We start from the raw sequence: 71,477 nt of genomic DNA, 5'->3' as shown, positions 1-71,477 counted from the left end.
TGCTTTCCCAGTGAGGGGAGTCTCAGTGAAATCGCAGCATCACAAAAACACAGAGGTCTGGAGGTGGGGTTTCGAGGACTTCGGTGTTCTTGTGATGCTGCGATTTCACTGATGCTCCCTTCACTGGGAAGCCCCACCTCCGGACTTCCATTGCCAGCGAAGTGCTCGTTTTTGCGATGCTGGGATTCCCCTACTGGGATTCCCCTGCAGCATTGCAAAAACACAGAAGTCCGGAGGTGGGGTTTCCCATGGATGGGAGCCTCAGGGGAATCCCAGCAGTGCAAAAACAGGCGCTTCGGCTGACAAAAGGGGTGAATTTTGGGCTTGCATGCATTAATCACTTTTCCATTGATTCCTATGGGAAACATTATTTCGTCTTACAAACTTTTCACCTTGTCCCGGAACCAATTAAGTTTGTAAGACAAGGTATCACTGTATTAAGGCTTAAATAAAAAGGCAGTGACCAGACAAAGCTGAGGGGAACGGAGTGGGGGGAGGGAGTCCCAACAAAGCAAGGTGAAAAGAGCCTCTCTTGAGCTCCATGAGTCCCTGCCTCCCGTTTTTGTCCCCCCCCCCACTCTCCTCATCTCCCCCACACCTTTCTCCTTCCTTGAGCTCCAATGCACAATACTGGAAACAGGAGAAAAACCCAACCGTTCTATCCCTTTTGATTAAAATAATGGAATGTGCAGAAATGTCCAAGCTAACAATGGAATTGCAAAACAAGGATGAGTCAGATTTCTATAAAGCATGGGACAAATGGTACCATTGGTTAAAAAAAAAAATTACTTAAAAATTATACATCAAGAAAAATGTCCAACTAAAATAGCATGTAAAACCAGTAAATAACGACATGAATCATAATACTAAATTGAAACGATAAAATGTAAACGTCGATCGACACAACTTTTGAACTACAAAGAAACTGAATGAATAAATTTATAAATTGCTGATAAATGATGACACTAGCAACTGCGTCAAATACATATGGATAAAACTTCAGGAAAATCTATACCACCTGTTCTGTCTGGGTCCCCCCAGACGCTGACACCAACCAAAAAGAGTATCCAGACACACTGGTAAAAAGCAAAGGCAGTTTATATACTGGAAAGCAAACACAGGTAACAAAAACTGTTCTTACAGACAGGAACACGATGAAGTTTCACAGAGGTTTCACGAAGGCCAGGCAATAAAACAGGATTCTTGCTGGCAAAAACAACACTGGAGATAATAAAACCCACGCCTCCCCCAAGTCTTTCAGCCTTCTAGGCCACAAGCCAAGATCAGAGACGCCAAGAATCGAAGCAAGGTCACAGGACTCCCAGTTGTTAACTCTCCACAAGACTGTAAGGGCGGGCCTGCCTTTTCAACCCTGCTGAGGAGAACCACACCCAAACCCAGCTGTTGCCAATTCAGGGATGGAAATACCTTTCTAATTGGCCCCGTCTTTGAGCTGCTCGTCGCTGCCTCATGTCTATTATAGCCTGTGCGTCTTCATCCAATGAATCCAGGCTACTAGCTGGGGAGAGCCCCCCCCCCGGGGGGTCTCAGGCTGCTCTCCCTCCTCCTCTTCCTGACGTTCCTCTCCCCCGTCTGCCTGGACCTCCCCCTCTTGTTCACTGTCCTCCTCCTCTGGGCATGGATCCAGCAGAGCTCCAGCCGGTCCCTGAGGAGCCTCAGGCTGAATCACAACACCACCTATATACTTAAACTACAGGCCACAAACCATAGAAGCCCCAGCTCTAATGCTGGTCCCCCCCACTCTTCTTACTACTCTTTGCTTGCTTTATTTTTCTATTCTTCCTCCACTTGTATTTCTTTCCTTTCTCTCTAAATCCCTATTCCTTTCTTTCCCTATCCTTCCCCAATTACGCATGCTATATAAGTAATGTACATTATATATATTCCCTTTGCTTTTCTGTACCCTGTTTTTAATGTAATAAAAATAATTATTATTATTTTTTAAAAAAGAAACTTTTCTTCCTGTTTTTCCCCACCCCTCTTTGCTCATCTCCCCCACACCTTTCTCCTCCCTTGAGCTCCATGAGTCTTTTCTTCCTGTTTTTGTCCCCCCCCTACTCTGCCCGTTTTTGCGATCCTGGGATTCCCCTCCTGGGATTTCCCTACAGTATCATGTTTTTGAGGAAGTCTGGAGGTGGGGTTTCCCATGGAGGGGAGCCTCAGGGGATCCCAGGATTGCAAAAACTGGCGCTTGGCTTGCAACGAATGTCTGGAGGCGGGGCATCCCAGTGGCGGCGGCAGGTTCATAAGGTGAAAAAAGTTCGTAAGAAGAGGCAAAAAAATTCCGAACCCTCGGTTCGTATCTCGAAAAGTTTGTATGCCGAGGGGTTCGTATCACGAGGTACCACTGTATTTTTAGGGAAAGGGATTCACTGACAGATGTTTCCTATGCTCAATAGAGCCCTGAATAGTCCTGTAAGGTTTAACCTAACAGAGAGAGGGCACCTCAAAGGGTAGACCTAATGCATTCAGTGGTAAGGTGGCACGACATTGTGTCTTGTATTGGCTACAAAAGGGAAAGACAATTCCCTTTCCGGGAATTGGTTTGATGAAATCTCGTAAGAGACGGCTAGTTCAGAATGATAAAGGTCAGCCGTGTTTTTCAAGAAGGGGGAAAAAATCCCAGATTAAAATGAACAGCTCAAAACTAAAAGGCAGAATTAAAGAGCCCAAGTTAAAAAAAAATGCATTTAACTTAAAACATTATGATTAATATGAGATATGATGCTATGTTCTGCAATACTATGCTGTCCTGTGCTGCACAGTGCTATTCTATTCTATTCTATTCTATGCTATGCTATGCTATGCTATGCTATCCTCTATGTTATAGTATCCTCTATTCTATGTTATTCTATTCTATTCTATTCTATGCTATGCTATGCTATGCCCTGCTATCCTCTATGCTATGCTATCCTCTATTCTATGTTATTCTATTCTATTCTATGTTATTCTATTCTATTCTATTCTATGCTATGCTATGCTATACTATCCTCTATGCTATGCTATACTCTATTCTATGTTATTCTATTCTATTCTATTCTATGCTATCTATTCTATGTTATTTTATTCTATGCTATGCTATGCTATCCTCTATGCTATGCTATCCTCTATTCTATGTTATTCTATTCTATTCTATTCTATTCTGTGCTATGCTATGCTATGCTATGCTATGCTATCCTCTATGCTATGCTATCCTCTATTCTATGTTATTCTATTCTATTCTATTCTATGCTATGCTATGCTATGCTATGCTATGCTATCTATTCTATGTTATTTTATTCTATGCTATGCTATCCTCTATGCTATGCTATCCTCTATTCTATGTTATTCTATTCTATTCTATGCTATGCTATGCTATCTATTCTATGTTATTTTATTCTATGCTATGCTATCCTCTATGCTAGGCTATCCTCTATTCTATGTTATTCTATTCTATTCTGTGCTATTCTATGCTATGCTATGCTATGCTATGCTATCTATTCTATGTTATTTTATTCTATGCTATGCTATGCTATCCTCTATGCTATGCTATCCTCTATTCTATGTTATTCTATTCTATTCTATGCTATGCTATGCTATCTATTCTATGTTATTTTATTCTATGCTATGCTATCCTCTATGCTAGGCTATCCTCTATTCTATGTTATTCTATTCTATTCTGTGCTATGCTATGCTGTTGTTTCTTATTCCCATCAGAAGCATCACAATTAAAATAAGACATACTATATTAATACAGGAAAATATTTGTAATTCAGGGTTGACATAGGTGTGTGTGTGTTCTTCTTGCCTTCTGAGCTTGCTTGGGGGTTTTTTGGGTGTGTGTGTGGAGTTGCAGATATTTCATTACCCAAACTAGGTAGCAACATCAATAGCATCAAATACCGATGATGTTACCTTTCGGGTAATGAAAACCTCTGCAAGAAAGCAAGCACGCTCAGAGCACAACAATGACCCCTTAAGGCATGCTATACAGTACAACATAAAATTTAAAAATATAAAATACAGGGTTAAAACATACAGAAATTAAACAGATCTTGCCCAGAAACCAGCAACATTAATTGCATTCTTTCACACTGTCATGAGAGTCCCCAAGTCCAGACTGACCGGGACACAAAGGGCAGGTATACATATGTGTTGTGGTCTGCAAGCACAAAGGGCAAAAGCCACTGGGTAGCCTTATTTGTCCAGAGTGTCTGTCTGGACCTTATTGTACTTGTGCACATCTATTCAACAATTTCCATACCTCCCAGCTTTCATCAGACCTTGTTTCCATCCGGTGTTGGTTTCCTGTAGCTTTCCATTGGTCCTCTCTGCTTTCAAATTCTTCCAAACCTTTCCTGGATTTTAGTCTCTCAACTCTTTAGAGTTGTTGTAGGCTACACAGAGGGTGTTGTCGAGATATAGATGATCTGAGCCTCTCTCTGTATGCTGTGGTTTTTGGCAGGGCAAAGGGGCAGGTTTAAGGCTTCCTGTAATAATTCTGCTAACTTTATAGACTAACACTTAAAATTAAGGAGAAAGAAGAAACTGAATATATATATATATATATATATATATATATATATATATATATATATATATATATATATATGTCGGATCACCCTGGTATATTTTAAGGAACGTCACAGCTCCTTTTTTGCCTCTAGGCCCAACCCAGGACCACTACAAGGCAGTTAATATATTTTATAGCCGACAACTAAAACATTTCATAGCCGACAAGCTAAAAACATTTAACATATATATATATGTGTGTGTGTGTGTGTGTGTCACATGTTTAAGCTGAATTTGAAAATTAAGGGAGACTAGGATAGATCTATTTCGGCCTTATTTTGGCCTCATCAGCTAGCCATACCCACTGGGACTTGAACCTGCAACCTTTGCCTTGTAAGGCAGAGAATTATCCTCTAGGCTACAGTATCCAATCCCTTCAGCTCTGTACCAGGGAAGGGTTACATTTTGTGTCGAATCACCCTGGTATATTGAAGGAACATCACAGCTCCTTTTTTGCCTCTCGGCCCAACCCAGGGCCATTTCCAAGGCAGTTAATTTTATTGATAGCCGACAATTCTATCTGTATGTGTCACATGTTTAAGCTGAATTTGAAAATTAAGGGAGACTAGGATAGATCTATATATATATATATTTTAAAGCATGGGATTTGTTTTATCAATGACTAACTAGCAGAAACTGAAGTTAGAAGTCTGGAAGGTAAGAGAATGATTAATTTCACAAGGGGTGCTCGTTAAAACGGATAAGCAAACACCATTATTATCACATGATCAATGTTTCACTGTTCTGAATATTAGTTATTATGATTACTGCTTCTCAAAATCAGCTCTAGTCAGATCACACACTGTTTATGTAGACATTGATTTTTAAAAAAATATTTGATGAAAACTTTTAAAAACTAAAAACAATAAATAGTTCTGCTAGCTTCAATCAGGGCGACATCTCCATTCCTAGTATGTGTGGTTCTATACCAGATTGGACAACTCTGTGATATGATATGATATGATATGATATGAGATGAGATGAGATGAGATATAATACAATATATGAGATGAGATATATAATTTCATTGCTTGTCTGGGGCTTAGATTAAGCTACATGTTTCCCCGAAAATAAGACAGCGTCTTATATTAATTTTTGCTCCCAAAGATGTGCTACGTCTTATTTTCAGGGGATGTCTTATTTTCCCCCCAATGAATTGTATCCTGTATCCTGCTGCAGCAAAAACACATCCAGACACGCAGCTGCATGTTGGATGCATATTGTATGTGTTTTAAATTTGATTGATGCAGCATTTTGGGATGCAACTGATGAACAGCTGTGTTACATATGTTCTGTTTGGGAATGCTGTGAAACAAAACGTCTCCTACGTCTTACTTTCGGGGGTGACTTATTTTCGGGAAAACAGGGTACCTTGCCCCCAAATCCCAAAGTTGGCTTTTGAAACATTTGGGGGTTTACCTGAGCCCTCGGGGTCACCTGAGTGGAGCTCGGGTAGCCTGCCATTATTTTCCTCTGAAAATCCATTCCTATATCCACATCATTCCAAGGGTGTCCATCCCAAATTGTATAGCTAAAAGTCTGTAGAGATTCTCGGTCCTCCAGGTCATGCTTGTCCCAAAGGTTTCCGGAAAGCCGTTAAAACCTGCCTTTCCTGGCAGACCTGGAATTAGGATTGACTGCAAATGTGTATGGTTTTTTTTTTAAATGATATTATAGTTTTTACTGCATTGTAGATTTTCTTGTTGTATTTTTATTACTTTTTTACTACTGTTGTATTTATGATTGTTGTTAGCCGCTCTGCGTCTGTTTTGGAGTGAGCGGTACATAAATAAAATAAATAAATACAATAAGTAAGCAAGCAAGCAAGCAAGCAAGCAAGCAAGCAAGCAAGCAAGCAAGCAAGCAAGCAAGCAAGCAAGCAAGCAAGTAAGTAAGTAAGTAAGTAAGTAAGTAATTGTTGTTAGCCACTCTGAGTCCATTTTGGAGTAAATGGCATATAAATACAATAAATAAATACAATAAATACAATAAATAAATACAATAAATAAGTAAGTAAGTAAGTGAATGAATGAATGAATGAATCAATAAATAAACAAACAAATAAATAAATGTGCTTTTTCAGGAGGCAACTGGACTTTCTTAGGGTTTTTTTTTCTTTTGAAGGCGTTTGTCTTCTCATCCCAAAAGCTTCTTCAGCTGAAGATAAACTTTCAAGTGTTTCAAGGACTCACTAAAAGGACACAAATGACCAGCTGTCTGCAAGGATTATAAATCTTTCCATTTCCCCACCATCCAGTCAGAGCTGAAGAAGCTTCTTGGATGAAAAGCAAAACGTCTTCAAAGAGAAAAACCCCCAAAGTCCAGTGGCCTCCTGAGAAAGCACCTTTGGGACCAGCGCCACTGGAGGACTGAGAATCTTTAACAGCCTGCACTCAAATAATCTCACACTTATTTCTTTCTTTTTTTCCTTTTATAGTTTGCATTGGAATTTATAGGCTGTTTTAATCTAGGGAGCCTCTAGGGGCAATTTATGTTGCCTTCTGAATAGTGATGGGCGAACCCAACGGTGTTTGGGTTTGGCAAGTTCGGATGAACTTCACGCAAAGTTCGGCCAAACCCGAACCCGAACCTGAACCCGAACCCAAACTCCGAACGCTCCATGGCGTCAAAGCTCCACCCCGAAATCCCATCATTTTTTATTTTTATGGATTTTTTATTTTTACGGATTTTTTATTTTTACGGATTATTTTTTTTACAGATTTTTTTTTTACAGATTTATTTATTTATTTATTTTTATTTTTACGAAAAAGGACACTGCAGTGGCGCCATAAGCAAAGGGAGGTCTTTTCATGTAAAAAAAAATTTACGTGAAAGGACCTCCCTTTTCTTTACATGAAAAGACCTCCCTTTGAAGGAGCTGGGGAATCCCACGAAGAGATTCCAGGGGCGGAGCTTTGACATCACGTATACCGAATGGAATCCAGGAAGTGATCACCTTGGCGTCCTTAGCAACCTGCCGGTATACGTGACGTCAAAGCTCCACCCCCAGAATCTCTTCTTGGGATTCCCCAGCTCCTTTGGTGCCCCCCTCCCAGCCTCCCGACTGGCCGACAGCTCTCCGGTGTTCACCTTCCTCCGCCACCACCGGCACCCGGCTCCTCCTCCTCTTCTCAGCAGATAACAGCCAGGCGGTCACTTTTCGCGGTGTTCGGCACGAACGCCGAACCAGAGAACAATTTTTTTAAAAAAATTGGGTTCGGGTCTGGCATGCCGAACACCACAAAATTCGGTACGGACCCGAATTGTGCAAGTTCGGTTCGCCCAACACTACTTCTGACAGCAAATACAACAAGGAAACCAACAGCTAAAAAATGAACAACAGCAGAAAGAGCAATAAATAAAAATGACAATGACAAGGATGGCCCACTAGGAGGCGCTGTTACTCAGTATCTGTGTTCTAACTCACCTAAAATTTCCGATATCTCATCAGATTAAGCACCGTTTTTTTAATCTATATCGTGTCGTGGTTATTTGCTTGTTTCCCATCCACCTGGGAAGCTCAAGAGAGAGTATGAAAGCAGCTAAGGGGCCCTGGGAACAAACTCTATGTAGGTTTAGAAGTCCTGCAACAGGTGTGGGGAAAAACACCCGATGCATTGACACGATCTTTGCAGATGAGGGGAAGAGATAGAAGTGACGGATTACAATCGCCCAAATGCTACATCTTAATCTAGAATCTCAACCAAGTGCAGGCGGATGAGTAAGAAAGGAGAACGAGAACTGGCGATGTCTTTATCAGATGTGGTAGGAACTGAACTCTACCTGACAGTCTGGGGTTGTGCTAACGAGTTAAATCTTCAGGTCCTTTGAAAAAAGCAAGAAAACTTAATTTATAATAAGGGTTTTTAGTTGTTTTATTAAATTGGATTGTTACATGTTGTTTTTTATCGTTGTTGTTAGCCGCCCCGAGTCTGCGGAGAGGGGCGGCATACAAATCCAAATAATAATAATAATAAAAATAATAATAATAATAATAATAATTTCTGCACTAATGTACCTGCTCTTTGAACACTTCTCAAGGTGTCAGAATTTTTGCAAGTCTCCATTCCTAATACATTTTTTTAACTTTATTTATTTATTTGTTTGTTTTGTTAAGTACATATTGGTGGTATGCAAAGATATACTAATATTTCCATACATGATACTAGTAAAAAAGAAAAATTAGGACAGGGGACGGAAGGCAGGCTGGTGCACTTATGCACGCCCCTTAATTTCTGGCATTGTTTTTTTTTTTAAATTCCCCCAGGAAATTTGCAAATCAGAAACAGAGGGATCAATGCCTGGAATTCACTACCCGATTCTGTGGTTTCTTCCCCAAATCCAAAAACTTTAACCTTAGAATGTCTACTGTTGATCTCACCCAATTCCTAAGAGGTCCGTAATAAGTACACCATCGTATCTACCATCTCTGTCTTACTGTCCTATTACCCTCATTTATCTGTACTTACTGTGCTTATGTTTAAGTTTATACCTATACCTGATATTTTGTACATGTTTGACAAACAAACAAATGAATAAATAAATCTATCTTGGTGTACCATCTCTCTTTAAAACTTATTGATCCTGTGTCATGTCTGCATCAACTCTTTGCCCAATGCATCGATTTTTTTTCAAGTCAGTTCCTCCCCAATTTGGTTCTCAGATCTTCAGGAAGTCCTCAATTTACGACCCCAATTGAGCCCCAAATTGTTGCCGCTAAGCAAGACCCTGGTTTAAGTGCATTTCGCCACATTTTATGATCTTTCTCGCCATAGCTGTTAAGTGAACCCCGGCAATTGTTAAGTTAGTCATCGTGGTTAAGTAAATCTGGCCTTCCCCATTTGACTTTGCTTGTCAGAAGTTCGCAAAAGGCTACCACATGACCTCGGGACATTGCAAATATGAGTCAAGGGTCTAATTTTTTTTCTTGAAAAAAGTTTTTTTTCTCCTCCACATCCATAACATTAAAAAAAAAGAATATATCATACAGAACATCAATAAGAATCAATATGCAAACATAGTAAAATGGCCTAAGTTGCACACCAATTTTAACTTTATTATTTTATCCATCTCAATCTTCCTTCTCTCCACTCCTATCTCAGGTAGCTATTCCACCTCCAGTACCTACCTTCTTACACCTTCTCTTCCCATTCCTCCTACCATCTCCCCCTCCTTCTTTTTTCCTTTCTCCACCTCTCCTAACTCTTCCCTTCTCTCTCTTCCCATCCGCCTTCTCTACCTCCCCGTCTACTATCACTCTTCTCTCTTTTTCTTATCTACTTCCACTTGCATCCTCTAAATCAGTGTTTCCCAACCTTGGCAACTTGAAGATATTTGGACTTCAACTCCCAGAGTTCCCCAGCCAGCGAATGCTGGCTGGGGAACTCTGGGAGTTGAAGTCCAAATATCTTCAAGTTGCCAAGGTTGGGAAACACTGATCCTTCCCTGAGTGAATGATTTAATTACAAAGAATTTTATCTTTTCTTAATTATTTTTCTCCCCACCAAAAAAGAAACAAAAGGGTCTGAATTTCGATCAAGCTCCATTCTGATAGAAGTGCTCAAATTTTGATCACACGATCCTGGAGATGCCTCAATGGTGATGAGTAGGAAGACCAGTTGTAAATCCCTTTTTTAAAAATGTGATTGTAACTTTGAATGTTGGCTAAAGAAACAATTGACTACCTGTGCACAGTTCCCCAAGCTTTCAATCCTGTTCCTTTCCTAGCCAGATATCTGGAAAGCTGAATTGGGTCATGGAGCATCCAATAAGGAAGAAATTGGCATGGAACAGGTTCAGACCTGTGAATGGAACCCCGGATCGATTGAAACCTGTTCTAAATTATTCTCTGGCGCCTCAATGCCTGGGCTCCAACCAAATCCTGGCACACACCTTACTGAAAGCTAAGACTAAACCATATTTAATTGGTATCGATGTGCAGTGTATTTCTGCATGGCAGTTCCTCGTTGGAAGGCTTATCAAACATTCTGATTGGATCATACGTTTCTTTTAACCTTTCTTCCAGTCTGTAAGTGTCCATTGGTTTAGCAAGAAAACCTTGAGAAATACAGGGTGTGTTCCAAAAGTAATGCAATTATTTTTTTTAAAGTAATTTATTGAACAGATTTGCACAAACACTTAAAATTCTTCAAAGTGCTGTCCTTGGGCCTCTACACATTTTTTCCAGTGACTCTGCCGTGACCAGTACGCGCCCTGGAAGGCGTCTTCGGGGATCTCTTGCAAAGTCTTCATCATGGCTGATTGGATCTCTTCTATGGATGAAAAACAGGTTCTTTTCAGGGCTGGGAACAAAAAGAAGTTTGCTAGGGTGACATCAGGACTATAGGGTGTTCGGTCAGGCTCTTTGGTAGAATCCTCCCAAAAATTCACAGGTACAAATTTCAGACACACACACGTTTGAAAATTCAAAACAATATTCTTTATAATGAAAATTCACTTAAACCAAGCCCTCTTTTGGTATAGCAAAGAGCACTCGTCTCCAAATAAACTTGTAATTTGTATAAGTCCCTTATCAGTTCTGTGATACTTAGCTTGCAGCTGTGAGGCAATTCACAGTCCTTCTTCTTTCACAAAGTGACACACACTTTGGTCTGGTTTAGTTTCAAAGCGGGGAAAAATCAGCACACAAAAAGTCAAAGTCAGTAAAGCAGTCACGAAACACAATGATCAGATAATCCTCCACAATGGCCAAACCCACAGGCTGCTCTTTATAGCAACCTCACTAATGACCACAGCCCTACCCAACCACAGGTGGCCTCATTTTCTTTGATAATAATCTCTCAGTTGTTGTTGCCTATGCATTGCTCTCCGCATGCGTGGCTGCATCATTAACTTGTTCTGAATCCAAGGAGGAGCTAGAGAATTGATCTCCTTCTGAGCAGTCTGCCACACTCTCCTCCTCCCTGTCACTCATGTCTTCTTGGTCAGAGGAGCCTTCGTCAACAGATTCCACTGGGGGCAAAATAGGCCTGCAGCATGTGGATGTCTCCCCCACATCCACAGTCCTTGGGGCAGGAGCAGGGCCAGAGCTAACCACAACATAGGGTGAGGTGGGTGGGGCAGTGTTGGGCCCTGGTGTTTGGCCAAGAACTCGTGGATTCATAGCACGTTGTGGCAAGGCGCATTTTTCATCCATAGAAGAGATCCAATCAGCCATGACAAAGACCTTGCGAGAGGTCCCTGAAGATGCCTTTCAGGGCGCATACAGGTCATAGCAGAATCACCGGAAAAAAATGTAGAGAAGCCCAAGGACAGTACTTTGTTCAATAAATTACTTTAAAAATAATAATTGCATTACTTTTGTATATCTGTGACTTCTGTTTTTTCCTTTTGGGTCTTGACTAATTCTCAGAGGCAGAGGCGGAATAAACATAATTTATTTTATTATTATTATTTGTTTTGTAAATAAAATTACATTTGGATTCTGCGCATGCCTAGCAAGCGAAATCTTGCACGGAGATGCTCACCTGCGTGAGATTTTGCTGATTTTCAGCAGTTTTTTGCTTCTGCACATGCACGGAAAATTGGCATAGTCTTGTCCTATCATGAGCTGTTTGGGGAAAATTTTGAGTCTCCTTCCTTGTTATTGTGGCGACGTCAGGATTGTTGCAATAAAATACAAAAAGTGTTTTTAATAGGAAAGTGAACATAAGAACAAGGGGACACAATCTGAAGTTAGTTGGGGGAACGATCAGAAGCAACGTGAGAAAATATTATTTGACTGGAAGAGTAGTAGATGCTTGGAACAAACTTCCAGCAGACGTGGATGGTAAATCCACAGTAACTCCATCTGTCCATCCATTACCCTGGAGGGAGAACTATTGACCCCATCAGAGAGGGTCTGCAACTTGGGCATCCTCCTCGATCCACAGCTGACATTGGAACATCATCTTTCGGCTGTGGGGAGGAGGGCCTTTGCCCAGGTTCGCCTGGTGCACCAGTTGCGGCCCTATTTGGACAGGGAGTCATTGCTCACAGTCACTCATGCCCTCATCACCTCGAGGTTCGATTATTGCAACGCTATCTACATGGGGCTACCTTTGAAAAGTGTTCGGAAACTTCAGATCGTGCAGAATGCGGCCGCGAGAGCCATCCTGGGGCTTCCTAGATTCGCCCACGTTTCTGCAACACTCCGCGGCCTGTACTGGCTGCCGATCGGTTTCCGGTCACAATTCAAAGTGTTGGTAATGACCTTTAAAGCCCTGCATGGCATTGGGCCAGAATACATCCGGAACCGCCTTCTACCGCACGAATCCCATTGGTCGATAAGGTCCCACAGAGTTGGCCTTCTCCAGGTCCCATCGACCAAACAATGTCGTTTGGCGGGCCCCAGGAGAAGAGCCTTCTCTGTGGCGGCCCCGGCCCTCTGGAATCAACTCCCCCCAGAGATTAGAATGGTCCCCACCCTCCTTGTCTTTAGCAAATTACTCAAGACCCACCTTTGTCGCCAGGCATGGGGGAGTTAGGATATTCCTTCCCCTAGGCCATTACAAGTTATGTATGGTATGTTTGTGTGTATGTTTGGTTTTTATAATAAGGGTTTTTAGTTGTTTTATTAAATTGGATTGTTACATGCTGTTTTTTATCATTGTTGTTAGCCGCCCCGAGTCTGCGGAGAGAGGCGGAATACAAATCCAATTAATAATAATAATAATAATAATAATAATAATAATAATAATAATAATAACTGAATTTAAACATGCCTGTGATAAACATATATCCATCCTAAAATAAAATACAGAAAATAGTATAAGGGCAGACTAGATGGATCATGAGGTCTTTTTCTGCCGTCAGTCTTCTATGTTTCTATACGTGGTTCCGTGCAGCTGGCCAGAGATTGGTGGGACCGCAAAGTTATTTGAGGTTTATTGCCCTAGGAAAGAATTGAGCCCTACCCTTTGCACTGCAGAGATTGTAAAGGAGAATATATACTTTTATGGGCTATAAAAATATGAGGCAGCTACTGAATTAAACACCACCCTGGTGTTTAATTCATCAGCTGCCTCATATTTTTACAGAGGAAAAGAGTTGAATGGAAAGAGTAGACTACGTACGGTCTTGAGGGACGCACCTTTGTTTAAATTGCAAAACTAATGTGAGGCACAAAAACTGAACCACGTCTAACTTCCCAGCATTTGTGTGTGAGAAATCACACTGAGATTTAGGGTAACAATTGAAGCCACCTGCCCGCAGGGTTTCTCTCATAGGACCCATGAATGGACCCAGGGGTGGGCAGCAGGCAGGACGGGGTGGAAGGCAGTTCCACCATTGGGAATTTATTTCCAATGCTCTCCACATGGGGCTACCTTTGAAAAGTGTTTGGAAACTTCAGATCGTGGAGAATGCAGCTGCGAGAGCAATCATGGGCTTTCCCAAATATGCCCATATAACACCAACACTCCGCAGTCTTCATTGGTTGCCGATCAGTTTCCGGTCACGATTCAAAGTGTTGGTTATGACCTATAAAGCCCTCCATGGCACCGGACCAGATTATCTCAGGGACCACCTTCTGCTGCACGAATCCCAGCGACCAGTTAGGTCTCACAGAATTGGCCTTCTCCGGGTCCCGTCAACTAAACAATGTCGTTTGGCGGGGCCCAAGGGAAGAGCCTTCTCTGTGGCGGCCCCGGCCCTCTGGAATCAACTCCCCCCGGAGATTAGAATTGCCCCCACCCTCCTTGCCTTTCGTAAGCTCCTTAAAACCCACTTCTGCCATCAGGCATGGGGGGTTTAGGTTTAGGTTTAGGTTTATTGGATTTATATGCCGCCCCTCTCCGCAAACTCGGGGCGGCTCACAACAATAATAAAAAACAGTACAGTACACAATACCAAATCCAATGCCCACCCATCCAGATTCCAATTGAAATTAATAATCTCATAAAAAAAACAAAAACAAAACAGTATATATAAAAAACAGGCACACAGTCAATCAATCAACAAAACGACATGGGCCTTTACAATTTATGCATGGTATGTTTGTTTGTAGGTATGATTGGTTTTAAAATAAGGGTTTTTTAGTTGTTGTAGTATTGGATTTACATGCTGTTTTAATTATTGTTGTTAGCCGGGGCAGCTCACAACATAAATGAAGCTGTGTGGCCAGCTCCAGCTGCCCATCCCACCCTCCAACCTCCTCTTCCTCCTTGGAAAGCGGCAGGGAGACCAGCACCGGCAGGAGTTGCAGGGGGGCCATTTCCTCCCCCCTCTTTTCTCAACAGCTGATTGGCACCTTTTCGCCTAGCTACTCAGCTTGAGGCAGGGAGTTACCCAGGAAGGAGAACGCAGGAAACGCGAAGCAAATTGTCACCCCAGTGAGCGACACGGATGAGGTTGTAAGTCGAGGACTTAACAGTTCATTTATTATTATTATTATTATTATTATTATTATTATTATTATTATTATTTATTAGATTTGTATGCTGCCCCTCTCCGAAGACTCGGGGCGGCTAACAACAATATAAAAAGATAATGTAAACAAATCTAATATTAAAAACAATCTAAAGAACCCCAATTTAAAGAACCACTCATACATACAAGCATACCATGTATAAATTCTATAAGCCTAGGGGGAAGGGAAATTTCAATTCCCCCATGCCTGACGACAGAGGAAGGTTTTAAGGAGCTTGCGAAAGGCAAGGACGGTGGGGGCAACTCTGATATTTGGGGGGAGCTGGTTCCAGAGGGTCGGGGCCGCCACAGAGAAGGCTCTTCTCCTGGGTCCCGCCAAACGACATTGCTTAGTCGACAGGACCCGGAGAAGGCCGACTCTGTGGGACCTAACCGGTCACTGGGATTTGTGCAGCAGAAGGCAGTCCTGGAGATATTCTGGTCCGAAGCCATGAAGGGCTTTATAGGTCATAACCAACACTTTGAATTGTGACCGGAAACTGATCGGCAACCAATGCAGACTGCGGAGTGTTGGTGTAACATGGGCATATCTTGGAAAGCCCATGATTGCTCTCGCAGCTGCATTCTGCACGATCTGAAGTTTCTGAACACTTTTCAAAGGTAGCCCCATGTAGAGAGCATTACAGTAGCTTGAACGATAATGATCGTTCAAGCCACTCCCACCTGGTCAAATGGCCAGCAAGCCACTCCTACCTAGTCACATGACCATTAAGCCATGCCCACAAAATAAGCCACACCCACAATGTGGCAGTAAAAATTTTGGCTGCCCATTATTGAATGGACCACTCATTTCCATCAGTGTCCACTCATGTTGCTATGGAGAAGCATTGCTATATGCTCTCCACACTGAGAAAGACACACTGAATTATTTCCAAGCAGTTTATTTATTCTTCACCCGTGGACAGAAATCTTCTCAAATTAGACCAAAACGCTTGCATTTTATCAGAATAAAGCTGGAAGGAACCTTGGCAATGGTGGGCCACCCCCGGTCACATGATCATCAAGCCACTCCCACCTGGTCACATGGCCAACAAGCCACACCCACAAAATAAGCCACACCCACAGTGTGGTGATAAAAAATGTTGCAGCCCTTCACTGTTCATGCCAGTCATTCAATCAATGGCAGGGGCAGGAATAAGGTGAGCAGTTCAACAGTCCCAGGCCTGTCGGCACAAATATATTTTCAAGTCCTTCTGAAAGGCCGGGAAAGTAGGAACCATGCGGATCTTCATGGGGAGTTGATTCCAGAGGACGGGGGCAACCACAGAGAAGGCCCTTCCCCTAGGGCCCAACAGCCGGCTTAGCCTAGCGGTTCCTTCACAATCTGAGTAGTTGTCATACACCTGCTACTTAGCAGTTCGACTCCCATGGGCGCTGTCTGGCTTTCTAGCCGCCCCAAGTTTATTTATTTATTTATTTATTATTTGGATTTGTATGCCACCCCTCTCCGAAGTCCTCCGAGAGGGGCGGCATACAAATCTAATTAATAATAATAATAATAATAATAATTATTATTATTATTATTATTATTATTATTATTATTATTATTATTATTATTATTATTATTATTATTATTATTATTATTATTAACTCTGTGGGCCCTGAGCGGTCGCTGGGATACATGAGGCAAGAGAAGGCCCCGAAGGTAATTTGGTCCTAAACCATGTAGGGCTTTAAAGCTTAAAACCAACACTTTGAATTGTGTTCGGACACCTGGTGGCAACCAATGCAGCACACGGAGTGTTGGTGAAACATGGGAATGTCCAGGAAGACCCAGAATGCTCACACAGCTGCATTTTGAACCAACTGTAGTCTCCGGAAATTCTTCAAGGGTAGCCCCATGTAAAGAGTGTTGTTGTAGTCCATCCTCGACTACTTTTGTTTTGATTATCGTGGAAATTGTTTCCCGCTTTTTCCCTTCTGCCTTGAAATTTAAAATTTGAAATTATTATTATTGTTATTATTGTTGTTGTTGTTATTATTATTATTATTATTATTACTACTACTACTACTATTAGTAGTAGTAGTAGTGTTATTATTATTATTATTATTATTATTATTATTATTATTATTATTATTATTATTATTATTATTATTATTTCTTTCCACTGACATGGAAGAAGGAGAAAATCATGTCTTGTTTATTATTTATTTATTCAATTTTTTTTAATGCCGCCCTTTTCCTTAGATGCAGGGCAGCTTACAACATGTTATCAATAGCACTTTTTTTTAACAGAGCCAGCATATATTGCCCCCACAATCCGGGTCCTCATTTTACCCACCTCCGAAGGATGGAAGGCTGAGTCAACCTTGAGCCGGGGATGAGATTTGAACCGCTGACCTGCAGATCTAGCAGTCAGCTTTCATGGCCTGCATATCGCACTCTACCCACTGCGCCACCTCGGCTCAGTTATGACCAATGACTTATTACTCACTGCTTATATGTACACTCTGTGTTGCTTATATACCGGAGACCAATTCCACGAATGTCCAAGAAAGAATCCTTATGATTGGAGTGATGATTATCTTTAGAAAAGTTTTTGGGCTAAAATGAAAAGTTTGCTTCCAAGCAGGCTCGGATCGCGCAAGGGTCATCTCCTTTAGAGTAAGATATTCATTAGCAGAAGGGAAGACAGAGCCAGGAGGAAGGAGGCGGTGGTTTGATGGGCGCCCCCTGGGGAGGGTGTTGTAGTGAGAGGCTTGGGGCTGTCCGGGTTAGGCTTGGGGGTTTCCGGGTTAGGCTCGGGGGTTTCCGGTTCAGGCTTGGGGGTTTCCGGGTTAGGCTCGGGGGTTTCCGGGTTAGGCTTGGGGGTTTCTGGGTTAGGCTTGGGGGTTTCCGGGTTAGGCTTGGGGGTTTCTGGGTTAGGCTTGGGGGTTTCTGGGTTAGGCTCGGGGGTTTCCGGTTCAGGCTTGGGGGTTTCCGGTTCAGGCTTGGGGGTTTCCGGGTTAGGCTTGGGGGTTTCCGGGTTAGGCTTGGGGGTTTCTGGGTTAGGCTTGGGGGTTTCCGGGTTAGGCTTGGGGGTTTCTGGGTTAGGCTTGGGGGTTTCCGGGTTAGGCTTGGGGGTTTCCAGATTAGGCTTGGGGGTTTCTGGGTTAGGCTTGGGGGTTTCTGGTTCAGGCTTGGGGGTTTCCGGGTTAGGCTTGGGGGTTTCCAAGGGAGGCTTGGAGGATTCTGGGGGAAGTTTGGGGGTGTGGGTGTTAGGTTTGGGGCTCTCGGTGGCTTCAATTGCTATTCTAGACTTGGGTTTGACGTCGTCAACATTAAGTCTAAGAACTTCAGCAGCCCTGGATTTGGCTCGTTGGAAGACTTCAGCTAGGTGTTGATGGTCGGGCAATTCATTTCCCCCATGGACCGGTGCTTTGCCTCCTTCGCTTTCCACCTTTCCAGCTGGTGGAGAACTACATTCAATGTTCACATTAACTTTTATGAAGGAGTTTCCTTTGCTGCTCCCGAGACACTTGGAGGCCTGGTAGCAGGACTTTACAATGGTGAAGCTGCTGACTTTTCCTAGACAAGAACATTCAAGAGAAACAGTCATGGAAATGCAGGCAGAGATTAATGGTTATCCCATCTTATAATAATAATTAATACTAATTAATACTAATTAATACTAATTAATACTAATTAATACTAATTAATACTAATTAATACTAATTAATACCAATTAATACCAATTAATACCAATTAATACCAATTAATACCAATTAATACTAATTAATACTAATTAATACTAATTAATACTAATTAATACTAATTAATACTAATTAATAATTAATACCAATTAATACTAATTAATACCAATTAATACCAATTAATACCAATTAATACCAATTAATACCAATTAATACTAATTAATACTAATTAATACTAATTAATAATAATAATAATTTATTTATTATTATTATTATTATTATTATTATTATTATTATTATTAATTAGATTTGTATGCCGCCCTTCTCCGAAGACTCGGGACAGCTCACAACATAACAACAATACAATATATATACAAATCTAATGTTAAAAAAAATTAAAAAACTAATTTAAAAATACATTGTTATAAAAATCTTATCTGCTACACAATCATACACACTGAGTCCAACTGAACATAAACATAATAAAGGTCAGAGAAAAAAGGAGGGGTGAGATTAATCCCCCCACACCTGGTGGCAAAGGTGAGTCTTCAACATTTTACGGAAAGCAAGGAGGGTAGGGGCAGTTCGAATCTCATCACTTGGACAAAACAGCAGGTACTTGCTGGCCAAAAAAACTCACCTATTATGGTTTCCGTTAGTATTGTAGCACAAGTATCTTTGCCCTCACTACACAGTTCTAATTTGCCGGTACAGTCCTCCTGAAAGTCAGAACAATGTTCACACACTAGACAGGTTCCTAGAAAAAGAAATTGAGGTAGGGGGAAAAAAAGGTTCATAATGTGTTAGGGATGTTTAATAGAATAGATCAAACGCGCTAAGATACCCAATAACATGGTTCAGATTAAATCCGTGGGCTTTCCAAAAATAGCAAGAACACTTAAACTTATGTACTGCTTCACGGGGCTTTACAGCCCACTCTAAGGGGTTTACAGAGTCAGCCTATTGCCCCCAATAATCTGGGTCCTCGTTTTACCCACCTTGGAAGGATGAAGAAGGCGGAGTCAACTTTGAGGTGGTCAGCATCAAAGTGCCAAATTCCTGGCAATTGGCAGTCGGCAGAATTAGCTGGTAATATTGCATTCTAACCACTGCGTCACCACCAAACAAAGGACATCACAAAAAACTTCTTGTGTGTGTATAGGGGGTGTTTTGGGGTCTGTTTTTGATACCTCACAACTGCCTGGACTGGTTTCTGCAGAGGGTTTTTTGGGGGAGGTTAGATTTTGGCAGTGGTTTGTTATTGACTGAAATAAACCAGTTGTTCCTGTTGGGTTTGTATCTTGGAAACAGGAAGGAGGGAAGGAAGGAAGGAAGGAAAGAGGGAGAGAGAGAGAGGGAGAGAGGAGGGAAGGAAGGAAAGAGGGAGGGAGGGAGAGAGAGAGAGAGGGAGAGAGGAGGGAAGGAAGGAAAGATGGAGAGAGAGAGGGAGAGAGGAGGGAAGGAAGGAAAGAAAGAGGGAGGGAGAGAGAGAGAGGGAGAGAGGAGGGAAGGAAGAAAGGAAAGAGGGAGAGAGAGAGGGAGAGAGGAGGGAAGGAAGGAAGGAAGGAGAGAAGGAAGGAAGGGCTTCCATTCCTGATTTTGACCCCAATTCTAAAAAGCTTGGTCTTTCCTCAGCCATTGGATTAATTTGGGTGATGGATCTACAAGCGGATCATCTTTTATTTGATGCTTTTCTTCCAACATTTGAGTGTGTTTTTGAAATGATCAATGTTTTTATTCTGCGCTACTCAGAATCCTTATGCAGTTGGCCAGCATTATAAATTTCTAAACCATTGATAGAAGCCCAATGTTGGGGGATGATAGGCAGAATATATCTATCATTTCTTTAATAAGCACCCAAACCCGAGTCCCTTCTAGTTCCAGCTTTCTTTCTGCAGCTACCTGCCTGGTTTTCACTCTGGGGCACTTACAGCATTTTCCCACCAAGTAGGCAGGCAAGTACAATGTGGTTTTCATCCCATTGATTTCAACGAAACCAACTTTTCTACATGGGCATCTATGTAGATCCGTTCTTACCTGCAGCAAGAAGCAACGAGAAACAGAAGAGTCCCACGAGAGCCTGCATGGTGATGGGTCTGTCTACTCCCACGATGCAAAGAAGAAAAAAATAAATAAAAATAAATCATTTATGCATAAGGTAGGTGACAACTGCAATTTTTTTTAAGGACAGGAGGCAGGAGATAGAATAGAAGAATAGAATTTTATTGGCCAAGTGTGATTGGCCACACAAGGAATTTGTCTTGGTGCATATGCTCTCAGCGTTCATAAAAGAAAAAGATTCATTCATTCATTCATTCATTCATTCATTCATTCATTCATTCATTCATTCATTCATTTATTTATTTATTTATTTATTTATTTATTTATTTATTTATTTATTTATTTACTGGATTTGTATGCCACCCCTCTCTGCAGACTCGGGGCGGCTAACAACAGCAATAAAACAGCATATAATAATAATCCAATACTAAAACAGTTAACTCAGCCTTGCAAAAAATTGTCAGTGCATCCAAACTCAATAAAATTCCGCTATTTCTTGTGAAGTCTACTTCCTGATCTGGCCTATCGACATACAGTATTTGGGGAGATTTAGGCAGGTTTTAAATAGTAAAGTAGGTGTGTTGAACCTTTTAAGGATTTGAGACATCTATTTTTTACCCTGGAGGAAACAAATGGCAAAAAGACTTTCTCTTGTAAAAACCAAACCGAAACAAACCAAACCAGAACAGAGCAGAGCAGAGCAGAACAGAACAAAATTGTGGTCCCCTTATATAGAGCACTGGTGAGACCACATTTGGAATACTGTGTTCAGTTCTGGAGACCTCACCTACAAAAAGATATTGACAAAATTGAACGGGTCCAAAGACGGGCTACAAGAATGGTGGAAGGTCTTAAGCATAAAATGTATCAGGAAAGACTTAATGAACTCAATCTGTATAGTCTGGAGGACAGAAGGAAAAGGGGGGACATGATCGAAACATTTAAATATATCCAGGTTCAGAAGGGAAGTGTTTTTAATAGGAAAGTGAACACAAGAACAAGGGGACACAATCTGAAGTTAGTTGGGGGAAAGATCAAAAGCAACCTGAGAAAATATGATTTTACTGAAAGAGTAGTAGATCCGTGGAACAAACTTCCAGCAGCTGTGGTAGATAAATCCACAGTAACTGAATTTAAACATGCCTGGGATAAACATATATCCATCCTAAAATAAAATACAGGAAATAGTATAAGGGCAGACTAGATGGACCATGAGGTCTTTTTCTGCCGTCAGACTTCTATGTTTTTATGTTTCTAAGCATACATTCCTGAGTGAGTTCTACATCCATTTCTGTTATCTCCAATAGCCACTTATGAATTGTTTTCCAAAATCCTTTTGCTTTGGGGACATGTGCACCAGAACCATCATTTCTCTTAACCGAATGGATCTTCTCTTGCACAGTTTGAGAGGTTAATTCAGTTATCAACTAGAATTCTGGCTACCTGTTTTCCCAGGGCTCTTATCATCCATCTGCTAAACAGAGGCTCCACTAAAGCCATTAATCATCCTCTCAGCTGTTTGATAAGTGATAAGGAAGTTACACGGATTTCTTTCCCTGGGCTATTAGACTATATCGCAAATGATTAAAAAGATCATAAAATTCTGTGTTGACAGATAAAGCTAGGGCTTTCAAGGCATGTTCCAATTAATGTTTTAAAATTAATATTAACCGCTCCAAACTTAGAACTAAGACACCTTAAACAAGATCTAAGTATTGCTCACAAGATCATATGCTGCAATGTCCTGCCTGTCGGCGACTACTTCAGCTTCAACCACAACAACACAAGAGCACACAACAGATTTAAACTTAATATTAACTGCTCCAAACGTGACTGTAAAAAATATGACTTCAGTAACCGAGTTGTCGAAGTGTGGAACTCATTACCGGACTCCATAGTGTCATCCCCAAACCCCCAACACTTTACCCTTAGATTATCTACGTTTGACCTATCCAGATTCCTAAGAGGTCAGTAAGGGGCGAGTACAGGTGCACTAGAGTGCCTTCCGTCCCCTGTCCTATCGCTCTCCTATATCTCCTATACCTTTCTTCTATTCCTATATCTCTTCTTCTATTCTTTCATTGATATGTTCTATTACTTTATCTTCTTTTCTATTATTTCTTAGATATATTTTACTATGAGTATCTCCTCTATAACCTTCATCATGTATTTTACTATGTGTATATAGATATATACCCACTAAAACCCTCATTGTGCATTGGACAAAATAAATAAATAAGTAAAATAAATAAATGAACAATTCTGAGCCAGAACAGTCAACTAGAGAGATCTGGTTTATTTCTAGCCACAAAGGAGCATTAGGTGACCTTGAACTGGTCACTTTCCCCCTGCCCAACCCACACACACCCAACTAGCATATTTCATAGAGTTATAATCATGGAGATAAAATAAGGAAGGTAGGTCACCTCGCACTCCAGAAAAAGAAGTATGTAACCAACAAACTAAGAAATACTGTATATTCTACATGTTTAGCTGGAAAATATTCAGATATCAATAGACTGGACTAGACATGAAATGAAATAATAAAATGAAATAATAAAATAAATAAAATAAAATAAAATGTAATTAAAATATATTTTATTAAAAATAAAATTTAAAACAAAATAAAATAATGATCTGCACTTTAAATTATTTAAAACACAGATGATTAATAATAATAATAATAATAATAATAATAATAATAATAATAATAATAATAATAATTTATTGGATTTGTATGCCGCCCCTCTCCGTAGACTCGTAGATCAATTTAAAATCATGTCTCCCCTTTTCCTTCTGTCCTCCAGACTATACAGATTGAGTTCATGAAGTCTTTCCTGATACGTTTTAGGTCTTAAGCATAAAACGTATCAGGAAAGACTTCATGAACTCAATCTGTATAGTCTGGAGGACAGAAGGAAAAGGGGGGACATGATCGAAACATTTAAATATGTTAAAGGGTTAAATAAGGTCCAGGAGGGAAGTGTTTTTAATAGGAAAGTGAACACAAGAACAAGGGGACACAATCTGAAGTTAGTTGGGGGAAAGATCAAAAGCAACGTGAGGAAATATTATTTCACTGAAAGAATAGTAGATCCTTGGAACAAACTTCCAGTAGACATGGTTGGTAAATCCACAGAAACTGAATTTAAACATGTCTGGGATAAACATATATCCATCCTAAGATAAAACACAGGAAATAGTATAAGGGCAGACTAGATGGACCATGAGGTCTTTTTCTGCCGCCAGACTTCTATGTTTCTATGTTTTTAAAAATAAGAGAGAGCAGATTAATTGAAGAAAAAGGAAGACAGAATTGGGGTGCTCCATCCAGTCCTAATCCAACGAACTCAAAATAGACAAGGATGCTACAGAACGACTGATATAATAAATGAAATCAGGAACAGGATCAGAAAAAGGAGGTTTTGGATTCCCAATTGCAATGGGACCACTTACTTTGAATTTTCCAAGGTAGCCTTGAGATGCTTCTGTCTCCCTTCAGGTGACTGGGGAGTTGCTCTGTTTCACTCAGCTTTATAGATGTGGCAAAAGCTTTTTTTTATAGCCGGAAGGGTTGTTTTTCCCCCCCATCCTCACCTATGCCACAGTAGGTATTGTAAAGCTGGGCACATCCCTTGAGTAGCAAAGGACAAAAGCTCTTTGCACCAGAGATTTCACGAAGCAGGAGAGCCATAAAGCATAACCGGGAAATATATAGCATGGTCATCCTTATAATTCTTGATTTGTCTTCCAAATGCAACCAGAAATATTTAATCCCACCTTTCAGGATGAAGTTCCAGATAGTATGTGTTCTGTCGGGCTCTCTGGTAGAATCCTCCCAAAAATTCACAGGTACAAATTTCAGACACACACACGTTTCAAAATTCAAAACAATGTTCTTTGTAATGAAAATTCACTTAAACTAAGCTCTCTTTTGGTATAGCAAAGAGCACTCGTCTCCAAACAAACTGGTAATTTATACAAGTCCCTTATCAGTTCTGTGATACTTAGCTTGCAGCTGTGAGGCAATTCAAAGTCCTTCTTTCACAAAGTGAAACACACTTTGCTCTGGTTTAGTTTCAAAGCGGGGGGAAATCAGCACACAAAAAGTCAAAGTCAGTAACGCAGTCATGAAACACAACGATCAGATAATCCTCCACAATGGCCAAACCCACAGGCTTCTCTTTATAGCAGCCTCACTAATTACCACAGCCCCACCCAACCACAGGTAGCCTCATTTTCTTTGATAATAATTTCTCAGTTGTTGCTGCCTATGCATCGCTCTCCGCATGCGTGGCTGTATCATTAACTCTTGTTCTGAATCCAAGGAGGAGCTAGATAATTGATCTCCTTCTGAGTTGTCTGCCACACTCGCCTCCTCCCTGTCACTCATGTCTTCTTGGTCAGAGGAGCCTTCGTCAGCAGATTCCACCAGGGGCAACACAGGCCTGCAGCATGTGGATGTCTCCCCCACATGCACAGTCCTTGGGGCAGGAGTTGGGCCAGAGCTAACCACAACAGTATGTGACCTTGAATATGCCATGGAAAAAGGGTGAAGCCTCCCAAGAGAGATAGGATTTTTTTTATTTTAAAAATAATAATAATAATAATAATAATAAGAAGAAGAAGAAGAAGAAGAAGAAGAAGAAGAAGTAGAAGAAGAAGAAGAAGAAGAAGAAGAAGAAGAAGAAGAAGAAGAAGAAGAAGAAGAAGAAGAAGAAAAACAATAACAACAACAACAACAACAGAATTGGAAGGGACCTTGGAGGTCTTCTAGTCCAACCCCCTGCTTAGGCAGGAAAGCCTACACTACTTCAGACAAGACAAATGGTTGTCCAACATCTGCTTAAAAACTTCCAGTGTTGGAGCATTCACAACTTCTGGAGGCAAGCTGTTCCACTGATCTACCGTTCTGACTCTCAGGAAATTTCTCCTTAGTTCTAAGTTACTTCTCTCCTTGTTGTTTAGTTTCCACCCATTGCTTCTTGTTCTACCCTCGGGTGCTTTGGAGAATGATTGACTCCTTCTTTGTTTGTTTGTTTAATTGATTTGTTTGTTTGTTTGTTTGTTTGATTTGTTTGTTTGTTTGTTTGTTTGATTGATTGATTGATTGATTGATTGATTGATTTGATTTCTATGCTGCCCTTCTACTTGGACTCAGGGTGGCTGACAGCAAAGATAAATACAAAAAACATGTAGAAATCTAAACTTGAAAATACCCTAAAACCCCCAATTTTCAAACCAAGTATCCACATTCATCCTATCATACATACATAGTTGGGGCTCGATATTAAAACTCAGTGGCCCCAGGCCTTGTCAGCAAAGATGGGTTTTAAGGGCCTTGCAGAAGGCCAGGAGGGGTGGCTGTGCAAATCTCAGGAGGGAGTTGATTCCAAAGGGACGGAGCTGCCACAGAGAAGGCTCTTCCCCTAGTCCTCGCCAGGCAACATTGCCTAGCGGACAGGACCTGGAGAAGGCCGACTCTGTGGGACCTAACTGGCCGCTGGGATACATGAGGCAGAAGGTGGAGGACACATGATAAGACTTCCAAAGAATATAGAAGACTGCAAATGATGTAGGCTATAAATAGTTGTAGGTGGTTCAACAGTGGAAATTTAAAAGACGAGATTGGATAATCATTTGTCTGAAGTGGTGGCGTAGGTTTTCCTGCCTAAGCATAGGTTTGGACTAGAAGACCTCCAGGGTCCCTTCCAACTCCTATTCTATTCTATTCCATTCCATTCCATTCTATTCCATTCCATTCCATTCATACAAATGTGCCCTTCAATTTCTATAAATAGACTATACTGTCCTGAAAAAAAGGTGTCAATCTTGTGCATGTCATTTAGGATTAATCATTAATCTCTGAATTAGCTGTGTCCTTTCTCTGGAAGGGAAAGCAGAAGCATTATTTTTTAAAAATTCTTTTTATTTCCTTCATTTTCTCTCAGCTACAAAATATCTCAAAATGACCTCTGAGAAATGGCCTTATGAGAAAGGAAGAAAATGGGGAATTTGGTAAGGTGGCTTCTATCCGCAAACCTTGCCTTGTCTGCTCTCTCTCCTGTAAGAAAGAGAAAGAGACAGAGAGAGAGTGAGTGAGTGAGAGAAAGAAAGAAAGAAAGAAAGAAAGGTGAAGGGAAGGGAAGGGAAGAGGGAAGGATGGACGGGCAGAAGATTACATTAGATTAGATTTATTGGATTTATATGCTGCCCCTCTCCGCAGACTCGGGGCGGCTCACAACAATGGTAAACAAAACATAGTAACAAATCTAATATTTCGCAATCTAAATTACAATTTTAAGTTACAAATCTAAAAGAGCCCCAATATATAAAAGACAAGCACATAATCGAATCATACACGAAAACTACATGGGCAAGGGGGAGATGTTTCAATTCCCGCATGCCTGACGGCAGAGGTGGGTTTTAAGGAGTTTCCGAAAGGCAAGGAGGGTGGGGGCAATCCTAATCTCTGGGGGGAGCTGGTTCCAGAGGGTCGGAGCCACCACAGAGAAGGCTCTCCCCCTGGGTCCCGCCAGACGACATTGTTTAGTCGACGGGACTCGGAGAAGGCCCACTCTGTGGGACCTAACCGGTCACTGGGATTCGTGCGGCAGAAGGCGATCCCGGAGATATTCTAGCCCGATGCATAGAAGGAGGGAGGAGGAAATCGATGGATGGATGGGAGGGAAGGAGGGAGTTAGGAATGGAAGGAAGGGGTTTTCAATCCCTCTACAAAACAGTTTTCAAAGCACACACTTTTAAAAAGAGCCAAATTTCTCTCACCCAGATAACAGTCCTGGAATGCGGCCAGAAGCCAAAACAAAAGAGCAATTAAGGCAGCTGTGAATCCTCAGCCATCCCCTACTATGAGTCCACAAGAGTTAGTTAACTGTGAAGTGTCCAAAAAGTCAGTAGAAGTCCTGGAAGAACCCAAACGTTAGCAATGATCTTTCTCCTAATGGACTCCCCAATGCCCGTCATTTATCACCAAACCCATTTACCTAATTGCCAAAAAAATAAGTAAGGTTTAAAGTTTAGTCCAAAATAAAATCCAGGATATACAGACCAAATTTCTCAAGACAATTCTGAGGTTCGTAAGCCAAAATCCAAGATCAAAGATCAAATAGCCAGTTCCAAAAGGAAAAAGATATAGTATCCAAGGAAAAAGAAAAGAAAAGAAAATATTTCCGATCAACCAAATATTGAAGTCCGCTTAGTCTCTTAAAGCAATAATGGTGACATCAGTGTGTGTAAGGAAAACAGCCGATAATCATCCTCCACCAGCTGTCGAACCCCCTAATCTTTCAAAAACAGATATATTTTTTTGGTTTTATTTATTTATCGGGGGAAAGTCCGCTGCTGTTTTGAAGAATTTAAAGTTTAGAGTTTGAATTTCAGATTATATTATATTTCCTTGTTCCTCTTCCAGATGTTTAATTTAATGTCACTTCTCCGTCCGCCTTTTCAATCAAGTTAAACCAAGACTACGAAACCTAGAATCCCCTTCTTTTTTCTCTAGAAACTTTAAGTTATCTTTAAACTTTTGTACCTTTTTCTTTTAATGATCTGTTTACTCCCATCGACTTCTGTTTGCTTTTTGTACTTCCTCCTGTGTGGTCGCTCTGTTATGGCTGGGCAGCCACCATAGATGATGCTCGTTTCTTCTTCCGAGGAGCTGCAGGGCAATCCCTGTCCTACGAGACAGTGGCAATCTGTCTCTAGGGCTCCAGGAGACCCCCTGTTTTGTGATCAGACCCTCCAAGACTGATCAGACTGCAAAAAAGTGGCCCCCAGGGAAGAAAAGGAAAATTTGGGTACGGAGCTCCATCCCCAGCCTCCCGTCACAGCGCCGTTCCCAACCGGAAGTCCAAACTCCACCTGTTGTTTTAATTGATAGGCATAAACACCAGAAAAGGCTTTGCGAAAAAGGGGAGAAATAGTAGTCAATGACTACTTCAGCTTCAACCACAACAACACACGAGCACACAACAGATACAAACTTAATGTAAACCGCTCCAAACTCAACTGCAGAAAATACGACTTCAGTAACCGAGTAGTTGTTGCATGGAACTCACCACCAGACTCTACAGTATCATCACCTAACCCCCAAAACTTTATCCTTAGACTATCCACTATTGACCTCTCCCAATTCCTAAGAGGTCAGTAAGGGGTGTGCATAAGTGCACCAGTGTGCCTTCCATCCCCTGTCTTTAATGTTTCTTTATTTTTACTACTTGCATGTATTTGAATATTATTATTTCTAATACCCTTTTTCAAATTTTTGAACTTTTACTAGTATCATGTATCTTAATATTATCATATCTTGACTTGACAAAACAAATAAATAAAAGAAGTAAAAATAAATAAATGTGCCCTTTCTTTCAGAAGTTCCTTCAGATTTTGAAGATTTCAAAGTTGTTCCAAATTTTTGGAACATCTCCAGGTCTATGGTCTCTACATAAGTGCATAAGTACACCAGAGTGTCTACTGTCCCCTGTCCTAATGTTTCTCTTTTATTAGTATCATATATATAAATATTATTATATCTTTGTATTTGTACTTGACAAAACAAATAAATAAAATAAATGCTTCATGTCCAGTATAAGATTCCAGATGAAATCATAGTTCAACATTTCCAGATAGAACATTTTTTAAAAAAAATTTGCATTGACTTACAAAATCCTGTTTCCTGTGTCTGCAGAAAGTGATATTTTAAGCTGCTTTATGACCTTTGTTGTTTAAAAAAACCCCACCCTGATGTAGGACAGAATCAAAAGTCCTCTTAATTGCACAAAGTTTATAGCTTGTTTGCCTCCTCTTTGGTCAATGCCAGGAACACCGAAACACATTTTGCTTTTCTGTTTAAACTGTAAGCTGCCTTCCATCCATAAATCGATTTTATAGGCAGAAATGTCTTTCTACCATAAATGCTCACAGTTGTAATATGAGGAAAGTGGCAAACCTTCTACAATTATCTTCTGTAACTTCTGCTTGGATTAGCAGAAGAGCAGAAAAAGCTTCCAGCAACCATTCTTCATATGTTTTAGCCTCCAGTCCCCTAATCCTCTTTGGTGCTTCTCTGCACTCTTTCTAGAACAGGGGTCGGCAACCTTAAACACTCAAAAGAGCCATTTGGACCCACCTCCCATAGAAAAGAAAACACTGGGAACCACAAAATCCTTTTGTTATCTAAAATGAAGAACATGTAACCCTTCCCTGGTACAGAGCTGAAGGGATTGGATACTGTAGCCTAGAGGTTAATTCTCTGCCTTGCAGGGCAAAGGTTGCAAGTTCAAGTCCCAGTGAGGGTATGGCCAGCTGATGAGGCCAAAATAAGGCCAAAAATAGATCTATCCTATTCTCCCTTAATTTTCAAATTCAGCAAAAACAAGTGACATATATATATATAAAGGGAACTCCCAAGTAACTCGCCAGGCATGGGAGAGTTAAGATATTCCTTCCCCCTAGACCATTACAAGTTATGCATGGTATGTTTGTGTGTATGTTTGGTTTTATAATAAGGGTTTTTAGTTGTTTTATTAATTGGATTGTTTCATGCTGTTTTTTATCATTGTTATTAGCCGCCCTGAGTCTGCGGAGAGGGGCGGCATACAAATCCAATAAATAATAATAATAAATAATAGTAACACATCCTAGATCCGAATGAGTAAAATATTCGCATTGAAAACTTCTGTACAAAGTTGAATGGGCACAACAGCAGGTGAAACTGATGGTCAATCCGTCTTGCTTCCTAAGTGGTCAGTTTGATTTCACAGAAGTTTGATTTACTTGGAGTTATATTCTGTTGTTTAAGTGTTCCCTTTATTTTCTGGAACAATGTATGCACACACACACACACATACATGAACAAACAACAGCCATTGCGATCTCCAGAACATTTAAAATTTATTTAAAACTACTAAAATTACTTAGCTTTCCTTAGTCCTCTACTAACTTTGTCAGAGTATTAAAATCCCCATTGAAGATATAATTGATCTTATATAATGCTGATCAATTTGCTAATTGCCCGCTTCATAGGCCCACACCCTTCTTTCCCTTTTGCAATTAGCTTTGTTGTTTCCAGCTGAGTCATGCTATCAGGTGGAATTGCTGTAGAGCAGCATCATAAAAAATATAATAAGCATTCTACAATGCTTATATAGGCATTATATAATTCTCTGCCTTACAAGGCAAAGGCTTACAAGGCTAAAGCAAAAGCTGCCAGTTCAAATCCCAGTGAGGGGTATGGCTAGCCGATGAGGCCAGAACAAGGCTGAAATAGATCTATCCTTGTCTCCCTTAATGTTGTTGTTTCCAGCTGAGTCATGCTAACAGGTGGAATTACTGTTGAGCAGCATTATATAAGATATAATAAGCATTATATAATGCTTACGTAAGCATTATATAAGCATTATATAATTGACTGCCTTACAAGGCAAAGGCAAAAGCTGCCCGTTCAAATCCCAAGTGAGGGGTATGGCTAGCTGATGAGGCCAGAAAAAGGCTGAAATAGATCTATCCTTGTCTCCCTTAATTTTCAAATTCAGCAAAAACATATCACATACACACACACATACATATGCACATACACACATACCATTGGCAGTTGTGAGACATATTTTGAGCGACAGGGAGCCGCTGCAGAGGGATGAAACCGCCGTGGGTTGCAGACCCCTATTCTACAGTCTCAACTTCTTTTTTGCATCATACCAACCAAAACTGAATGCAGTATTCCAAGTGTGGCCTTACCACGGCATTATAAAGTGGCTGGCACAAACACTTCACGTGATTCTGATTCTATCCCTCCGTGGATGCAGCCTAGAACTGTGTTGGCTTTTTTGGGCAGCTGCAACACACTGCTGGCTCATATTTAAATGGTTGTCCACTAGGACTCCAAGATCCTTCTCACAGTTACTACCACTGAGTAAGGTACCACAAATACTGTACCTGTGCGTTTTGTTTTTCTTGCCTAAATGTAGAAACTTACTTTTTTTTCACCACTGAATTTCATTTAGAATTACTTCTATTTAAATAAAAGGAAAATGAGGGGAACACTCTCTACATGGGGCTACCTTTGAAAAGTGTTCGGAAACTCCAGATCGTGCAGAACGTGGCCGCGAGAGCCATCGTGGGGCTTCCCAGATTCGCCCACGTATCTACAACACTCCGTCGCCTGCATTGGCTGCCGATCAGTTTCCGGTCACAATTCAAAGTGTTGGCCATGACCTTTAAAGCCCTACATGGCATTGGACCAGAGTACCTCCAGAACCGCCTGCTACCGCACGAATCCCAGCGGCCGATAAGGTCAATTGATTGATTGGCCTTCTCCGGGTCCCGTCGACTAAACAATGTCGTCTGGCGGGCCCCAGGGGAAGAGCCTTCTCTGTGGCGGCCCCGGCCCTCTGGAATCAACTCCCCCGGAGATTAGAACTGCCCCCACCCTCCTTGTCTTCCGTAAACTACTTAAGACCCACCTATACCGCCAGGCATGGGGGATTTGAGACATCTTTCCCCCAGGCTTATTATAATTTATGTTTGGTATGTATGTGCTGTTTGGTTTTTAATTATGATAGGGTTTTTAGTTTCTTAATATTAGATTTGTGCCATTATAATATTGTCTTTATCATTGTTGTGAGCTGCCCAAGGTCTTCAGAGAGAGGCGGCATACAAATCTAATAAATTATTATTATTATTATTATTATTATTATTATTATTATTATTATTATTATTAACTATTATAGAAACAGTTGGACAATGGATTCTTTTCATCTGCAAATGCCCCTTGAACACTTTGTCATGTAATGCTTGAATATCTCCATCCACCAATAATAATTTCTGAGCAATTCTTGACCTTTAGCATAAAAAATCCTTTAGGAATAAATTTCCTGCAAGGCGCAAGTTTTACAACAGGCAGGGCCTTTCAGCAAAGTTCTCTGCCACCCATTCTGGATTGAACGTGACTCAGCTATGCATTGCAAAACATGGTACTAAAAAAAGAACCAAATAAAATTAGGTTTATGATGATTGGAGTATAATTCCGGGAAGGTATGTTTGAACAGTGTATGTTCCAAGAATATAAAACCACATCCAACTTTTATACCATAATATAGAGCCATCAACACCACCAAATCATCTATCCCATATGCCATAATTTGATTTTTAGAAACATAGAAGTCTGACGGCAGAAAAAGACCTCATGGTCCATCTAGTCTGCCCTTATACTATTTTTGGTATTTTATCTTAGGATGGATCTATGTTTATCCCAGGCATGTTTAAATTCAGTTACTGTGGATTTACCAACCATGTATGCTGGAAGTTTGTTCCAAGAATCTACTACTCTTTCAGTAAAATAATATTTTCTCATGTTGCTTTTTCTGTTCCTATTTTCTGCATAAAGTCCTAGAAAGTCTTCCAGTTTAGATGAACTTCTTCAGTGACTTTTCTACAGTGATGGGTTCCTATGGGTATAGTCAGGTATGCAGAACCAGTAGAAAATATTCATTTTTTTTTCTTTTTCTCTCTTCTGGGCTGTGGGTATGTTTTTCCTATTGCAGTAATGAGGTTGAATGTGTATAATTTTAGAAGAGCTGAGCTTTATACTTTATATAGTAGATAATATATATTTTGGTGTGCCTGTGTGTAATATGTATGTACACATAGGGCATATATACATAGAATTAAATAGTATATTTTGGATAATCAGTAATAGTAAATGGATAGGGAAATTGTATCTCTTTGAGGCGAGGAGAGGCCATGCACCCTAACCCTAAATCAAACTCTTGACACGAGTGACATCAAGTTGGCCGCATTTAAGCCAGTCACCCCCAGTCACATGATTATCAAGTCACTCCCACCTGGTCACATGACCAGCAAACCACACCCACAAAATAAGCCATGCCCACAGTGTGGTAGTAAAAAAAAATGTGCAGCCCTTCACTGCTCTTCTCTCAAAGAACCATTCATTTAGCCATCATTGTCAGTTCAGTCACCTTCTTCTATTTTAGGTATTGCAGAGTCTTTCCAAGACTGGAGAAACAACACACAACTCTTTACTCTCTCATTTAAATCTTTATTTAATCTGGCTCCACTTTTAGCTGTAGCTTAGAGAACGATTGTTATGCCAAAGAAGTAAGAAAAAGCCTGGCCTAAGATAGACCATTTCCCCCCTGTTGTGGTTAGCTCTGGCCCTGCTCCTGCCCCAAGGACTGTGGATGTGGGGGAGACATCCACATGCTGCAGGCCTGTTTTGCCCCCGGTGGAATCTGCTGATGATGGCTCCTCTGACCAAGAAGACATGAGTGACAGGGAGGAGGAGAGTGGGGCAGACAGCTCAGAAGGAGATCAATTATCTAGCTCCTCCTTGGATTCAGAACAAGAGTTAATGATACAGCCACGCATGCGGAGAGCGATGCATAGGCAGCAACAACTGAGAGATTATTATCAAAGAAAATGAGGCCACCTGTGGTTCGGTGGGGCTGTGGTCATTAGTGAGGCTGCTATAAAGAGCAGCCTGTGGGTTTGGCCATTGTGGAGGATTATCTGATCATTGTGTTTCGTGACTGCTTTACTGACTTTGACTTTTTGTGTGCTGATTTTTCCCCGCTTTGAAACTAAACCAGAGCAAAGTGTGTTTCACTTTGTGAAAGAAGAAGGACTGTGAATTGCCTCACAGCTGCAAGCTAAGTATCACAGAACTGATAAGGGACTTGTACAAATTACCAGTTTGTTTGGAGACGAGTGCTCTTTGCTATACCAAAAGAGGGCTTGGTTTAAGTGAAGTTTCATTATAAAGAATATTGTTTTGAATTTTCAAACGCGTGTGTGTCTGAAATTTGTACCTGTGCATTTTTGGGAGGATTCAACCAGAGAGCTCGACAAAACACCCCCCCCCCCATCATTTCTATGTGATTAGGAGAGAAGAGGGTCTATATAACTGTATTTACGCAACAGGTCTTATTCCGTTCTATTCCATTCTGTTCTAAACTGCCTCTTATGTCGGCAGTTAGGAATCAGAAGGAAGGCTGTCTTCGCAGGCCACAGTCAACCCTCCAGGTAACTCTTTAAACCCCGATAACTTGTTTACTGACTCAGGCATTGTTATGGGAAACCATTTTATTTGGTTAGTTTCTGATTCAATTTGCTGCGAAATTTGAACGGGTTAAATTGGTACTGTCCTTAGGAAGGGTGTCTCGTTTATTTAAATCTTTTTTTTAAACCTCTTTCGTTATTGTTTATAAATAACTTAAGGCGGTAAACAAACCTCCTTGCCTTTTGTAAACTCCTTAAAACCCACTTCTGCCGTCAGGCATGGGGGAATTGAAACATCTCCCCCTTGCCCATGTAGTTTTCGTGTATGATTCGATTATGTGCTTGTCTTTTATATATTGGGGCTGTTTTAGATTTGTAACTTAAAATTGTAATTTAGATTGTGAAATATTAGATTTGTCACTATGTACCGTTTTTGCCATTGTTGTGAGCCGCCCCGAGTCTGCGGAGAGGGGCGGCATATAAATCCAACAAATCTAATCTAATCTAATCTAATGATCTTTCATCCTCCTTTTTTCTCCTCAACAACAACCCTGCGAGGTGGGATTGGGCTGAGAAAGAGAGAGAGAGGAGGACTGGCCCAAAGCCACCCAACGTGGTGGGGGTTTATGCCTTTATGAATACATGTAGTTTTTGAATTGTGACCACAACTGAGCCCAATATTTCTGTTGCTAAGTGACAAAGTGGCTAAGCGAGGTTTGTTTCATTTTTACGACCTTTCTTGTTAAGTTGTTAAATTAGTGACAAGGTTGTTTCTTAGTGTTCTGTCTGGGTCACTCCAGAAGCCAATACCAACCCAAAAAGAGAAGCCGGACACACTGGTAAAAGGCAAAGGCAGTTTATATAATTCAAGGAAAACACAGATAACAAAAAATGTCCTTACAAACAGGAAAAACACTGGAACTTCAAATATATACACGAAGGGAATAGTCCATGAAGCAATACCAGATTCTTGCTGCCAAGACGAAGCTGTAGATAGCAAACAGACGCCTCCCACGAGTCTACCAGACTGCGAGGCCACAAGCCAAGATCAGAGACGCTGAGAATCAAAACAGGTCACCGCAACTCCAATTGATAACACTCCACATGGCTTCAAGGCCTTGCCTACCTTTTAAACCTTGCTGATGAGGACCACACCCAAACCCAACTGTTTCTAATTCACTGGTGAAAATATTTCTTTAACTGCTCCTTTCGTTGCTGTGAACGTCTCTGCCTCATGTCAATGACAGCTTGTGCATCATCACCTAATGACTCCAAGCTACTGGCTGGGGAGACACCCCCCCCCCCTGGGGCTCTCATGCTGTTCTCCTTCATCCCATTCCTGATTCTCCTCTCCCCCGTCCGACTGTTCAGCCCCCTCCTCTGCACTGTCATCCTCCTCCGGGCATGGAGCCAGCAGAGACACAGCTGGTCCCTGAGCAGCCTCAGGCTGAATCACAACACTTAGTCTCCAGCTTGTTTATCAGCTTAGGAGTGTTAAAAGCTAATAAACCTGAACATCATTTTAAAAGAGAGAAAATAAACCAAATTAAAATGCAATCTACGTTGGTTCACCAATTTCAAAACCCTATGTTGTTGGCTCTTCCTGATTTGCTCAAGCAACAAAAATCTAGAGCCAGTTGTGATTGTAAAGTTAAGGACCGCAACGCATTGTATTTCTGTGCTGAAAATTGGCTGCGCGCAACAAAGCAACTTTCGCAAAACTTTCCAGTGGGGACCACCTATGTTCCTTTTCTGCCTTGCTGGAACTTGGTTAGGGTGTAGAGTGGTACCTCTTCTTACGAACTGAATTCATTCCGTGACTGTTGTGGTTAGCTCTGGGCCAGCTCCTGCCCCAAGGACTGTGGATGTGGGGGAGACATCCACATGCTGCAGGCCTGTTTTGCCCCCAGTGGAATCTGCTGATGAAGGCTCCTCTGACCAAGAAGACATGAGTGACAGGGAGGAGGAGAGTGTGGCAGACAGCTCAGAAGGAGATCAATTCTCTAGCACCTCCTTGGATTCAGAACAAGAGTTAATGATACAGCCATGCATGCGGAGAGCGATGCATAAGCAACAACAACTGAGAGATTATTATCAACAAAAATGAGGCCACCTGTGGTTGGGTGGGGCTGTGGTCATTAGTGAGGCTGCTATAAAGAGCAGCCTGTGGGTTTGGCCATTGTGGAGGATTATCTGATCGTTGTGTTTCGTGACTGCTTTACTGACTTTGACCTTTTGTGTGCTGATTTTTCCCCGCTTTAAAACTAAACCAGAGCAAAGTGTGTTTCGCTTTGTGAAAGAAGGACTGTGAATTACCTCACAGCTGCAAGCTAAGTATCACAGAACTGATAAGGGACTTGTACAAATTACCAGTTTGTTTGGAGACGAGTGCTCTTTGCTATACAAAAAGAGGGCTTAGGTTAAGGGAATGTTCATTATAAAGAACATTGTTTTGAATTTTCAAACGTGTGTGTGTCTGAAATTTGTACCTGTGAATTTTTGGGAGGAGTCTACCAGAGAGCCCGACAGAACAGTGACCAGGTTTGTAAGTAGAAAAGCTCGTAAGAAGAAGCAATTTTCCCCATAGGAATCAATGTAAAAGCAAATAATGCGTGCAACCCCATCCCAAAAGTCACCCCTTTTGTCTTGCGCCACTGGGAATCCCCACCTCTGGTATAGTTGCATTTTTCAAGTCTGGTGCTTCTTACTCAATTCCAGACAGAATCTCATTCATATTGTCTTTCTTTTCTTTTGAGGAGAGAAATAGTTTGGCAGTCTAAGGATTGAGCATCCCTAAAAAAACAACAGGAGACTTCTCTGAACAAAGCCAGTGGAATCGCCCATCCCCAATGCCATCTCTTACCTTGGCCTGCTGCATAGTTGGAGCATTGCTGTACCTCACTGATAAAAGTAAGGAAGCATCCTTCTACGTCAATGTTTCTCCACCTTGACAACTTTAAGGTGGGCGGACCAGATTACTTATGGGACCGTCTTCTGTCTCATACATCTCAGCAGCTGGTCAGGGTCCACAGTGTCGGCCTTTTCCAGGCCCCATCGGCTAGACAATATCGTCTGGTGGGGCCTAGGGGAAGAGCCTTCTATGTGGCTGCCCCAGCCCTTGGGAACGAGCTCCCTCCAGAGTTTGTTTGTTTGTTTAATTAATTAATTAATTATTATTTTTTGTTTTACTTATTTATTTATTTATTTATTTATTCATTCATTTTATTTATTCATTTATTTATTCATTCATTCATGTTATTTATTCATTTATTCATTCATTCATTCATTCATTCATTCTATTTATTTATTTATTCATTCATTCATTCATTTATTCATTCATTCATTCATTCATTTTATTTATTCATTTATTTATTCATTCATTCATTTTATTTATTCATTTATTTATTCATTCATTCATTCTATTTATTTATTTATTCATTCATTCATTCATTCATTCATTTATTTATTTATTTATTTATTTAAATTCATAAGCCGCCCTTCTCCTAATGGACTCAGGGCAGCATACAACAATAAAAATACAATAATAAAAATACAATATTAAAACATTCAAACATCCATCGTTCATTATTACTGGCCGGAGCAGAGAATAACGCTCAATGGTCCCAGGCCTGCTGGCAGAGGCGTGTTTTTAAGATCTTTCAGAAGGCCAGGAGGGTGGGGGGCCATACAAATCTCTGGGGGGGGAGTTGATTCCAGAGGACCGGAGCCACCACAGAGAAGGCCCTTCCCCGCAGCTCCGCCAGCTTCCTATAGAAAGTGTCAAAGATCCTAGCTTGCATTTATGAGTGTTTGTATGGGGGGGGGAGGCACACAAACACACGCAAGGAAACCCGTCGAATGAATCACTCAACTGTTGCCCTTTCCTTTGCTTTTAGGTTGTTCTATATACTGTGAAGTGTGTAGAAGATATACAGAAGAGTGTGCAGGACCAAAGAAAGAGTGCCTTCCTTACTTAGACAGCTGTGCTACTTTTCAATCAACAAACTACGACAGTAAGCAGAAAAGAGCTTATGTGGCCTCTTGGGAGGGGGGGGGTGGAATAATAGCCCACTCCTAGTGTAAGGTGCCTTCAGGTGGTCAACCCACGGCCGCCATTAAGGATGCAAATATTTCTTTCCTCTTCATCACCCCAGCCGAAGTATCTATATCGAGAAAAACCTGTTTCCAAGCTAATAGCTGCTATGAAAACGTCACCACTGTCGACCTGGGGATCAGAGGGATTATCTCCACCAGGATGTCCTGTTGTGCTGGCATCGAGTGTTCGCAACCTTTGCTCCCTTGTATGTATTGCAGGGATGGGCTTCAAAAATGTCAGCAAGGGGTTCTCTCCCTGGGTGCTGGGTGGGCGTGGCCATGATAGGTGTGGCCTAGTTGACCTCCTATTTATTTATTCATTCATTCATTTGTTTATTTATTTGTTTGTTTGTTTATGTCCAATACACAATAATACACAATAAAGGTAATAGAGGACATCTACAAAGGAAATAAAATTAGAAAAGGAATAGAATAGAATACAGTAATACCTCGTCTTATGAACCTAATTGGTTCCAGGGGGAGGTTCGTAAAACAAAAAGTTCGTAAGACGAAACATTGTTTCCCATAGGAAACAATGTAAAATCAATTAATCCGTACAACGGGAAAAAAAACGCAAAAATTGCTGCCGCCCGGCTGTCACCTTTTAAAACAGCCGGGGGGCTTCCCAGCGGCCTCCTGAACCCAAACGCCAAACCCGAACTTCCGGATTCGGCATTCGGGAGGCCGCCGAGAAGCCCCCCGGCTGTTTTAAAAGGTGACAGCCGGGCGGCGGAGCTTCCCAGCGGCCTCCCGAACGCCGAACCGGAAGTTCGGGTTTGGCGTTCGGGTTCAGGAGGATGCTGGGAAGCCCCCCGGCTGTTTCAAAAAGCGACAGCCAGGTGGTGGGGCTTCGCCGTGGCGGCGGCGGCGGGTTTGTAAGAAGAAAAAAGTTCGTAAGAAGAGGCAAAAATTTTCTGAACTCCAGGTTCGTATCTCGGGTTGTTCGTAAGACGAGGGGTTCGTATCATGAGGTACCACTGTATAGGATAAAATAAATCAATGAGAAAGTAGAAGAAAGATAAAGGGGTAGAATACATGGGATATAGGAGAGACAATAGGACAGGGACATCCTAAACCCATGATGGTGAACCTATGGCATGGGTGCTCACACCCATAATTCATAAATCCGTAAAATTAAAAAACGATGGGATTCCGGGGGTGGAGCTTTGATGTCACACAGCGTTCGGAGTTCGGATTCGGTTCCGGTTTGGCCAAATTTTACGTAAAGTTTGTCCGAACTTGCCAAACCCGAACACTGTTGGGTTCGCCCATCACTAATGATAACAGATTAGGCAAGTAGCTCAGTTTTGTGTAATTGCTATAAAAGTTCAGTTCTAGATAATGATTAAAACAATTAAAGCGTTTATGGGTAAAAACAAACTATTTAATGATTTCCTATTTTAAAAGTAATTAAGGATCATATTAAAGTACTAGAGAAGGAAGAACAATATAAAAAAACTATTAAGTATTCAATAAATGGTGCATAAATTTACTACCTCCACTGCGTCCCCCCTCCCCATTACGGCCCACAAAGAAGAGAATGGCAACAAATGCACACACACAAAAAAGAGATTTTCTACCAAAATATATGCTATGAACCTTTAGGATGAAAAACGGATATCCTGTTTCCCAACTGGTTTAGTTTTAAGATGCATGGAATTCGCCACTTTGATTTCTCTAGCCCAGGGTTTCGCTGGCTGGGGAATTCTGGGAGTTGAAGTCCAAATATCTTCAAGTTGCCAAGGTTGGGAAACACTGCTGTAGCCAGCATGAATTCTGAGCAGTTGAACTCTGTATTGTTAGTTGCTCCGGTTTGGCTCAACCCACCGCGATCATTTTTTCCCACGCTTATTTGCAAATGGGGAGTGATGGTGCCATATTTTATTTTATTTTTTGTATTTTCCCACAGTTCCCACAGTAAACAGAACTCTGAACGGAAAGAAGTGCAAAGCCTGTTTTGATGGAAAGAAGGCCTCCTGCCTGTTGGAAGAGGATGTTGCTTGCAAAGGAGATCAGACCTACTGTGTTGAACTAGCCGGACAAACTGACTGGGGTGGATTTGGCACTTTCGATGTGCATGGTAATGAATCTCTCTTCTTCTTCTTCTTCTTCTTCTTCTTCTTCTTCTTTTTCTTCTTCTTCTTCTTTTTCTTCTTCTTCTTCTTCTTCTTCTTCTTCTTCTTCTTCTTTTTCTTCTTCTTCTTCTTCTTCTTCTTCTTTTTCTTCTTCTTTTTCTTCTTCTTCTTTTCTTCTTCTTTTCTTCTTCTTCTTTTCTTCTTTTTCTTCTTCTTCTTCTTCTTCTTCTTCTTCTTTTTCTTTTTCTTTTTCTTCTTCTTCTTTTCTTCTTCTTCTTTTCTTCTTCTTCTTCTTCTTCTTCTTTTCTTCTTCTTCTTCTTCTTCTTCTTCTTCTTCTTCTTCTTTTCTTCTTTTTATTGACCTTCCCTTACTTTCCCACTCTAGCCAATGCAGGATGGGCCAACCACTATGGGACAATTCCAATTCCTATTACGGCCACCACCGATGCACTATGCGCACAGCTCCGGTTACCTTGCGTGCACATGGGCACATAATAATAATAATAATCATCATCATCATCATCATCATCATCTCTTCGTGGGATTCCCCAGCTCCTTCAAAGGGAGATCTTTTCATGTCAGTCTAAAAATGGGTGAACATTGCAGTCAGGCGGTAGGGAAAGCAAGTAGGATGCTTGGCTGCATAGCTAGAGGTATAACAAGCAGGAAGAGGGAGATTATGATCCCGCTATATAGAGCGCTGGTGAGACCCCATTTGGAGTACTGTGTTCAGTTCTGGAGACCTCACCTACAAAAAGATATTGACAAAATTGAACAGGTCCAAAGACGGGCTACAACAATGGTGGAAGGTCTTAAGCATAAAACTGATCAGGAAAGACTTCATGAACTCAATCTGTAGAGTCTGGAGGACAGAAGGGAAAGGGGGGACATGATCAAAACATTTAAATATATTAAAGGGTTAAATAAGGTCCAGGAGGGAAGTGTTTTTAATAGGAAAGTGAACACAAGAACAAGGGGACACAATCTGAAGTTAGTTGGGGGAAAGATCAAAAGCAACATGAGAAAATATTATTTTACTGAAAGAGTAGTAGATCCTTGGAACAAACTTCCAGCAGACGTGGTAGATAAATCCACAGTAACTGAATTTAAACATGCCTGTGATAAACATATATCCATCCTAAGATAAAATACAGAAAATAGTATTTAGGGCAGACTAGATGGACCATGAGGTCTTTTTCTGCCGTCAGACTTCTATGTTTCTATGTAAAAATATATTTTTTATTTTTACGTGAAAGGACACCACAACTGCGCCGCAAGCAAAGGGAGGTCCTTTCATGTAAAAATTTAAAAGATATTACGTGAGAGGACCTCCCTTTGCTTGCAGCGCTGCTGCGGCATCCTTTTTCATAAAAATAAACATAAATAAAAATAAAAAATCCGTTAAAATAAAAAATGATGGGATTCCGGGGGCGGAGATTTGACGTCACGTATACCGGCAGGTTGCTAAAGATGCCAAGGTAATCACTTCCTGGATTCCGGGGGCAGCACTAGAATAATGGAGGGAGGATGGAATCCAGGAAGTGATCATCTTGGCGTCCTTAGCAACCTGCCGGTATATGTGACGTCAAAGCTCTGCCCCCGGAATCTCTTCATGGGATTCCCCAGCTCATTTTGTGCCTCCCTCCCAGCCTCCTGACCGGCCGACAGCTCCCCGGTGTTCGCCTTCCTCCGCCTCCACCGACGCCCGGTTCCTCCTCCTCTTCTCAGCAGGTGACAGCCGGGCGGTGTTCTGAAACATATTGAAAAAAAATGCAGGGCATCCTGCATAAGCCACACACACACTGTGGTAGTAAAAATTTCGGTAGCCCTTCACTCCCTTTAAGCCACCCTTAGTCATATGATCGTCAAGCCACTCCCACCTGGTCACATGGCCAGCAAGCCCCACCCAGAAAACAAGCCACGCCCACATTGTAGTAATAAAAATTTTTTTGCAGCCCTTCATTGATAAGGTATGTCTCATTTAGTGAAAAGAAAGACTAAGGGGTGACATGACAGCAGTGTTCCAATATCTCAGGGGTTGCCACAAAGAAGAGGGAGTCAACCTATTCTCCAAAACACCTGAGGGTAGAACAAGAAGCAATGGGTGGGAAATAATCCTAAACTAAACTAAGCCAGGAAGGTGGGGGTACAGATCTCCAGGGATATTTGGATTCTGTAGAGGAGTATGGTTTCCTGCCTAAGCAAAGGGTTGGACCAGAAGACCTCTTTGTTGGGGGAGAGTTTTGTGCACACAGAAGGGAACCCCACCAGCTATCTACAGTTGACCACTATACCTAATTGAAGTCTTCAATGAAAAACATTTCAGAAGGCTTTCTTGTAAAAATACAGTGGTGCCTCTACCTAAGAATGCCTCTACTTACGAACTTCTCTAGACAAGAACCGGGTGTTCAATATTTTTTTGCCTCTTCTCAAGAACCATTTTCTACTTACAAACCTGAGCCTCCGAAACTGTAACCGGAAAAGGCAGGGAGAAGCCTCCGTGGGGCCTCTCTGGGAATCTCCTGGGAGGAAACAGGGCCATAAAAGGCAGGGAAGAGCCTCCGTGGGGCCTCTCTAGGAATCTCCTGGGAGGAAACAGGGCCAGAAAAGGCAGGGAGAAGCCTCCATGGGGCCTCTCTAGGAATCTCCTGGGAGGAAACAGGGCCTCCACCCTCCCTGTGGTTTCCCCAATCACACCATTATTTGCTTTTACATTGATTCCTATGGGGAAAATTGCCTCTTCTTACAAACTTTTCTACTTAAGAACCTGGTCACGGAACGAATTAAGTTTGTAAGTAGAGGTACCACTGTATAATAACATTCCACCACTGCAACCCCCCACAAACCACTAATCACTAAACCACTATAACAAACCGCCCAGCACAAACCACTCACGATAAATCACTCCTAATATATAGGTCACAGCCAATCAGGTTGCAGGACAACCAGCAAAAACATGGTTACATACCGATGATGGCTTACATTAGCCTTCCCTAGGGTTACAAACCATTCACTTGCACTGTAATATTAACTCCAGAAATAAACTTATTTCTGACCACCTCCAAGGTCCGCTCCAATTATTCTATTTCATTCATTCATTCATTCATTCATTCATTCATTCATTCATTCATTCATTTATTAGATTTGTATGCCACCCCTTTCCGTAGACTCGGGCCGTCTCACAACATAATAAAACAATTCATAACAAATCTAATAATTTACAATTTAAAATTTAAAGTAGTTAAGAAAACCCCATTTTTAAGCAGACATACCTACAAACATACCATACCTAAATTATATAGGCCCGGGGGAGATATCTCAATTCCCCCATGCCTGATGACAAAGGTGGGTTTTGAGGAGTTTACGAAAGGCAAGGAGGGTAGGGGCAGTTCTAATCTCTGGGGGGAGCTGGTTCCAGAGAGTCGGGGCCGCCACAGAGAAGGCTCTTCCCCTGGGGCCCGCCAACCAACATTGTTTAGTTGACAGGACCCGGAGAAGGCCGACTCTGTGGGACCTAATCGGTCGCTGGGATTCGTGCAGCAGAAGGCGGTCTCAGAGATATTCTGGTCCGATGCCATGAAGGGCTTTATAGGTCATAACCAACACTTTGAATGAAAGGTCACTTTTTGCCATTGTCTCCACAGGCTTCATGTCCAGTTGGATATACTTTGCTATGAAAGGCTGCGTCAACCCTGCCTTCTGTGAGTTGTTTCATGAGGGATCTGTCTACTTCTCCTCATTCGTTCTACTTGGAGATGGAAGCTGCACACCAGCCTCAAAATCCACAACAGTATCATCCCACCAAGTTGCTTTCTTCTTCCAAGTGTTTGTGGGATTCTTACTTTTGGCGATCTATGCTTGATGACTTGCCTTCCAACACCTGCATCTTGACTGAAGCTTATCTCAAGGACAGCCTTATGCCCAAGTTGTAGTCTTTAGAGAAGAGAAAGATCTCAACCGTATAAGGGGTGGTGAATCTTGGTGGCCACCAAGGCTTCAAGAACTGTAAAGCAATGACTAAGGGAAGCAAACATTGAAACATGGTAGACACAAAGGTGTAGAGCAGTATATTTTTAACCTTAGCAACTTTAAGCTAGGCAGACTCCAACATCCAGAATTCCCCAAACAACAGGGCTGGCTGAGGAATTCTGGGAGTTGAAGTCCATCCGTTTTAAAATGGCTGAGATTGAGAAATACAAGCTCAGAATTTAAATAGATACTGGGTTGGTCTGTCCTCAGAAAATGGCGGCCATGGTTTTATGCTAAAGAATGGGGACCCCAGAGGAACCTGTTTCCTGGTTAGGTAGATGGCCGTGTTTATGATTTATGGGGGAGTTTGTTGTATTCTGTGGTTTATTTTTAAAAAATCTTTAAGTACATTTCACTTATTTTAATGTTATGCGTGCCTTAGGTCATATAGGCTGTATAAATGCATTGAATAAATTTTTGGGGGGAAATCAACATCTTCTCTGGGTCTTTGGGAACTGTTTCATCACTGCTGGAAGTGTGAGCAATACATGTGTAGTGACCAAGTTGATGGGTGTCCTTTATTGTGTAAAAGTTATTGGTTTCCTCCAGACATTGCTAACCAGGTATTGGGGAGCAGCTATCCCAAATGAGAGGAAGGATCAAATGAGGAATTAGCCTGGACTCATTACATCAGTGGTTCCCAAACGTGGCAACTTTAAAACTTTAAAACTTGTGGACTTCAACTCCCAGAATTCTCCAGCCAGCTGAAGTCCACAAACCTTAAAGTTGCCAAGTTTGAAGACCTCTGCATTACATAAACACAAGAGGGCAAGGTGTCCCTGCCATTTGACTATTTTTGAGCCTTACCTAGTCTTTCTCAAGTAAATCTGCCAGTCTGGGAAGATTCCTGTACAATAGACATAGAACAATAAAGTAGCTAGATTGAAATCTACACATGTGAGTCTTACTGTTCATACTTGAGACCAAGTTCTTCATTGAGTGGTGTGACATGGATAGCTGTACCATTCTTTCGCTTGTATTTTCTCCTCCCTTCCTAACCTGACCTCAAGTTAGATATTGTAGATACTCCATCATCCTAGACGTCACCCACCTTTCACCCTGATGGCCAAAACAATAATTATCCTAGATAAACCCTCAATGTTGTTGACTACATGTCCCGCCATTCCCACCAGTTGGCCATGAATGAGGTTGCCAATCAATAAATGCCCTATGTTGATGTGGGTAATGGCAAGGTTTTTTGATATTTCATTTTTTCTCTTTTTCCCCATGCTGGCTTTGTAATTCTGGGAACTGAAGTTCATCTAGCTTCAACTAGCCAAGTTTGAGAAACAATTTTAACAGGATTCCAGGAATTAAAATCTATATACCTTCAAGTTGCCAAGGTTGGAAAACACTGGTCTACAGATAAGGAGGCTATAAATCCATCAAATAAATAAAATAATTGAAATTAATGTGTTTTCATAAGCTTTCGTAACCATTCCAACCCAGCCCATTTTCTCTGGGAAGAAAACCAAAGCTAAAATTAAAACAAAATAAAGACAAATAGGCAATCCAACCCAGCCCCTTGGCTTCTTTTATTTTATTTTTAATTTCCACAAATTAGTTAGCAAGAGGAATCAGAAGTTTAAAAATATAAGTTTTCCATTCAGAGCTCTTCCAATGGTTCCCATTGGTTGACACGGTTGATCTTCAGATTCCAAAAGGTTGACACTATTGTACAGAAGGTGTAATTTTGACGGCCTCGGTACATTCAACTTTTGTCACGTCGTTTCTACGTTCTTCGTGCGTTCTATTGCTCAAGCTCAGTTCTGGACAGGAAGAAACGCACCCTTTGATATTATAAGCGATGTCTGTAGGAACTGCAGAAATAACCCAACAAGAGACAAGTCAGAAAAACAGAATAACAGAGTTGGAAAGGACCTTGGAGGTCATTCATTCATTCATTCATTCATTCATTCATTCATTCATGCATGCATGCATGCATGCATTCATGCATGCATTCATTCATTCATTCATTCATTCATTCATTCATTCATGCATTCATTCATTCATTCATTCATTCATTCATCCATTTAATTTATTTAATTGGATTTGTATGCCACCCCTCACAGCATACATAGTAGACATAACAATACAATTAATCCAATTAATCCAATTAAAATATTTCAAAAACATTTATAACATTTAAAATATTTTTAAAAACATTCACTAACATTCACCCAATAAATTATGCTAAAAACATTCGTTGGTCAGGGGGAAGATCTAATGACAAAGATGAGTTTTTAAACTCTTTCTGAAGGCAAAGGGTGTGCGGGCAGTGCAAATCTCCGGGGGGAGCTGATTCCAGGGGGCTGGGCCCCCCACAGAGAAGGCTCTTCCCCTAGGCTCTGACAGCTGACATTGTTTGGTTGATGGGACCCTGAGGACACCAACTCTGAGGGACCTCACCGGATGCTGGGATTCGTGCAGTAGAAGGCGGTTTCGGAGTATAATCTGGTCCCATGCCATGTAGGGCTTTATAGGTCGTAACCAACACTTTGAATTGTGTCTGGAAGCCAATCGGCATCCAATGCAGTCCGTGGAGTGATGATGAAATAAGGGCATGCTTTGGAGGGCCCATAACCGCTCGCGCGGCTGCATTTTGCATGATCTGAAGTTTCCGAACACTTTTCAAAGGTAGCCCCATGTAGAAAGCATTGCAGTAGTCAAACCTCGAGGTGATGAGGCCATGAGTGACCGTGAGCAAAGACTCCCTGCCTAGCCCAACCCCATGCTCAAGTAGGAGATCCTATACCTGTGATGACAAACGTATGGCACATGTGCCACAGGTGGTACATGGAGCCATATCTGAGGGCACGGGAGGCATTGCCCAATGTTTACATGTGCACACTGGCCAGCTGATTTTCAATATTCTGGGGAGGAGGCCCTTTTCACCCTCCCCAGGCATCAGGAAAGCCTCCTGAACCCGTGGATGGTGAAAAACAGACCCAGCGGGCCTACTGGAAGTCCAGAGGCTTCAATGAGGCCTGAGAGTATATAGGGGGCAGTACAAGGGGGCTGCACATGAGGGAGGACATTGCCTTATGGGTGTTGGCACCCGTGTGTGTGTACTGTTGCATGCATACTTTTGGCACCAGAGCAAAAGATGTTTTGCCATCCCTGTCCTATATAATTTCATACATAATGGTGGTCCAATCTCTTCTTTAAAAACTAGAGTGAAGCATTGAAAACAATGAATTCCACTAATTGATTGTTTTCACCGTCAAGAAATCTCTCCTTATTTCTAGGTTGGTTCTCAATCTTGATAACGTGACAACGTATGGACTTCAAGACACAGAATTCCTCAGCCAACCATTCTAGGAGTTCAAGCAGTGAATAATAGTAATAATAATAATAATTTATTAGATTTGTATGCCGCTCCTTTCCGAAGGCTTAAGACTGAAGCTTAAGAAATATTGGCTTGGGACTGGCGTCTGAGGAATTCTGGGAGTCGAAGTCCACTTGAAGTCTTAAACGTTGCCAAGTTTGGAAACCTGTGGCTTAGGGAGTTATGTCAACATCCTTCCCTTAGTTACCCTGCCCAGTAACTGCATTAAAGGTGTCATGTGAATACACACCTTGTAAAAATCTTAACACAAATAGATAACACACTGTAATGGAATTTTTAGACTTTGGACCAGTGACGGGCTGTAAAAATTTTTACGACCACGTAAAAATGGGCATGGGTTATTTTGTGGGTGTGGCTTTCTGGCCATGTAACCAGGTGGGAGTGGCTTGATGATCATGTGACCAGGGGTGGCTTAAAGGTCATGTGACTGGCTTAAAGGTGGCCAACTTGACGTCACTCAAGTCAAAAGTTAGGGTTAGGGTGCCTGGCCTCTCTTCACCTCAAAGAGATGCAATTTTCCTTTCTATTTACTATTATTGAACATCCAAAATATACTATTTAATTCTATGTATATGCCATATGTGTACATACTTGTTACACACAGGCACACAAAAATATACATTATGTACTATATAAACTGTGTGTGTATACACAGAGAGAGAGAGAGAGAGAGAGAGAGAGAGAGAGAGAGAGAGAGAGAGAGAGAGCGCTCTTCTAAAATTATACACATTCAACCTCATTTACTGCAATAGGAAAAACATACCCAGAGCCCAGAAGGGAAAAAAAGAAATAATTCATTTTTTTTCTACCGGCTCTGCATACCTGACCCAAATTTTCCTACAGCTCTGTGTACCTGACTGTACCCATAGGAGCCAGTGTTCCCTCTAATTTTTTTTTGGGGGGGGGCGGAAAAAGTATAGTGTCTGAGCGGCACAGAAATAATAAATAAATAAATAAATAAATAAATAAATAAATAAATAAATAAATAAATAAATAAATAAATAAATAAATAAATAAATAAATAAATAAATAAATAAATGGACGGACGGACGGACGGACGGACGGACGGACGGACGGACGGACGGACAAACAAACAAATTTAAAAAAAACCACCCTGTTTTGCCTCAGAGAATTTCAAAATAAAATACTGTACTGTGTGTCTATAACAGTGAGCTCATAATAGGGCAACTCTATCAATATCAAAATGCCACTGAAATAGTTGAGCTAGTTTCAAACTAGATTTTGATTTTCTTTCTCTTTTCCTTCCTCTCTTTTTTCTATCTGTTTCTCTCTCTTCCTCTCTTCCTCTCTCTCTCCTTCCCTCTCACTCTTTCCCTCTGGGCTTCTGGGCAGGTTTGGAAAACTCTGAGTTGATGATGATTTTTTAGTGAGCGATTGCTCACTGCTCAGCTTAGAGGGAACTATGATAGGAGCCCATCATTCCTTTGGACCTGGCAACTATTCTCTTTGTACCTTAGAAAATTATCTTTGCACTATTATTTTTCTTGCTACCAAGGATTGCAAAATTAACTGGGCTCTTTTGGGGAGGGGGATTTCTATGAAACCCCCCCACACACACACACACATGGATGGCATCACCCCTTGCCTGACGGCTGCAGCAAACAGTAAAATAGACATATAAAAGAATTACATCTTTCTTTTCTGTATCCCACAATGTTAATGCATTTGGTCTCGGTTCCTTTGCAAATAGCTTCATGTTCACTGCTGTCCACTGAGAATAGACCAAAAACCCCAGGACAGTAATATCCATTTGGATGGGCAAGGGGCAGTCCTGTAAAATAAAAAATTTAAAAAAGAAGTGAAAGATTAGCAAAAAAGATAATCCATGTCTATGAATTTTGTAGGTTTTTTTAATGCATTTTTTACATAAACAGTGATCGGACTCATTCGAGACAATGATGAATCCGCATACAGAGGGGAAGATGAACAACTATCCTTGTGGTGTGACCAGAACAATCTAGAACTGAACACACTCAAAACCGTAGAAATAGTGGTAGACTTTAAGAGAAACCCTTCCACCCTTCCACCTCTCACAATACTAGACAACACAGTATCAACAGTGGAGATCTTCAAATTTCTAGGTTCTATCATATCTCAAGACCTAAAATGGTCACCTAACATCAAAAACATCATCAAAAAAGCACAACAAAGAATGTTCTTTCTGCGCCAGTTCAGGAAGCTCAAACTGCCCAAGGAGCTGCTGATACAGTTCTACAGAGGAATCATTGAGTCTGTCATCTGCACCTCTATAACTGTCTGGTTTGGTGCTGCAACCCAACAGGATCGACACAGACTTCAGAGGATAATCAGAACTGCAGAAAAAACAATTGCTGCCAACCTGCTTTCCATTGAGGACCTGTATACTGCACGAGTCAAAAAGAGGGTGGGGAAAATATTTACTGACCCCTCACATCCTGGACACAAATTGTTTCAACTCCTACCCTCAAAACGTCGCTACAGAGCACTGCACACCAAGACAACTAGACACAAGAACAGTTTTTTTCCGAACGCCATCACTCTACTAAACAAATAATTCCCTCAACACTGTCAGACTTTCTACTAAATCTGCACTTCTATTCTACTAGTTTTTCTCATCATTCCTTTCACCCATTTCCTCCCATGTTGACTGTAGGACTGTAACTTGTTGCTTATATCCTAAGATTTTTTATTAATATTGCTTCTTCATTGCTTATTTGACCCCTATGACAATCATTAAGTGTTGTACCACATGATTCTTGAAAATGTATATTTTATTTTATGTACATTGAGAGCATATTCCTTGTGTGTCCAATCATACTTGGCCAATAAAAATTCTATTCTATTCTAAATGGTATTATGCACCAGCACAACTTGCACACTTCCAGGGGAAAGGGAAAGATAATTGTTGGCATGGTTGCCAAAGGAAAGGAATTTTCATGCATATGTTCTGGGAGTGTGTTGAAGTTCAGAAATTTTGGAAGGCAGTGCAGAATGAAATAAATAAAATGCTAAACATTAATTGGATAATCACAAAAGAAATAGCGATATTAATTAAACAAAGAGAACTAAGAGATTTTTAAAGAAATAAAAACTGCAGCATTGGAAAGCGCTCAAGCGGTAGTGGTATTGGGTTGGAAAGAGTCTATAAAATGGACATTACAGAACTGGTACTGGTACATGGTGGATCACATTCATTTCGAAATCATGGAAATAAGATTAAACAAGTTGGATGAAAATAAATTGGAGAAGCTGATAGTACGATGGAATAAGGTGAAAGATTATATGTTGAGTAGAATTTGTGACGGAAATGTGAAAAATAAACTCCAACCACTCTTTGAATAGTAAACAAATGCAAATTAGAGCTTAGGAGAAGAAAAAAAAGAACATAATCTAGTAAATATTTGAAACCCCCACAATTGGTGGTGGTGGTGATGGTTATTGTCAGTCGGGGGATCGGCACATGCACTGTGCACTGTTTTATGTTTGTTTTATGTAACCTTATGTGCAAAACCAATAAAATATATTTTTTTAAAAAAGAATTTTGTAGGTTTTTATTGTCTCCTTTTTTCAAAAATTGCATGCATTTACAATGCTTCGTAAACTATAAACTGGTGCATGAGAGTTCAGTGATTTTTTTTGCTTCTGAGTAGTTATTAACAGTTCTATAGAACCAGTATGAACCGGTAGAAACCCACCTCTGCAATAGACAGGCAAATTTGATTTTTTTTTAGAAATATCTTTAAAAGATTATCAGCAAGGACTAAATCAGTTTGTATTGTTAGATGGTGAGGGAGGAACTTTGTTAGGGCAGGAAAAAAATCTGGTTACACGTAAAAACTGCTTAACATCCTCTGAAATAGGGAGAGTGTTGGATGCAATGATGGGCTGCCAAAATTTTTACTGCCACTCTGGACCTGGGTTATTTTGTGGGTGTGGCTTGATGGTCATGTGATCGGGTAGGAGTGGCTTGCCAGCCATGTGACCAGATGAGAGTGGCTTGACAATCATGTGTCCGGGAGTGGCTTAAAGGTCATGTGACTGGGTGGGAGTGGCTTACGAACTCCGGGACCATCTTCTGCCACACGAATCCCAGTGACCAGTTAGGTCCCACAGAGTTGGCCTTCTCTGGGTCCCGTCAGCTAAACAATGTCGTCTGGCAGGACCCAGGGAAAGAGCCTTCTCTGTGGTGGCCCCAACCCTCTGGAACCAGCTCCCCGCAGAGATCAGAATTGCCCCCACCCTCCTTGCCTTTCGTAAGCTTCTTAAAACCCACCTCTGTCGTCAGGCATGGGGGAATTGAGATATTCCTTCCCCCCAGGCCTACACAATTTATGCATGGTATGTTTGTGTGTATATTTGGTTTTTTAATAAGGGTTTTTTTTAACTGTTTGAAATATTAGATTTGTTATATGTTGCTTTGATTATTGTTGTTAGCCGCCTTGAGTCTACGGAGAGGGGCGGCATACAAATCTAATAAATAAATTAAATAAATAAATAAAAGATAAGTTTTCAAATAGGCACTTGGACTCTTTTTCAGTTGATTAAGTCCCATTATTTGAATAGCCACAAAAAGGACATTTGTTGTGGAGCCCAGTAACATTTTAAGGTTTTGTACTGAATTCACAGCATGATAACAGATTATGCAAGTAGCTCAATTTTCTTTCATTGATATAAAAGTTCAGTTCTAGATAATGATAAAATAGAATACTTCTATGTAAGTATTCATGAAGGTAGCCTACTTCATAGCACTCTCAGAAGCAACCCGTAGACAAATCCAAACAATTAGAAGACACTAATCTGTACTTTTAAAAAAATGTGCCTATCTAGCCATTACTCTTTTGTGAACAGAAATGCAATATATCACACCATAATGGAGACCAATCAATGAAGAAACCCTGCTACCGGCTCAGTTTTCAGATCAAGTTGAGTTGCTGGTGATGAGTTTCATTTCCTTTTATCCTTTTTAATCTCATTATCGGGCTTGGGAAGTGGGAAATTAGAAGAGAGCAAAGAACTGCTTTTAAAAGCGTCTTAAGAAAAGTGGGTAAAAACATACTATTTAATTATTTCCTATTTTAAACGTAATTGAGGATCATACTAAGATACAAGAGAAGGAAGGACAATAAAAAAATTAAGTATTCAATTAATAGGGCATAAATTTACTACCCCCACTGTGCCCCCCCCTTCTGAGCAAACATACCAGCAAGTGGGTGGCCTTCACACCTTTCTTCCTCACAACAATGGATTCTGGCTCTCAAATAGGACTCGTGTCCAATATTTACATCGAATTGCCCAAGTTTGCAGAGGCTGGAGGAGAAACAGTTCTTATGCACGGTTCGGACGGCAAGTGGCGCTGCGCATAGGAGGAAAGAGAAGGAGAAAGAAGTTAGCTGGTTGGATTTGTGGAGTTTTGGAAACCTCCCATCCAAGGCTGTTATAGGCGATAAAAGCTTTAGGGAGGGGCAGTGCTGGAATATCCGGGATGACCTGTGTGGAGAAGGCCTTGTGTATATTGTGTTCCTTGTCGCTTCCTGCTGTTCTCCAGCTGACGCCTGTCATTACAAGCAGTCCTCAACTTATACGTTTGAAAAGTGTTCGGAAACTTCAGATCGTGCAGAACGCAGCTGCGAGAGCTGTTGTGGGGCTTCCAAGTTTCGCCCACATTTCTACAACACTCAGTGGCTTGCATTGGCTGCCGATCAGTTTCCGGTCACAATTCAAAGTGTTGGTAATGACTTTTAAAGCCCTACATGGCATTGGGCCAGAATACATCCGGAACCGCCTTCTACCGCACGAATCCCAGCGACCGATAAGGTCCCACAGAGTTGGTCTTCTCCAGGTCCCGTCGACTAAACAATGTCGTTTTGTGGGTCCCAGGGGAAGAGCCTTCTCTGTGGCAGCCCTAGCCCTCTGGAACCAACTCCCCCCAGAGATTACAACTGCCCCCACCCTCCCTGTCTTTCATAAACTACTCAAGACTCACTTATGCTGCCAGGCATGGGGGAGTTAAGATATTCCTTCCCCCCAGGCCATTACAAGTTATGCATGGTATGTTTATGTGTATGTTTGGTTTTACAATAGGGGTTTTTAGTTGTTTTATTAATTGGATTTTCACATGCTGTTTTTATCATTGTTGTTAGCTGCCCCGAGTCTGCAGAGAGGGATGGCATACAAATCCAATAAATAATAAATAATAATAATAATGTAGCAGTCCACTTAGTGACCGTACAAAGTTACAAAGTGGACCATTTATGACCATCCCAGCTTCCACACGGTCCATGTGATTTACATTCGAACACTTGACTGTGGTTCACATTTATGACTGTTTTCATAGTGTTCGGAGACTGCAAATAGTCCAGAATGCAGCCGCGAGAGCTGTTATGGGTGTAACTCAGTTCATCCATATAACATCTTTGCTCCGTGAGTTGCGCTGGCTTCCTATTAGACTCCGGGCACAATTCAAGGTGATGGTTATTACCTATAAAGCCCTACATGGCTCAGGGCCAGACTACTTACAAGACCGACTCCTGCCGTATACCTCCCAGAGACCAATAAGAGCTCAGAGAGTCGGGCCCCAGGTTGGCTGGACCGTGGGGGGGAGCCTTCTCTGTGGCTGCCCCGGCTCTATGGAACCAACTTCCCCCCCGATATCCGTATTGCTCCCACCCTGCTGGCCTTCCGCAAGGCCAAGAAGACCTGGCTTTGCCTGGAGGCCATAAATTTACATCTTCGATGGCCAATTGTATGAATGGTGTGTATGTATATGAGCGTGACTGCCATTTCTTATAATAACTTTTTTTTAAGGGGTTTTAGTTTGTTAATGTTTTAGCCTTAGATAATGTTCGACTTCTTTTACTGTTTTGTATCTATTTATTGTATTCATACTGTTGTTGTAAGCTGACCTGAGTTCTTCGGAATTGGACGGCATAGAAGTCGAATAAGTCAAATAAATAAATAAATTTGGGGAAAAGGAATCCTCAATCTGAGTATTGTATTGGCAGTTCTGTGTTAGCAAAAACTTCAGAAGAGAAGGATTTAGGGGTAGTGATTTCTGACAGTCTCAAAATGGGTGAGCAGTGAGGTCGGGTGGTAGGAAGAGCAAGTAGGATGCTTGGCTGCATAGCTAGAGGTATAACAAGCAGGAAGAGGGAGATTGTGATCCCGCTATATAGAGCGCTGGTGAGACCACATTTGGAGTAATATTGTGTTCAGCTCTGGAGACCTCACCTACAAAAAGATATTGACAAAATTGAACGGGTCCAAAGACGGGCTACAAGAATGGTGGAAGGTCTTAAGCATAAAACGTATCAGGAAAGACTTAATGAACTCCATCTGTAGAGTCTGGAGGACAGAAGGAAAAGGGGGGACATGATCGAAACATTTAAATATGTCAAAAGGTTAAATAAGGTTCAGGAGGGAAGTGTTTTTAATAGGAAAGTGAACACAAGAACAAGGGGACACAATCTGAAGTTATTGGGGGCAAAGATCGAAAGCAACATGAAAAAAATATTATTTTACTGAAAGAGTAGTAGATCCTTGGAACAAACTTCCAGCAGACATGGTTGGTAAATCCACAGTAACTGAATTTAAACATGCTGGGATAAACATAGATCCATCCTTAGATAAAGTACAAAAAATAGTATAAGGGCAGACTAGATGGATCTTGAGGTCTTTTTCTGCCGTCAGTCTTCTATGTTTCTAAATATTAATTGCTGTAAAATAACTCTTGAGGTTATATTGCATAGTTGTTTGTTTGTTTGTTAGTGTTTTATCCTGATGTGTTTCTTTATTCTCTGTTTTTTATTCTTTCTGTACTGTTCTCTTTTTAAATGTAAATAATTTAATAAAAAGTATTTTTTTTAAAAAAAAAAGAGAGAGAAAGAAAGTTATTCAGTCGGGAAAAGAGACCTTAAAATAGTTCTTCCTTTTATTGGAAGGAAAAAAGGGCAGTGGTCATTGTGGCCTTACCTGATGAAATCTCCAGCAACACCTTGCCACATTGGTCTTCTGGAGAGTCACACTCCGTTAAGTAACCATCGCAATCTTTTCCCACATTGTGACAAACGTCACATGAGACACAGCTTCCTGAAAAGAAGAAAAGGAAGAAAAGAGCGTGCCCGATTAATTCTTTTTATCTTATGCCTTTCCCGGGGTGTTTTGTTATTTTGGATGACTGAGCATCCAACAGCATTGCCAAAAAAGCACTAAGAGTCACAAACTTAATTCTACGCAGCTTCTTCTCTAGAAACACCGATCGACTGACTAGAACATACAAAACATTTGTCAGACCAATTCTTGAATACAGCTCACCTGTATGGAATCCACACTGCATAACTGACATTAATACCATTGAAGGAGTCCAGAAATACTTCACAACAAGAAGAGTCCTCCACTCCTCCTCACGCAACAAATTACCTTACTCCTCCAGACTTCAATTACTATGTTTAGAAAATTTACAGCTACGCCGCCTCCGAACTGATTTAACTGTTGTTCATAAAATCATACATCATAATGTACTCCTATTTGGCGACTACTTTACCTTTAACAAGAGCACACAATAGAGACAATCTAAATGTAAATCAGTCCAAACTAGATTGCAGAAAATACGATTTCAGCAATAGAGTGGTTAACGCCTGGAATTCACTACCGGACTCTGTTGTTTCCCAAAATCTTCAACCTTACATTATCTACAATAGACCTCTCCCCTTTTCTAAGAGGTCTGTAAGGGGCATGCATAAGTGTACCTTCGTGCCTACCGTTCCTGTCCAAATGTCTTTTTATCTTTTCTATCTCTACTTTATACTTATATTATGTTAAACATACTACAATACTAATATTATGGCCTTCATGGCATCGGACCGGAATATCTCTGGGACCGCCTTCTGCCGCACGAATCCCAGCAACCGGTTAGGTCCCACAGAGTTGGCCTTCTCCGGGTCCCATCGACTAAACAATGTCATTTGGCGGGACCCAGGAGAAGAGCCTTCTCTGTGGCGGCCCCGACCCTCTGGAACCAGCTCCCCCCAGATATCAGAGTTGCCCCCACCCTCCTTGCCTTTCGCAAGCTCCTTGAAACCCACCTCTGTCATCAGGCATGGGGGAATTGAAATGTTTTCCCTTCCCCCTAGGCTTATAGAATTTATACATGGTATGCTTGTTTGTATGATTGGTCTCTTAAATTGGGGTTTTTTAGATTACTTTTTAATATTAGATTTGTTACATTGTTTTCTTTATTGCTGTTAGCCGCCCCGAGTCTTCGGAGAGGGGCGGCATACAAATCTAATAAATAAATAAATAAATAAAATAAATTGTAGTATGTTTAACATAATATAAGTATAAAGAAGAGATAGATGTTGTGAGCCGCCCCGAGTCTTCGGAGAGGGGCGGCATACAAATCTAATAAATTATTATTATTATTATTATTATTATTATTATTATTATTATTATTATTATTTGTATGACAAAATAAATAAGTATAAATAAATAAAATAAAATGGGAATCCTCATAGACAAATAAATCCGGAGCATCAAACCAGAAGTGATGTCCTTCAGTTCTTTCTAAGGCAATGGCTCCAGTAATACTGGACTGAGAATTGGAAGAGTAACCAGTGGAAACTTCATCCAATTTATCCAGAGGAACTGTTCACAAGCACAGACAGTTCTTCTATCATTCTCCTTTTGCAACCAACATTGGTTGCTTGGGTTGGTTGTTAAACAGTACATTGGATTGGTTGTTAAATAGTACACATAATCTCCAAGCTAATTTATGTCCAATACAATTCAAGTAAGTGGAAAATATTAGTAGGTAGTTATCAGTCATTGAGCTGCCATCAAGTGTTGAAAGATAAAACTCTCTTAGGCATTAAACCTGAACTGAATGTGATAGAGTAGGAAGGTATGTATTACTCCAAAAAGGATGTCTACATAAAACTCAGCTTCTCAAAGTTTCTAACTTTTCAAGACTGATTGGGAAGAACTAAGAGGAGCTGAGGTTTGCTTAAGTGCCAATAGAAGCCTGCACAACATTTGCTTGCCTAACTGCAGATGAATACATAAATATATTTATTTATTTATTTATTCATTTGTCCAATACATAAATGCGTAGGAAGAAAATAGACATGTGATAATATAAAAGAGGGTGAAGGTGAACTTAGAGGAGAGGATATATGAAAGGAAGAGAATATATAAGGTAGGTGAAAGAAAGGAAAGACAATTGGACAGGGGACGAAAGGCACACCAGTGCACTTATGTACGCCCCTTACTGGCCTCTTAGGAACCTGGAGAGGTCAATCATGGAGAGTCTAAGGGAGAAGATGGCCCAATGTTGAAGATGGAGAAATTGAGAACATTGAAAACAAGACAATGGAAGACTCAGAACCTATTTCCCTCAGGACATTCTGCAACATTATTCCCTTACCTCTGGCTACAAAAATGAAAAGAAGACAGATGACCTGTAGAGATTTCATGTTTCAAGTTGAAGATCAGAGCTGGATAGGATATGTTGACCTCGGTGAAGTTCTGGATTCTGTTGAAACCAGAGACTCCTCGCAACTTGAAACAGGCGTTAAGTTTAAAAATGGGAAACCCCTCCCCATAATTTAGGGCCAGCCCACTAATCCAAAAGCAAACACAAAGTTTGACCAAAAATTATTTCCACTTAGGTGACCATCTGGAAAATTTGTAATGCTGAGGTTACAGCCTTGAAAACACTTCTATTCTTTATTGTCATTGGCTCAAGCTATTGGGTTTTTTTCCTTTTTTTATCTCCACTCTAAGCAAAGTCCAATAACAGCCATCAAGTCAAACTATCAAGCAACCAACTGAAGACAAACCAGGTTGAGGTCAGTAACCAGAGAAGCATCGCTGTTAGTCAAACAGTTTGAGGCCCAAGAGAACATTAGCAAGACGATGACCTAGACAAAGATAATCTTGACTTTATTTATTCATTTACCAAATTTCTACAGTGCCCATCTTGCTTAAACGACTCTGGGTTTTTTCCTAAACAACATTGTGAAATAATATTAAAAGCAAATTGAAGACAGTGTTAAAAACAAGATTATAATTTTACAAATTACGAGTAAAAGAACAATCAGAGTTAACAAGGCTAAATGTTTAGCGAGTTACAGGGACTGCCCTCAAACCATCAGAATGGGACATTTTATATAAACGACTATCCTATACTTGACTGACAAATAAATAAAATAAAATAAAAATAAATTAATTAATTAAAAAAACTCTCCATGAGCTGGAGAGAACCAGACCTTTCCTAACAATTAGAACAATTAATCAGTGGGATGGCTTTTATTTATTTATTTTTATTTATTTTTAATTATTTTTATTTATTCTTTGTCCAATATACAATACATATGGAAGAGAATAGACATTAAGTAATATATATAAAGACAGAAAGTAAAAAGAAGAGAAGTAGATGGGAGGGAGAGGATATATATGGTATAAGAGATAAGGAGAGAATATATATGAGATAGATAGATAGATAGATAGATAGATAGATAGATAGATAGATAGATAGATAGATAGATAGATAGATAGATAGATAGATAGATTTTTATTGGCCACGTGTGATTGGACACACAAGGAATTTGTCTTGGTGCATATGCTCTCAGCGTACATAAAATAAAATATACATTTGTCAAGAATCATGTGGTACAACACTTAATGATTGTCACAGGGGTCAAATAAGCAATGAAGAAGCAATATTAATAAAAATCTTAGGATATAAGCAACAGGTTTGCTTATATCCTAAAACAAGCAATTGTTTTTTCTGCAGTTCTAATTATCCTCTGAAGTCTGTGTCGGTCTTGTTGGGTTGCAGCACCAAACCAGACAGTTATAGAGGTGCAGATGACAGACTCAATGATTCCTCTGTAGAACTGTATCAGCAGCTCCTTGGGCAGTTTGAGCTTCCTGAGCTGGTGCAGAAAGAACATTCTTTGTTGTGCTTTTTTGATGATGTTTTTGATGTTAGGTGACCATTTTAGGTCATTTTAGGTCTTGAGATATGATAGAACCTAGAAATTTGAAGGTCTCTACTGTTGATACTGTGTTGTCTAGTATTGTGAGAGGTGGAAGGGTGGAAGGGTTTCTCTTAAAGTCTACCACCATTTCTATGGTATAAAGTCTCCTGCTTCAGCAGGTGGTTGGACTAGAAGACCTTCCAACTTTGTTTAGATTATTATTAGAGTTGGAAGGGAGCTTGTAGTCTAGTCCAATTCCCCCATAGAGTCCCTACACTATTTCGGACAAATGGCAGTCCAATCTCCCTTTGGAAATCTCAACTGTTGGAGCTCTCACAACCTCCTTGAAGTTCATGAAGTCTTTTCTGATAAGTTTTATGCTTAAGACCTTCCACCATTTTTGTAGCCCATCTTTGCATCCGTTCAATTTTTACCAATATCTTTTTGTAGGTGAGGTCTCCGGAACTGAACACAGTATTCCAAATTCCATGCATCTTCCATTGCAACATGGGCTCTTTAATCATCTCACTAATAATTTACAAGTTTTGTTTGTATTAAGAATCAGTTATCTGTGTGATATCAGGCTTCCCAGAATCACGATGTTCCATTATGAAGGTTTCATTTGTTTTGGGCAAGTGTGGTGTAATCGGTGGTCTTACACCCATGTCCCCTTCTTCCAAAGTTAATATTAGCACAGTGAGAGAACTTTGCAACGTCACGTATCGGCTGGATCCATGTTGGGCTACTGTTAAAAAACACACAGTAATTTTTTTACTCAGTTTTTTAGTTGTAATACACAAATTTATTTTATATATAATCTATTTCATTATTATACAATATGATATACTTTATTATTGGACTAATTAGTTTATTAGACATGTAGGATTATGGTTTTCTAGATTTTTTTGTTGCAATACGAAGATTTATCTTACATGTAATTTACTCAGCTTCTATATATTATAAGAAAATTGCTCTTGGAACAATTACTTCAATAATCCACATTCAGTAAAAGACCTCGGAATACTAATTTCAAATGACCTAAGTGCTAAAGCCCACTGCAACAATATTGCCAAAAAGGCTTCCAGAGTTGTAAACCTGATTCTACGTAGCTTCTGCTCTGGCAATCTCACACTACTAACCAGAGCCTACAAAACCTATGCCAGGCCCATCCTCGAATATAGCTCATCTGTCTGGAACCCTCACCACATCTCAGACATCAACACTCTCGAAAACGTCCAAAGATACTTCACCAGAAGAGCCCTCCACTCCTCCACCCGAAACAGAATGCCCTACGAAAACAGACTAACTATCCTGGATCTTGAAAGCTTAGAACTGCGGCGCCTAAAACAAGATTTAAGTATTGCCCACAAAATCATTCGCTGTAATGTCCTTCCGGTCAATGACTACTTCAGCTTCAACCGCAACAACACAAGAGCATGCAACAGCTTCAAACTCAATGTTAATCGCTCCAAACTTGACTGTAAAAAATATGACTTTAACAATCGAGTCGTCGAAGCGTGGAACTCATTACCTGACTCAATAGTGTCAACCCCCAACCCCCAACATTTCTCCCTCAGACTCTCCTCGATTGACCTCTCCAGGTTCCTAAGAGGCCAGTAAGGGGCGTACATAAGTGCACTGATGTGCCTTTCGTCCCCTGTCCAATTGTCTTTCCTTTCCATTTTATCATATATATTCTTTCCTTCCCACCTACTTCTCTTCTTCTTCACTTTCTATCTTTTATATATCACTTAATGTCTATTCCCTTTCATATGTATTGTATATTGGACAAAGAATAAAATAAATAAATAAATAAATAGATTTATAAGACCAAAATCAGATGTGAATTTGATAACCAGCGAATAATGTATGTATTATTGTAATATTTTAATATTGGGTGTAGAAAAGCTATATTTAAGATGTTTATTATATTTAAGAGGTTTATGAATACACTGTATAAGATATTGGTTTATTATACAGTATAAGATATTGGCTTTTATATAATGGGTTTTTAACTGTTTTTAGTATTGGATTTTGTTATATACTGTTTTATTGCTGTTGTTAGCCGCCCCGAGTCTGCGGAGAGGGGCAGCATACAAATCCAATAAATAAATAAAAATAAATAAATAAATATATGTTTGTAAGGTCCTTTTGTGAAAGTAAGAGATATAAGAGTCTCGACTGAATGATTAAAAAATTAAAAGGAAACAAATTGTATAAGTTTGATAATAAGCTTGATTTTGTGTTGGAAACTATATATTGGGGGGTTTTTTATGTTGGAGAAAATAAAAATTTTATGTAGGAAAAAAAAAAAACACACACACACACACACACACACATCTAAAAGGACATCACAGAACTCTGTGTCCCGTGCCACTTGGTTAAAGGTCAGTAAAGGTAGAACTTGACTTATGAACAACGTTGGGACCAGAATTTCCATTGCTAACAAGGGAGTTGACTAGCGCCCAGTGTTGTTATCATTGTTGTCTTCATTTTATCACTAAGGAATTGTAAGGTGGGATTTTAATGTGGAGAAAAGCAAAGTTTTACATTTAGGCAGGAAAAATCAAAGATATAACTCGGGGGGGGGGGAGTTCTGCATCCTTTTGCTGCTGGTTCATTTAGGGTCACGTCCACAGCAATCAAACAGTCAAAATCCAAGTGTTGTGGTTATCTCTGGCCCAGCTCCTGCCCCAAGGAATGTGCAGGTGGATGTGGGGGAAACGTCCACATGCCTGTTTTGCTTCCAGTAGAATCTGTCTCCTCTGACCAAGGAAGCATGAGTGACAGGGAAGAGGGGAGTTTGGCAGACAGCCCAGGAGGAGATCAGTCATCTGTATCATCCCTTGATTCTGAACAAGAATTAATCACATATCCACGCATGCGCAGAGTGATGTATAGGAGACAACAACTGAAGGATTATTACAAGAGAAAATGAGGCCACCTGTGGTTGGGTGGGGCTGCTGTAATTAGTGCTACAGATAAAATTGCAGCCTGGTGTTTTAGTCTCATGGCAGTTTATCTGATTCCTTGTTTCGTTAAGATCGTGGTTTTTGCTGTTCAGGATTGTGTGTGTGGACTCTCTGGACTTTAGAATTGGACTCAATTTCCCAGTTATTGGGTGAGCAATTGGATTGCATTTAACCTGTGCCTTGTGTGTACCAGAAAATCCCTTTGACATTTAAAAAGGGAGCTGTTTCTGTTTTTCTGTTTATAAAAACTTTTGGGTTTTCCTTTTATCGTGTGGTGTGTGTCTTCCTGGACTAATTACCCTGTAATTACGGGCAGTTGAAACACGCCGGCAGAACACCAAGATGGCAGCATCCATGAAGAAACTGACAGAACCAATTCTGTGACATAATAATAATAACAACAGCTTTGGAAGGGACCTTGGAGGTCTCCTAATCAAACCACCTGCTTAGGCAGGAAACCCTACACTACTTCAGCCAAATGGTTATCAAACATCTGCTTATAAACTTCCAGTGTTGGGGCATTCACAATTTCTGGAGTCAAGCTGTTCCATTGATCAACCATTCTGACTGTCAGGAAATTTCTTCTTAGTTCTACGTTACTTCTCTCCTTGTTTAGTTTCCACCCATTGCTTCTTGTTCTACCCTCAGGTGCTTTGGAGAATAGGTTGACTCCCTCTTCTTTGTGGCAACCCCTGAGATATTGGAACATTGCTATCCTGTCTCCCCTGGTCCTTCTTTTCATTAAACTAGCCATGCCCAGTTCCTGCAACCATTCTTCATATATTTTCCAATTAAATTAAACTAATTTTAGCCTCCAGTCCCCTAATCATATTTGTTGCTCTTCTCTGCACTCTTTCTAGAGTCTCAACATCCTTTTTGCATCGTGGGGACCAAAACTGAATGCAAATATTCCAAGTGTGACCTTACCAAGGCCTTATAAAGTGGTATTAACATTTCATGTGCTCTTGATTCTATCCCTCTATTAATGCAGCCTAGAACTGTGTTGGCTTTTTTTTGGCAGCTGCTGCACACAACCGGCTCATATTTAAATGGTTTGTCCACATCATCACTGAGTTACTAACGGTTCTAAAGAACCGGTTACAAGTGGTAGGAACCCACCTGTGGTATAAATTCAGATTAGGTGAGACCAAAAGTAAGACTCCAGCACACAATAATTCAAAAACAATAACTCTGAGAGGGACAGAATCCTGGTGGATGATCACTTGAATACGAGCCTGTACTGTGCAGCCGCCACCTAAAAACTTATACAATCCTGGGTTGCATAAACAGAGGCATAGAATCAAGATCGCATGAAATATTAGTGCTGTTTCATAAAATTCTAGTACAGTGATGGCAAACCTATGACACGGGTGCCACAGGTGGCGCATGAAGCCATATCTGCTGGCACGCGGGCTGTTGTCGTTCCAACATTATTTATTATTATTATTATTATTATTATTATTATTATTATTATTATTTATTGGATTTATATGCCGCCCCTCTCCGAAGACTCGGGGCGGCTAACAGCAATCATAAAACAGCGTACAATAATAATCCAATACTAAAAACGATTAAAAACCCATTAATATAAAAAACCAAACATACATACAGACATACCATGCATAAAATTGTAAAGGCCTAGGGGAAAAGATTATCTTAGTTCCCCCATGCCTGGTGGCAGAGGTGGGTTTTAAGTAGCTTACGAAAGGCAAGGAGGGTGGGGGCAATTCTAATCTCTGGCTTTTTAAAGAAATTATTTGCTGATTTTTTTTTCTTTAGCATGTACACAAAAGCTGAATTTTTGGCTTTGCCCATCTTGTCTTGACTTTTTTTTTGGGGGGGGGGAATGTTTTGTAATTTTTTTTCACTGTACATGCATGAAAACTGCGTGCCCAGCCATGAGGCATAGGAGGAAGCAAACCGACAGCGAGGTAAGTTAAAACCTACTCTGATCTAGTCCAACCTTTCATTCAAGCAGGAGACCCTACATCAGTGATGGCAAACCTATGGCACAGGTGCCATAGTAGTATGTATATAGTACCATGTTTCCCCAATAGTAAGACCCCCCCGATTGTAAGACATATGGGGGGTTTCAGGGGGGTCGGCTAATATAAGCCATACCCCGAAAGTAAGACATATGTCTTACTTTCGGGGAAACATGGGGGTATTGCCGGGGGGGCCGATGACGTCGCTTCCAAGCTCCCCGCGCGCCCCTCGCCTTCACTCGCCGCGGCGCCACCGCCTCTTCCCCTGCCGAGGCTCAGCTGCAAGCGGCCAGCGAGGGGGGGAAGGAGGGGGGGAAGGAGCGGGTTAGCCAGGGGCGCGCGGGCGGCAAACAGAATCCCCCCTTCCCAGCGCTGGGCAGTCGACACTTACTCCCTCCCTTCCACTGCCTCTCGCCGACTTGCTTCTCTCCACCAGCCACGGCCGCTCTCCGCCCTGGCCCCTGCAGTGCTCGCCTTCCCCGCGCGGCTGCCTCCGAGAGAGAGAGAGGGACGGGCGCTCGGCGAGCAGGCGGGTCCTAGTGCCGCTCGGTTCTTCACCCTCCTTTTCGGGGCGCTGGTTCATCTCCTGCGCGCGCCAGCCAACGTCAGCCTCGAAGCAAACGATGACAAAAACAAACTGCCTACCGAGCGGGCTGAGAGAAGGAGCCCTTTTCTCCCTGCAGCTTTTGAAGTGCCTCGTCTCCTGTCCCCCACCTTTCTTGCGAAAAACGATAAACTACATCCCCCAGAATGGCCCGCGTTGCCGGCGGTGACGTATTTTCATTGCGACAGGGGAAGAGGCGGTGGCGCCGCCCACATCACATCACGCGGGGAAGAAGAATTGGGGGCTCCCTGCAAGATGAGCAGCCAGAATCAGCACAGCCGAAAGGTGACTGGCGCTGTCAGGCACCCTCCTTCGCCCGCCTCCTTTCTGGCAGCTCCCCATGCCCGAAGACGAGCCGGCCCCGGTGCCCGGGACAATATAAGACATACCCCCAAAGTAAGACACAGTGGGGCTTTGGGGGGTAAAAAAAAAGTAAGACACTGCCTTACTATCGGGGAAACACGGTATGTATATAGTATATAGTAGTATGGCACAGGTGCAAAGTAGTATGCAAAACTGAACAAATAAAACAGCAATTCATTAATTAACCACATTGCCAGAAATAACAGGTCCTTCAACAAACTCAGATCCAGATCAGATCTTTCTCTCCTCCAACGTATTCGCTCTCGCAAACTACGGGCAGAACTCAAGAGACGCTATGAACTTGGTGAAACAAACCTTTACATAGATTACCGCACAGAAAACATCAAACCCAAAACCCATAATTCTCCCCACATCTTCCGGTCTAACTTTCAACCTACCATCTCACAACATCAAACTGACACGTGCCAGACCACCATCCCACAACAACAAATGGACAACCCCACCACCTCAAACCAAGAATAGGAAAGCGTGCCCCTTACTTCCTCTAACCACCCCAAAACCAATCCCCAACAGTTGTCCTATTGCTCTCCTATATCTCCTATACCTTTCTTCTATTCCTATATCTCTTCTTCTATTCTTTCATTGATATGTTCTATTACTATATCTTCTTTTCTATTCTTTCTTAGGTATATTTTACTATGAGTATCTCCTCTATAACCTTCATCATGTATTTTACTATGTGTATATAGATATATATACCCACTAAAACCCTCATTGTGTATTGGACAAAATAAATAATAAAATAAATAAAATAAATAAAATAAATAAAATAAATAAAATAAATAAAATAAATAAAATAAATAAAATAAATAAAATAAATAAAATAAATAAAATAAATAAAATAAATAAAATAAATAAAATAAATAAAATAAATAAAATAAATAAAATAAATAAAATAAATAAAATAAATAAAATAAATAAATAAAATAAATAAAATAAATAAAATAAAATAAATAAAATAAATAAAATAAATAAAATAAATAAATAAAATAAATAAAATAAATTAAATAAATTAAATAAATTAAATAAATTAAATAAATAAAATAAATTAAATAAATTAAATAAATAAAATAAATAAAATAAATAAAATAAATAAAATAAATAAAATAAATAAAATAAATAAAATAAATAAAATAAATAAAATAAATAAAATAAATAAATAAAATAAAAAATAAATAAAATAAAAAATAAAATAAATAAAATAAATAAAATAAATAAAATAAATAAAATAAATAAAATAAATAAAATAAATAAAATAAATAAAATAAATAAAATAAATAAAATAAATAAAATAAATAAAATAAATAAAATAAATAAAATAAATAAAATAAATAAAATAAATAAAATAAATAAAATAAATAAAATAAATAAAATAAATAAAATAAATAAAATAAATAAATAAAAATAAATATCTGCTGGCATACGAGCTGTTGCCCTAGCTCAGCTCCAACGTGCATGTGTGTGCTGGCCAGCTGATTTTTGGCGCACACAGAGGTTCTGGGAAGGTGTTTTTGCCTTCCAGAGAGCCTCCAGGGGAATGGAAGAGGGCATTTTTACTTTCCCCCAGCTCCAGGGAAGACTTTGGAGCCTGGGAAGAGCAAAACACAAGCTTACAGGGCCCACCAGAAGTTGGGAAACATACTTTTTTCAGCCTCCACAGGCCTCCGGGGGGTGGGGGATGCTGTTTTTGCTCTCCCCAAGCATTGAATTATGGGTGTGGGCACTTGTACATGTACGATAGTGTGCGCGCATGCTCTTTCGGCACCCGAGGGAAAAAAGGTTCACCATCACTGAACATGTAGCAGTCCAGTCATATAGCAGTCCAGTTGCTTCTTGAAAGCTTCCAATGATAAATCTCCCACAGCTTCAAATACTTGGGACGATCATAATCCTCTCAAAATAATACGTGTTGTGGTTAGCTCTGGCCCGGCTCCTGCCCCAAGGACTTTGGATGTGGGGGAGACATCCACATGCTGCAGGCCTGTTTTGCCCCCGGTGGAATCTGATGATGAAGGCTCCTCTGACCAAGAAGACATGAGTGACAGGGAGGAGGAGAGTGTGGCAGACAGCTCAGAAGGAGATCAATTATCTAGCTCCTCCTTGGATTCAGAACAAGAGTTAATGATACAGCCACGCATGAGGAGAGCGATGCATAGGCAGCAACAACTGAGAGATTATTATCAAAGAAAATGAGGCCACCTGTGGTTGGGTGGGGCTGTGGTAATTAGTGAGGCTGCTATAAAGAGCAGCCTGTGGGTTTGGCCATTGTGGAGGATTATCTGATCATTGTGTTTCGTGACTGCTTTACTGACTTTGACCTTTTGTGTGCTGATTTTTCCCCGCTTTGAAACTAAACCAGAGCAAAGTGTGTTTCACTTTGTGAAAGAAGAAGGACTGTGAATTGCCTCACAGCTGCAACCTAAGTATCACAGAACTGATAAGGGACTTGTACCAATTACCAGTTTGTTTGGAGACCAGTGCTCTTTGCTATTCCAAAAGAGGGCATGGTTTAAGTGAATTTTCATTATAAAGAACATTGTTTTGAATTTTCAAACGTGTGTGTGTCTGAAATTTGTACCTGTGCATTTTTGGGAGGATTCTACCAGAGAGCCCGACAGAACAAATACGGAAAGGACAAAAAAGGGAAAAAAGTCAATGGACATTGAGCCCACAAATTTTAAAAGAACAAGAATATATTCGAAAGACCTTAAAAGAATTGAAGTTATTTTTTAGAGATAACAGGAAACATCATACCTCATTACCAAACCTCCGGGATGCCATGAAAGCTTATTTAAGGGGGATTACAATTGTGAAAAGAAATAAAGATAGATGGAGAGGTTATAATATGAAATTAATAAGTTAGAAAATCAATTACAAACAGATCCTGGGAACCAACAAACTGACGCCCCAAATCTGGTTCTATCACAGTCAAATGAAACTCTGACCCAGAATGGAATTCTTTTTAAAGTTACTGCTTTTATTGATTGAACTATGGCTCAGTGAATGGTCACATGAATTGTGGGAAACTTTGACACATCTGGAAGAATGAGTATTCTGTTGAAAGCTGACTGAAACCGAACGAGCGATGTTGGCTCCTAGGTTCTGGTAAGGTGGAGCGATGGCTTTGAACGTGCAGTTATACATCACTGGGAGGTCAGTGGGAGGGCTGGGGTGCATTTTACTTCTATGTCTGCTTCCGGTACATCTGTCCAGATCTTCTTCTCCAGTAAAGTGCACAAGCTCTCGGAAGCGCATGCTTTGAGGGACAGCTCCTTGATGAACTGGTCTGAAAAAAATGAACCAAGATGGTAGTCAGTAACATCTCTACAGTATCCTAATGAGAAAGGAGAAAGCATTGCAAATTGCAGTTGGACAACTAAATGCAGGAGATTCCTAGAGAGGCCCCACAGAGGCTTCTCCCTGCCTTTTCCGGCCTTGTTTCCTCCCAGGGGATTCCTAGAGAGGGTCCACGGAGGCTTCTCCCTGCCTTTTCTGGCCTTGTTTCCTCCCAGGAGATTCCTAGGGAGGCCCCACGGAGGCTTCTCCATGTGTTTTCCGGCCTTGTTTCCTCCCAAGAGATTCCTAGAGAGGCCCCACGGAGGCTTCTCCCTGCCTTTTCCGGCCTTGTTTCCTCCCAGGAGATTCCTAGAGAGGCCCCACGGAGGCTTCTCCCCACCTTTTCCAGCCCTGTTTCCTCCCAGGAGATTCCTAGAGAGGCCCCACGGAGGCTTCTCCCTGCCTTTTCCGGCCTTGTTTCCTCCCAGGAGATTCCTAGAGAGGCTCCATGGAGGCTTCTCCCTGCCTTTTCCGGCCCTGTTTCCTCCCAGGCGATTCCTAGAGAGGCCCCATGGAGGCTTCTCCCTGCCCTTTCCGGCCTTGTTTCCTCCCAGGAGATTCCTAGAGAGGCCCCACGGAGGCTTCTCCCTGCCTTTTCCGGTCTTGTTTCCTCCCAGGAGATTCCTAGAGAGGCCCCACGGAGGCTTCTCCCTGCCTTTTCTGGCCCTGTTTCCTCCCAGGCGATTCCTAGAGAGGCCCCACGGAGGCTTCTCCCTGCCTTTTCCGGCCTTGTTTCTTCCCAGGAGATTCCTAGAGAGGCCCCACGGAGGCTTCTCCCTGCCTTTTCCGGCCTTGTTTCCTCCCAGGAGATTCCTAGAGAGGCCCCACAGAGGCTTCTCCCCACCTTTTCCGGCCCTGTTTCCTCCCAGGAGATTCCTAGAGAGGCCCCACGGAGGCTACTCCCTGCCTTTTCCGGCCTTGTTTCCTCCCAAGAGATTCCTAGAGAGGCCCCACGGAGGCTTCTCCCTGCCCTTTCCGGCCTTGTTTCCTCCCAGGAGATTCCTAGAGAGGCCCCACGGAGGCTTCTCCCTGCCTTTTCCGGCCTTGTTTCCTCCCAGGACACTCCTAGAGAGGCCCCATGGAGGCTTCTCCGTGCCTTTTCCGGTTACAGTTTCGGAGGCTCGGGTTTGTAAGTGGAAAATGGTTCTTGAGAAGAGGCAAAAAAATCTTGAACACCAGGTTCTTATCTAGAAATGTTTGTAAGTAGAGGCGTTTGTAGGTAGGGGTACCACTGTAGTTAAGACTTAAAGCCCACAAGATTTTTTAAAAGTTAAAATGTGCTGGCATCTTGCTTTCTTTCATTATTGTTTTGAAACTTTGATAGGCCTTTAATCATAGTCAGATGGGCCTAGTGCCAGGTGTTTCCTCCCTTGGGATGTTGCCAAGGTATCCCTGTTGATCATCACAGGTACAGCCAAGGATGGGCTGCATTCTGAACCTCTTCTGCTCCCTCTGTTCAAGACTCACTGCAGAGTCCTAATTGCTCAAGTGGTTCCCCCCCCCCCATTCTCCAATCGTAATTCTAAAGGTGAAGTCTGTTCTTACCATCGTTCTTCCCCACTAGAGTCAAACACTGGGTTTCAGTTCCCCGGCAGGAGACCAGGTGTTCATTGCATTCAGCTGAAGTGAGTCCAAGGCATCCAGGACACTGGAGTCCGTTGGGTCGAATGACTTCGGATTGAAGCACTGTCAAGAACAAGGCAGAGGAGATCAGTTGCGCGACGGGCCTCTCCCTGCTGCCTGCTTTAGCGGACTGGGTACGCTAGGCTGCCCATCCTTGTCGTGTAAACCTTTTCCATAGGGGTACGACATCCATTTCTCTTTGCCTCTGGAAACAAATTCCTTTTGTATCTAATCATACATGGCCAATAAATCTATTCTATTCTATTCTATTCTACGCTACTCTACTCTATTTTATTCATTCCAATATTCTATTCTACTCTGCTCT

The 71,477-nt window shown here is 41.1% G+C and overlaps 4 protein-coding genes across 7 annotated transcripts in view; 1 reads left to right on the top strand and 3 right to left on the bottom strand.

Moving 5' to 3' along the window:
* Positions 1 to 17,135: 17,135 nt before the first annotated feature.
* LOC139173918 (uncharacterized) lies at positions 17,136 to 28,785 on the bottom strand. Of its 4 annotated transcripts, none has more exons than XM_070763870.1 (4): positions 28,247 to 28,785; positions 20,671 to 20,733; positions 19,274 to 19,390; positions 17,136 to 18,508 (listed from the first exon to the last, which is right to left on the bottom strand). In XM_070763870.1, exons 1-4 carry the CDS (start codon positions 28,275 to 28,277, stop codon positions 17,601 to 17,603), a joined length of 1,119 nt encoding a protein of 372 aa, XP_070619971.1. In that variant the 5' UTR covers positions 28,278 to 28,785; the 3' UTR covers positions 17,136 to 17,600. The 4 variants fall into 4 exon arrangements, with proteins under 4 accessions (XP_070619971.1, XP_070619974.1, XP_070619973.1 ...); XM_070763873.1 differs by lacking the exon at positions 28,247 to 28,785 and adding an exon at positions 27,764 to 27,940; XM_070763872.1 differs by lacking the exon at positions 28,247 to 28,785 and adding an exon at positions 27,481 to 27,918.
* An 8,789-nt stretch (positions 28,786 to 37,574) lies between these two features.
* On the top strand, positions 37,575 to 44,811 carry LOC139174331 (phospholipase A2 inhibitor NAI-like). Its single transcript, XM_070764628.1, has 5 exons — positions 37,575 to 37,635; positions 38,622 to 38,780; positions 38,880 to 39,026; positions 40,730 to 40,900; positions 44,540 to 44,811. The coding sequence occupies exons 1-5, from the start codon at positions 37,575 to 37,577 to the stop codon at positions 44,755 to 44,757; spliced, it is 756 nt and encodes a 251-aa protein (XP_070620729.1). The 3' UTR covers positions 44,758 to 44,811.
* A 1,619-nt stretch (positions 44,812 to 46,430) lies between these two features.
* LOC139174365 (phospholipase A2 inhibitor gamma subunit A-like) lies at positions 46,431 to 58,950 on the bottom strand. The gene is made up of 5 exons (XM_070764676.1): positions 58,691 to 58,950; positions 56,242 to 56,358; positions 53,474 to 53,626; positions 49,925 to 50,065; positions 46,431 to 46,744 (listed from the first exon to the last, which is right to left on the bottom strand). Exons 1-5 carry the CDS (start codon positions 58,737 to 58,739, stop codon positions 46,596 to 46,598), a joined length of 609 nt encoding a protein of 202 aa, XP_070620777.1. The 5' UTR covers positions 58,740 to 58,950; the 3' UTR covers positions 46,431 to 46,595.
* Positions 58,951 to 69,149: 10,199 nt separating this feature from the next.
* The window catches only part of LOC139174099 (phospholipase A2 inhibitor gamma subunit B-like), a 12,944-nt gene continuing 10,616 nt past the window's right edge, over positions 69,150 to 71,477 (bottom strand). Inside the window, exons 5-6 of the mRNA XM_070764182.1 lie at positions 71,075 to 71,215; positions 69,150 to 69,479 (exon numbers count right to left, since the gene is read on the bottom strand). Of these exons, the coding sequence (XP_070620283.1) occupies positions 69,337 to 69,479; positions 71,075 to 71,215 (284 nt within the window). The 3' untranslated portion in view covers positions 69,150 to 69,336. The remainder of the gene's footprint in view (positions 69,480 to 71,074; positions 71,216 to 71,477) is intronic.

Source organism: Erythrolamprus reginae, chromosome 11 (genome assembly GCF_031021105.1).
Source record: "Erythrolamprus reginae isolate rEryReg1 chromosome 11, rEryReg1.hap1, whole genome shotgun sequence".
In the NCBI taxonomy this organism is placed as follows: domain Eukaryota; kingdom Metazoa; phylum Chordata; class Lepidosauria; order Squamata; family Dipsadidae; genus Erythrolamprus; species Erythrolamprus reginae.
Note: the sequence above shows the minus strand (reverse complement) of the source record. Positions and strands in the feature narration are given on the sequence as shown.

Coding starts and splice junctions, on each gene's coding strand:
- LOC139173918 (XM_070763870.1), bottom strand. CDS start 28,277: ATGGGAGTAAACAGATCATTAAAAGAAAAAG. Junction 20,734..28,246: donor CAGATCATTAAAAGAAAAAG/GTACAAAAGTTT, acceptor TCGTGGGAGTAG/ACAGACCCATCACCATGCAG. Junction 18,509..19,273: donor ACTAACGGAAACCATAATAG/GTGAGTTTTTTT, acceptor GTTCTTGTCTAG/GAAAAGTCAGCAGCTTCACC.
- LOC139174365 (XM_070764676.1), bottom strand. CDS start 58,739: ATGAAATCTCTACAGGTCATCTGTCTTCTTTTCATTTTTGTAGCCAGA. Junction 56,359..58,690: donor TTTCATTTTTGTAGCCAGAG/GTAAGGGAATAA, acceptor TCTTCTTTTCAG/GAAGCTGTGTCTCATGTGAC. Junction 50,066..53,473: donor TGAAGGCCACCCACTTGCTG/GTATGTTTGCTC, acceptor TTTATTTTACAG/GACTGCCCCTTGCCCATCCA.
- LOC139174331 (XM_070764628.1), top strand. CDS start 37,575: ATGCCATCTCTTACCTTGGCCTGCTGCATAGTTGGAGCATTGCTGTAC. Junction 38,781..38,879: donor GGCCTCTTGGGAGGGGGGGG/GTGGAATAATAG, acceptor TCATCACCCCAG/CCGAAGTATCTATATCGAGA. Junction 40,901..44,539: donor TGGCACTTTCGATGTGCATG/GTAATGAATCTC, acceptor TTGTCTCCACAG/GCTTCATGTCCAGTTGGATA.